The 56,970-nt window shown below is 37.3% G+C and overlaps 1 protein-coding gene across 1 annotated transcript; it reads right to left on the bottom strand.

The window, feature by feature from the left end:
- Nucleotides 1-5,827: 5,827 nt before the first annotated feature.
- LOC124122158 (SH3 domain-containing protein Dlish-like) lies at nt 5,828-35,081 on the bottom strand. The gene is made up of 2 exons (XM_046485281.2): nt 34,713-35,081; nt 5,828-6,550 (listed from the first exon to the last, which is right to left on the bottom strand). Exons 1-2 carry the CDS (start codon nt 34,768-34,770, stop codon nt 5,898-5,900), a joined length of 711 nt encoding a protein of 236 aa, XP_046341237.1. The 5' UTR covers nt 34,771-35,081; the 3' UTR covers nt 5,828-5,897.
- Nucleotides 35,082-56,970: the final 21,889 nt, after the last annotated feature.

The raw sequence follows: 56,970 nt of genomic DNA, 5'->3' as shown, positions 1-56,970 counted from the left end.
CAAATACAATGCAATGAAGCAGGAGATTCGATCCTATTCTCGAAAGACCAGTGGTATTAGCGAAGACGAGAAAAAAAGATCATAGAACAGGGGAGACAACAAGTGCATCAAGTATTCCGTGCCAAAACCAAAGAACTGCTTGGAGATTAAAAATAGATTGATTCCTATCGTTAGATCACATTTAAATGAATGCTTACATGAGTCTATCATAATGGAGCCAATCAAATGGCGAGAATTATCATGATGTCAAACCACCCAAATACGGTCATCAATTGATTCTTTCCAATTTCGAAAAAGAGTATATAGTCTGGTCTCCTAGTAAAATGAATGAAGAACTTAGTAAAAATGGTGAATATCAATTTGTTCAAAATAATGGTATGCGTATAATAAAAATAATAGATAATATTTTCATTATAATTTAGTTGAGTCTCATGACGATCATTGAATCGCATCATCATTTTTGCATAAAAATTCCCTCTGTAGTAGCAGTATTGGTATATAAATCTGGCTCCAGTGGAAGTGAGCCAGAACCCCAATCATCTATAAAAAAGTATATCATAGAAGCATTGATTGGCTCCAGGTGGTGGTGAGCTAGAGTCAATTTAGCTTAATCTCACGAAAATCAGTTTCATTGTCATTGCCAATAAGATCTCAAATTCCTTGTCCACCATGCCTGCCACCATATGCTATGTTGGCTGTTCGTCTTGGTTGCCGTCACCTTGTAGCGGCTCAATCAGTAATATTGAGATGTTGTGGAGGACAGCACAGGCGTGGACTCATCTGTTGAATAAACAAGAATTTGAATTATCAATATTACTAGTCAATTTATATATATTAGTTAGGATTCTTTGAATATTTATTTCTGCAGTGTGATCTATGCATAACGGACTTTACATTTCTTTTTGTGAGCATTTGAATACACTAGTTGTTGAAAAGTATAAAATGTCAAATTATGTTCACAATAATTCTCTGCATATTTACCTCAGAATGAAGGACATGACATCTATCTTTTCCATCCACCAAATGTTCTTTCTTTTGTAACTCATGAAGCGCACAAGCTGTCGTATCTCTGCTGAGCATTGCCTTGGGGGGGCATGTACGGGGTTGGGAGAAAAAGGCCTGCTAGGGTATCCATTGTCTCCCAATACATATAGAATACTAAACGAGCTCCCGTGTGATACCAATTTTATGAAACTAGTGAATAGTTCTGGTATTTGACGAGCGAAAGCGAGTCAGATACCAGAACTATTCACGAGTTTCATAAATTTGGTATTACACTGGAGCTCGTTTAGTATTTTATTTATTTCTTGCCAATTATAACTTTTTTTAGAATTTCACTGTCGTGTATCAATTGGCAGACACCTTCACGATCCTCAACGTAATCCAATTGAGTTTAAAAGAAAAACACTTCAAGCACGTAAAATGTTGACACATATTAATTTAATACCATACAACCGCCCGCCTTTAGAATTCATGCGTCCGTTCCACAAAGTAATCGTATCACTTAGACTGTCGTTGGGCTACAGTACGATCGCCTTGTGGAACAGGGCCCTGCACCACAAAGTTTACAATAACTACCCGATTTTGAATTTTGTTGCAAGATCCATCGGCGAAACAATGCCATGTGACGTCTGCCTAGCAACAAGGTTGCTGGGATAATTGAGCGTGCATAAGCTCCTCTCTGTGATCTATCATCTCCACATGCCATGCCAAAGGATGTTGAGAGCTTTCAATGGTCGTTAGTGGAACTTGTTCCCGCAGTACATAAGCACGTATGGCAAGCCGTTTTCACATTTATTACGGAATTACTGATATCTTGAATTGATTTGAAGATATGTTAAATACAGATGATTGTAGATATCTGCAATACAATGTAAGATATCACGAACTGAATTAAGGATATGGTGAAGCTTATTACTTATATCTTGAAAAGATTTGCCATGTTTTCAAAATGATCACTGCTGTCCCCTAAACTCCTCCGCGAATTGCTTGGCATGCTGTTGAGAATAGTCCCTGCACAAGTTGGGCATGGTTTGCCGCCGGAAGAATTTACTGATAGGCAGCCAGATCGGAAGTATTTGAAGATATATGTAAATCATTTCCCGCACTTTGGGGACCGGAATAATTCCTTCACGTTACTTAAATTATATTACATTATTATATCAACAATTGACATAAAGATATCTTCAAAAGTTTTAATGATATCTTTAATTTGATTTTTGATATCAATAATGGTCAGAATTAATGATATCTTGAATTGAATTAAAGATATCTCAAATTGAATTAAAGATCTATAAAATGAATTAATGATTGAATTGAATTTAAGATATCTTGAATTTATTTCTCATATGATTATGTACAGTAGGATGGTAATTGTTTAATGATATCTTAAATACATTAAGAGACATCAAGAAATATTTTGTTGATATCACAGTAACATTTTAAGATATCAGTAATTGTATTTTGGATTTCAGAAATGAATTCAAGATATCTTAAATTACTTTTTGATATCTAAAAAACATCAGTAAGATCTTTAAATAGAATGCCGATATCTTTAAAACAATTGAAGATATCAGTAAGTCCGTAATAAATGTGAAAACGTCTTGCCATAAGCATGCGATATTGTATTACACAATGTGTAATACAGCTGTATGTTTATTAAACAGGCGATCTCTTCACGGGCAAGTAATAAAAAGCCACCTGATATTGATTGGCATGTGCCTGATGTCCGATCCCTCTATTCACACTGTGTGTGTGTGTGTGTGTGTGCGTGCGTGCGTGCGTGCGTGCGTGCGTGCGTGCGTGCGTGCGTGCGTGCGTGTGTGTGTGTGTGTGTGTGTGTGTGTGTGTGTGTGTGTGTGTGCGTGTGTGTGTGCGTGTGTGTGTGCATGTGTGCATCCCGGCCAATTAGCACACACATGCTTACATTTACCTGCAACTTGGACTAAGCATAAATTCAGAAGTGATTAATAGTATTTTTATTATAGGCATAAATTTATTCAATATAAAAGGAAATGATTTCAGCTTTCATAAACAAATTGCGGACTCTTTACACTGCTTAAAATTAAGTTGAAAAATTCCGCTATTAAGTTAGACCGTCCCGTGTGTATTATTAAGAGTAATGACAACATTCACGCTAGCCTTCCATTAATCGTCATATACGTACTATCATACACCTTCGAAGGGAAGCTACTCTAATTGCAAAAGGGGACATGGTGTACCTTCCTGGTCACACACTGCCTGTACGCTGCATCCTCAGACACTTGGAAAATCACCAATGGCGAAATATCCATCTTGGATCTGACATATCCAACATTCTTGTGCTGGCCATTTTATGCATTCATTCTTCCTTGTAGCCAAAGTATCAGTCACATCTACTATGACACGTGAAACTATACGGGCTGATATGTATGTCGCAGGAACAACAAACAGATGGTGCGCCGGGCTGATGTGTAGTTCAGTATCTCTAAATACCTGTGACTATAACAAATGAAATGTTATGTGGCAGCTACATTGTCTGGTATGCTGTGTCATCACACAGACCATGCAGTTAATTAAACCAGTAATTAACACAATAACAATAATTCAACATGTAAGTTTAAAAATTTAGAAGTAGCAACTAAATCGTATATCAAGCAATTGTAAATGCAAAATACTAACTTTTGCATGTTTCCCATGGCATGTGGCTCTTCTAATATCAAAGCAAGTAATATTTAGAAGCATCTATGATATACTTCACACTTGAAAATAAACTATTGCATGTTTAAATAAAACAGCTATAACTTGCAATTGTTATAATTCAGCATTCACTCTATGCTCACTCAAAATACCTGTGAATATAAGAAATTAGATGTTACGTGGTATCTAGGCTGCCCGGCATTGTGTATGCTGGGCCCCAAGCACATGTAGTTTTTTTAACAGAGAACAGTCATATGACCTTCCCCTACAGTAATTGCGGGGGCTGCATGTGCCAGGGCCCAGGGTACCCGGCAAATCACAAGTAAGGTGAGCTGTTCATGCCAACATTATATTATTATAAGGTTGGGGACATCAAGATTAAAAAAACCCAGAATAGTAACAAATTGTTGTTGTTGTTGGTTTGTTGTTTTACGCCGCACTCGGCAATATTCCAGCTATAAACCTGACACATGCTGACAGAGATATATACCAAATGGATGTTGTTCCGTGTCTCAGCTATCAAGTATGAATTGAATTGTGACACATACATCCCGCCCTTGACCAGAAAGACAGTGGTTTTGACAGAGGGGAATAATTGCTGTCTCTCCCCTCAATATTGACATTGTAGTGCCGAAAATAAGTGAAGAAACGATATCCTGAAGTATCTGGATTGATTAGGGAACATGTAGGTACATAATTGGACGCTTCCGCAACAGTAGAAGGAACAGGGCAAACACGTATTGCACGTGCTACATAACCGTACATGAAGCAGAAATCTGCGGTTTTGAAAAAAGAGAGAGTATAGACAATGTAGTAACCCATGGATAATGTGGTAAAGTTTCATTGCATACTATGTATCACATTAAATGTATTAAGTACTGGCTCAAAATATTACAAATGCACCCAAGTAGATATCCATCTGAATGTAATATAATGTTATTGTAAACGGCAGACAGAAAACGCCCTAAATGGGCATCTTATGTAAAACATTTGCTATGTCTTTATGGATTTGGCTTCGTCTGGTTTATGCAATGTGTGAAGCCCATTTCTTGTGTCCCCCGCCGTGATATTGCTGGAATATTGCTTAAAGCGGCGTAAAACCACACTCACTCACTCGTCTATTTTGCACAAGTTTGGGTGTGAGTGAGTGAGTGAGTTTGGTTTAACGCCGCTTTTAACAGTATTCCAGTTATATTGCGGCGTGTCAGCTTAATGTGGGAGGAAAGCCCGAAGTGATGCAGGTCTCAGACGTTTACCACTTCGGTGAAACCCACGAGCACGGGTATGGTGCAGACAAACCTAGAAACATAATCGGGGCGAACCGGGATTCGAACCCACAATCATAGGTTTCTGGCGTGCCCAAGGGACGCAACTCTGCACAAAGTGGCGCCTTAGACGACTGGGCCACCCGTGCCCCCTGCACAAGTTTGGGTGAAAGAGTTTATGACTGCTAACTAAATTTAGAAGTGGTCATAACACCTTTGGTATCCAGTTGTGTGCAAGCATTGTAATGTAATTGAATGCAAAATACATGTGATGTATCACTGTGTGCTCTACGATAGTGAGTGGAAATATTCAATTCCTAAAACTGTATTGATAATTAGTATATACAAAGAATATGTCAGTCAACAAATGGTAATGTCATGTTAAATATTGCCAGGTTCCAGAATTTTATCTTCACAGTAAGATAAATCACTTGTTTATCTTCCCTTAAGAAATAACTCTCTCTAAAACGTACTTCTAAACCTTTTTTCTACAATGAGTTTGACGGGCTTCATGCGAACTATTTATTTATTTGTTTGTTGTTTGACGCCGCACGCAGCAATATTCCAGCTTTATTACAGCGGTCTGTAAGTAATCGAGTCTGGACCAGACCATCCAGTGATTGACATCATGAGCATCGATCCACGCCATTGGGATACGATTACATGCATCAACCAAGTCAGCGAGCCTGACCACCCGATCCCGTTAGTCGCCTTTTACGGCAAGTATGGGTTGCTGAAGACCTTTTCTAGCCCGGATCTTCATGGGTCTCATGCAAAATAAACTGTATGTCTGTCACAAAATGAACATGTACAAACGTGAACGTTGGAGGTAAAGCTAAATACTTATTACAAGTAGGATCAGACTTTTGTGAAATACAATCAAATAAATGAATTCACGATTTAATGTCAAATTATTCAACATTCCAGATCATTGTGTTACAAAAGGCGTCATTCCTAACAATGGGAGGATACTGTTGACATAGTGCCTGATATCTCTTCTTTGAAGGCAAGGTCGGCGGGGAAAGGACAGAGGTGGGATCTTGGTACGAATCCCTCCTCTCCCATGCTTCTGACGACCCAGTACCAGTCGGGGTCCTCCATGTTGACCACAGTGACAAGCTCACAACGTTCGACACTCACGTCATTCTCTTCGCTGGTATTGAAGTCGAACACTACTACATAGCGGCCGTATGACTGCTTCCGGTAGGCGAAAATGCTACTTTGAGAATCAGATGACCGAGACTCAGACACCGCCGCGATAGAGAATGGGTCCGTTTCTCTTACTGTCAGCTCTTCGGACACATCCTGCAGGGGCGGAGAAACGGACCTACAAGCATTGGAACTGGCACACGCAGCTATATAGGACAATGGGACAAAACCCTCTCTGTTATCTTCTGTGAGGACATATGCCCAACCATTCTCCTTGTACAAGACGTAAACTGCTTGGCCCTGGTCGAGGCTGAGCTCTCTATCTGCACACGCCGTGAAGCCGCGAACCGTCACCATCTTGGAGTCTGGACAGAGTCCATGCTGCTTCTCCATGCCAACTCGCACCAGTGTGTCCACACTATCACTGCCGGTGATCCGACCAAACAGTGGTTCCCTCTCTTTAAAATACAAAGTCAAATCACATTAAGGATATTTTGGTTAGTTTCGAAGATAGCAATGACATGGACACATTTGTAATCATTAAAGTCAAATAACGATCTGTGTTTTAATTAAAACCTATCAAGTCATTGAATAATAACAGAAAATGGTCTTCATTCTCGAAATGTCCATGGAAGTTTCTCTTTGTTCATTTTCCATACAATCTGTTAATCATATTGTTAATAATATTGTTAATCATAATTTTTCAGGTTGTAAAAGTCTTTTAACCCATTCCCGGTCACCAACTGATTGCAATAAAATTAGATGCTTATGCTTGGCATTAAATATTTCTGCCGATATTGGCTCAATAATATTCTTATACAATTGGAAATCTCAAACGAATGACGATAAAAGGTACTCTCATTCTTGTGATAATATGATATATATAATATACTTTCACTGCAACAACTGACATCATGGCATGAAAAGAACCATAGACGAAAGACACTTGGCACTTATTGGTAGTTGTTTATGTTTTTCTAAACATTATTTTTTGTATGGTTCATTTTTCGTTGATGACATATGCACAATGTTTACATATGGGGCTGATCAGTTGTTGGAAAATATAGCGACTGTTCTAATTTCATTGCATACTTTATTCCTTCAGGTGCTTACAATGGTCATATATTGTACTTGCATACTCTATTCCTTCAGGTGCTAACAATGGATATATACTGTACTTGCATATTTTATTCCTTCAGGTCCTAACAATGGACAAATATTGTACTTGCATACTCTATTCCTTCAGGTGCTAACAATGGACATATATTGTACTTGCATACTCTATTCCTTCAGGTGCTAACAATGGACATATATTGCACTTGCATACTCTATTCCTTCAGGTGCTAACAATGGACATATATTGCACTTGCATACTCTATTCCTTCAGATGCTCACAATGGACATATATCATACTGGCATACATTTTCCTAGTCATTACAAACCATCCCAGCTCGCGAGGACCATTTTTTTAATACTTTTCCGTAAAATTGGAACTATTTTCTATAAACTTGTAGTTGAGCCTTGATGGAAGTGGTTTGGTCGCGAACGGGTTTTGATTCGACCATTTCGTTTGAGAAGTAAAATCATGCAAAAACAACTTGAATGGTATGATAAAAAAGAATAATTAACAGTTGTTGTAAAATAAACTTCATGCGCCGATTGCCTGGTACATAACATACTAACGTACTAATACTAATTTATTTCGAGCAGTCATTCTCATATCTATATATTTACATACATCCACTCAAGATTAAGAAATAATTGTTGTATAGATAAGTGTATAACATACAACTGCAAAATGTTTTAAGAAACACACAAAACTGTAAACCTTTGATTATATGGGGGATTTTTTAAAATGAAAATATTCACTAAACTGTCATTATCATATTTTCTTTATACATTGTAAAGATTTAGAGTTCTTACCAAGAAGCTATAACACCGTCGCAACATCCAATAAACACAGAGCGACACCAACATACTTCTACCCTTCCTAGATTAGGCCGATATAAATTAATTACCAGATTATCATCTAACTTTTGAAAAAAAGGTAAGTTGTGGGGCATTTTAGTTAACACGATAACTTCTTGTTTATACAGTGCCCAATTCCCAAATTTGACGTGTACCATATGTTCCCGTGTTAATGAGATGCGTTGTATGTCTGTGACGGGCGTCAACAGTGGGCCAGGATACGCTCACCATTTTATAAACACCTGGTATCATCACTATTTGATAGTGATTCATAACACATGCTATATTGTATAATGATAACACGGACTGTGCTTTTAGCAGAGATTTCTAAGAGCTGAGAAAATAATTGTGACCCTTTTACAAAAAGCTGAACGCTGATGTTGTCCTTGGATTTATCATGACCTAAACCTTTTCAAAGCAGGTCCCTATCCTAGAAAATATATATACCAAGTTTAATGTTAATTCCACTAAAACTTTTGGGAAAGTGTAACCACGTGTCCGTGATTTTGTTTAACCTTAATGCAGGCGTCACACTGTCCCGAAATTGACACCAGATGGACACACGATAAAGGAAATGTTCAAATTCGGCTCTGATCGTAAATAATCGGGCCATTCGTGAGGGCATCTTAAGCCATCGTATGACCGCCGGTGGAGTGTCTCAGGCTCCGGCAGCAACTTCGTGAGCGGTGGCAAAATCTTTGGCATGCCAAAAAAATGCCGAAAGACCTCGCGAAGGTTCATTTTCGTTTTGAATTCGTGTGTCCATTTTGCCCTTCGTAAGGCCATCGTGAGGGCATCTTGTCAAATCGTGTCATCTTCGTCTTTACTTCGTGTGATCATCGGTGCCATGGGCATTTTTAGCCCACGAAGACAATACGAAGGAAACAAGAAGCTGCCCGATTGTCTTAGGAAGGCAACACGACTACGTGAAGCCCTCGCAATGCCGTCGTGTAGCCATCGTATTATAGTACGATGACATCGAGATGGGACCAGGGTGTCGGCGAAGACAGCCGAATTTGAGTATCTCAAGCGTTTCCCATGTGTCATGGTAACGTGGACATGTAAAAGGCCAGCCTCAGAGCATCTCCCTCAGTCAGTCCTGAGCAACTCTACAGAGCAGAGGCGTGTGTAACTCCCAAAGCTTCAATCACAATTAATCACAATTCAGTTCCTGCAGAATAGCATACTTTGATGATGTGACAACCAGGAAAAAAAAGGCAGCAGCATTTCTTCTTTTGATGCACCTCAGAGAACGTGATAAGCAACTCTTACAGGCCAAGCACCTCCTCTTACAGGTAAAAATTGTCTCATTTCACTTTGTCATTTCTTGCTATTTGCACCGAGTCCGTGGTCTAGTGGTAGAGCGGAAGGTCAGGGGTTCGATCCCCGACCGCATCATACCAAAAGACGTTAAAATATGGTACTTGTTGTTTCCCTGTCTGGCGCTCGGCATTAACGGGCTAAAACAAGGACTGGTCGGTTCGGAGTCAGTATACTGTGTCTGAGTGGGGTATTCATGTTAAACTGCGGCATGGTATCTCAGTGATCTAGCACTATAAATCGGCATCAGTCCAGACTAGTACAAGCAACCACACAAACACACACACACACGTACATGCACGTCGCTATATAGGTGCAATAATCTTGTACGCGACGTTAAACCCCATTTCACCTCACCTCTTGCTATTTGCCTTTCTAGCATTCGACAATGTACTTATCTTGTTTTGCTTTATATTTTCCAGGGCAGGGGCAAACCGAGGCGAAAGAGGAAACCGAGGTCTATGTGGGTCAGGAAATGGCTGTCTGACAAAAGAAGAGAAGGCTATGGCCACTATAGCTCTCTACTAAATGAGCTGAAGACAGAAGATGAGAAGGCCTTCTACAACTACACAAGACTTCCCAGAGGCCTCTACGATGAGGAACTGAAGAGTGGATCGCCATTGCTGAGCAGTTTGAGAAGAGATGGCAATTTCCACACTGCTGTGGTGCTCTGGATGGCAAGCATGTGGCGGTCACCTGTCCTTGGAATACTGGCTTTGTGTACAGAAATTACAAGGGCTTCTTCTCCATTGTCCTCATGGCCCTGGTCGACGCAGACTACAAGTTTCTATGGATTGATGTCGGCTCTGATGGTTCCAGCAACGATGCCAGTATCTACAAGGGGTCAGAACTGAAAGAAGGCCAGGAGAGTCCGAACAACATATTCAATCTTCCTGAAGAGAAGTCTCTACCTGGTGATGACGTTCCTGTCCCATGCTACATAGTAGCACCCGTTTTCAATCAGAAACATGGAGCACCATGAGAGAATATTTAACTACAGACTCTCCAGAGCCAGGCGTGTAGTGGAGAATGCCTTTGGCATTCTGGCAGACAAGTTCCAAGTTTTGCTTAGGACTATGAACCAGAGGCCAGAGACATGCAGAAAAATCATTACAACTTGTGTGATCCTTCACAATCTCATCAGACTGAGATATCCAGCCACCCACAACAACCTGATGGACTTGGAGGACCAGAACCAGAATGTCATCCCAGGGGCATGGAGAAATGACAAAGTACTTCTGGTTGTTTACCATGAGAGGGCAAGATACACTGGAACCCAGGAGGGGAGGCAAATTAGAAGATACCTGCGCCACTACTTTACCTCAAAGGCTGGTTCAGTGCCATGGCAGGACAAGATTATCATGTAATTATTCCCACAAAGCAGTGACAGTAAAATGAATACAGAGACACTAACATTGTGATGATAAACAAATTATTTTCACATATTGCATTGTAGTTTAAAGCAAAATGTGTATGGAGTAATACATTTTGTTTTTGAAATTTTGATTGAAATACATAGAAATTAAAATAAGTAAAGGATTTGTAAAGTAAGGATAACGGACCCCAAAAAAGAACAAAGTGACCATTTTTATTATATACAAGCTCAAGTTTCTGTGTGATATTTGCCGCTGAGGAGGCTGAGAAGGAAGTTGGAAGAATACAGCCTGGCGAGGAGTAGGTTCGTAGCCCTGAGTAGAAGTGCTGGCTGGCCTTTCTCTCTCTGGTTGGGGACTCAGTGGTGTCTTCTTGGACATCTAAATCATCAGTTTCCTCTGCTTTCCTCTTCTGAGTTCTGTATTTAACAGCCCGCTTTTTCCCTTTGCCTCCCCCTGCCTTGGGTGGCATGTTAAAGTTGAATCAGCAATTGAATTTCCCACGGTCGGCCGAAGGTTTTATACCATCGGGAGGTCATGTGACGCCTTCGAGACCTAGTTCGAACGCATCGTACTCTCAATACGACGTCGTGTAGCCATCGCGTGGCCTTCGTGTGTCCTGCGGGTATAAACTACTATAAAAATTCTCATCTTCTTGTTGCCTTCGTGTGTGGTTCGGGTGCCATCGTGTGACCTTCTGGAGGCATCGTACTTGCTTCGCCTGTTGATTGGTTGTTGACCAAGTTCGGGGCTATCTTCGCGCGAAATTCAAAATCCCATATTCGTATGGCCATCTCGTGTTAATTTCGGGACAGTGTGACGCCTGCATTAGCCTGCTGAATTGTTTTAGCATAGGGCGCTGTGAAGAGGGTGGACGATTTCCGTCGGTGTTTCATTAAACAAGGGCCTATTGAAGAAATCTTTGGCATATTTATTCCTGATAGAAAACTACACATTACTATGTAAACATATCCTGATGCTTTCAATCATGCCAAGGTTAAGACCAAAGCGAACACAAAATTTGAAAATTTACTTGTTATTTTATGACTTGACTTACGTTATTGAAGGCGGTTTCCGTTTCATGTTAGGAACCTGTTTAAATCGTTAAATTTGTACAAATTGATGTTAATAATCAAATCTTCGATATCTTAATTTTACCTGAGTATAAATTCGATGGGTTTTTTTATCGCCAAGTAACAGCGCGATGGTAAATTATGAACCATGTCAGTGAATAAAACTCAATTTCCGAGGTCATCATGTCAGCAGAAATACGAACATTCGGGTTAATCTGACGTGTCATGTCATAAAATTTTGCAGGCAACAATTAATGACTTATAAATATTCACCAATCCTAATTTCAAGTGTTTTGGTTGAATATTTACGATATACGAAAATACAAATCTCGTGTCATGATGCTTGCAGACGTTCGAAAATCAAACATGGCGGGTCTCGCCCGACCTCGGCATAACTAATTGCTATTTTAATACCAACAAAGTTTACATTGCCTTCATACATATGCCTTAACGAAAGTTGACGAACTTCTCAATCGAAGAATTATCATTTGCCATTTTCCGTTAATATGACGAAAGAGAAAAGAAAATAAAGATCGTAATTTCTGACAGCAATATTTCAGTAAGTGCAAAGGTCACCGGATGTGATGTCACAGTCAGGGGGTAGTCTACTGATAATCTTTCGTTACAAAACAATTACAGTAAATTTTGAAACATTTCGCCTGTCACATACAGAATGAACACAAATCACTACATAGTTTCAGTAATCACCATTAACATGAAATTACAATGTGATTTTCACGATACAATAGACATATTATTAAATCCGTTTGACCTTGCATGCTCCCTTGACCCGAAAACGGTAGACAATGAATCAACACGCCACATGCAAGTTTTATCGGTATCTTTTATTTGAGTGATTGAGTGAGTGTGGTTTTACGCCGCTTTTAGCAATATTCCAGCAATATCACGGCGGGGGACACCAGAAATGGGCTTCACACATTGTACCCATGTCGGGAATCGAACCCGGGTCATTCAGCGTGACGAGCGAACGCTTTAACCACCAGGCTACCCGACCGCCCCTTCTTTTATTTGAACTTTTGATGATATATAAGCATCACCATTCGATGTTACGTTGAATATGAAGAGATATGATTCATGTATTTGCGAGGTACACACCGATGATTTTGTTTCCGCTACAATACTTGTGACCAACGCAATACGTCTATAGATACCATTCGACCGCCTCCGTGGTCCAGTTGTAGAGCGTCCGCCTGGAGAGCGGAAGGTCTGGGGTTCGATCTCATGCCGCGTCATACCAAAAGACGTTAAGAGATGGTACTTGTTGTTACCCTGTCTGGCGCTCGGCATTAAGGGGCTAAAGCAAGGACTGGTCGGCTCAGAGTCAGTATACTGTGTCTGAGTGGGGTATCCATGTTAAACTGCGGCACGGTATGTCAGTGTGCTAGCACTATAAATCGGCATCAGTCCGGACTAGTAAAAGCAGCCATACACACACGTGCATGCACGTCGCTATGTAAGTGTAATAATCTTGGACGCGACGTTAAACCCCATTTCACCTCACCTATAGATATCGTCGATCGGCAATTATGGGCGTGACAAAGCGTGTTTCAAAATAGCATACATGCGTTGCTGAATATGATAAGATATACGCAAGTGCGTAATGATTATATCAATAAAATACTACATATATATACACTAAACCATAACCATTAATGACTACTTTTTAGACTCTATTTTCTAAGTAGATTTCAAACCATTTCAAAAGATCACCTTGGATACCGTAAGCATTGAGTTTATGAATAATTCCTTTGTGCCATACTCTATCAAAGGCTTTGCTGACATCACAAAAAAACAGCTCTGATTTCTTTACCTTAGAAGATCTGCCCTAGCAATAAAATTATACAGGTAACTGAGTTGATAAGATGGGATTGACGAATCCCGACTGTAAATTTGTCAACAATTCGATTTCTCTGAAAAAGTTAAACACATATTTGAATATACACTTTTCAAAAATTTGGCTAAGCAACATGTGAGAGCTACAGGTCTATAGTTTGAGGATTCATGTACATCGCCTTTTTTGTGAATTGGTGTTACTGATGCTTGTTTCCAAACTAACGGGAAGGTTTCGTTTTTGAGCGACAAGTTAAATAATTTTGTCAGGATCGGAGCTAGACGAGTCGCTGTTAATTTAAGTAACTTGTTACCTATACCATCTGGCCCTGTTGTCTTAGTTGTATCTACAGAAAGAAGAATATCTCGAACTTCTTCTAGATTTAAATTCACAGATAGTAATGGATCGTCGATTTTATATGGTCCAATAGATGGAAGGTCAGAATCGTGGTTTCTTACTCTTGCTTGATCAGTGAAAAATTCATTTAGGACATTGGTAATATCTTAAATATCATCATATAAAACATTATTTGATACTATTGACGGAAACGACGAATTTTCGGTCTGCGTTTTGACATATTTTTTAACTGGTCGCCACCAGATCTTAGTACCATATGACGTATTTATGATGTTATCTATTTTTAATCGATGAGCTCTTTTGGCAATTCTGACTGATGATATTACTTAATTCCTGCAAAGCCTAAATTTTACCCAATCTGACGGTCGATTTCTGTTTTTAGCAATTTTGTGAATACGATAACGTTTCCTAATAAGAGAGCGTATCTAGTTATTTATCCATAGAGGATCCTTTGTTCGTATTGTGACAGGTTTAGTTGGAATGTATTTATCAAACATGTCTTTAAGTCTAGAAAGCAGATCTTCAGTGATAATGTTAAAATTATCAGATGAGGATAGGCTATCCAGGTGAATCTCATTATTACCTTGATTTATACCATCTGCCAAGGGATAGTTATATATTTTTCTCTTAAACGCGTAGTGTCGGATAGGGCAGTGTCGGTTGGTTGTTTCGTTGGTTTGTTGTTTTACGCCGCACTCAGCAATATTCCAGCTATATGACGGCGGTCTGTAAATAATCGAGTCTGGACCAGACAATCTAGTGATTTACATCATGAACATCGATCCACGCAATTGGGATCGATGACATGCATCAACCAAGTCAGCGAGCCTGACCACCCGATCCCGTTTGTCGCCTTTTACGACAAGCATAGACGCCTTTTACGACAAGCATAGTCGCCTATTACGGCAAGCATGGGTTGCTGAAGACCTATTCTACCTCGGATCTTCACGGGTCAGATAGGACAGTGATCGCTACAGATTGGATCAAGTACACCAGAAGACCTCACATTGTTTACACAGGATACGAATATTAAATCGATCAAAGTTTTAGAATTAGAGGTTATTCTTGTAGGATCTGTAATTAGTTGTTTTAAACCGTACTTAGTTTGTAATGTTCAATCTTTTAAAGGGGTTTCGCATAGAATATCTATATTGAAGTCTCCAGTAATAATAGTAACCATATCAGGATCAACAGCATTGCCTATTGATTCATCAATTAAATTTCAATAATGGACACATTTATCGGCACGATAAAATGTACCAATTAAGTTATTTCGAGTTTTACATTTAACTTCTATCCATATCGTCTCAAGCTCGGCAAGTTCTAAATTTCTCATTATTTTAGCGTTTAGATTATTTTTAACATAAGCCGCAACCCCACCAACACGTTTGGTTCTGTCTTTTCTAAATGGAGATTGAAAACCGGGAATCTGTATGTCATTGTTTCGAATATCTCCACTTAACCGTGTTTCAGTCAAACATATTACATCGTATGACCCAAATTCTGCGCTTAAAATATTCAATTTATCCCTGAGACTACGACATTTAGGTGTATAATATTTAAGTCTTTTAAGTATTTAGGTCCAGGATGAGGGTGAACATCTCCACAGCAGAGGAGTAGAAAAATGAAGAAAATTGATAGTCGCAGATTATACAAACATCGAAATTTAGAAATGTTTACAAGAATCAGAAACACACTTTCATCAATTAAGTGCTTGAAGTTCTCAGCGTCATATTTTTTAAAAATTTTCATGAGGATTATACTTTGATAGACTAACGTCAAACCATCTGACAAGTAAGATAGAATTATAACATTTAAAGCCCTCATTTCTGATGTCCATATTTTTCAGATTTGTTTCTACTTTTTGGACAAAACATGAGCCGTCTACCCGCATTTGGTTACGTAAACAATACTCATTTTAAAATGTGAAAAGGAATTCTACTGACGAGAATAGTTTCCTATCCCATCGTTCCACGAAATTCAGTTAAAATGTGATTTGTGTAACTAAAATTTCTTGTGAGTTTGTACCTAAGCCGGTGTGTGCCTGTGTACCCAGAATAACTTGTATTCGTATCACATATACACATTATACCTTTTGTAATTAATTGTCACTTTCCTACCAAAACACTACAATTAACATACAATTTAACTGAACTGGCCTCTTCTTCAGTGACAAGATGTCACTTTCCTATCAAAATCAAACAATCAATTTGACTTCACTCAAGGACCGCGTACAGTTAGTCATATTATGATCTTGATGAAATGTTTTATCATAATGTTCTGCCCATTATTTGCAATAAACATGAACAAACAAATATAATCATATACATTTAGTTCTGTTTTCTTCGGTACATAATCATCAAGTATTTGGGGTACACTTTTCTTTAGGGTACAAAATCACATTTTCCAGTCGCCCTGTACCTAGTTTCATCCGTTTTAGAAACATCCTTAATATTCTAAATTGTCCTACTCGCAATGACAGACCAATAACAATGTTATGTTGTTATTATTATGGCATATCAATATGTTATGTCGTTTCCCGCTGCCATCGTTTTAAAAAAATAAGTTTTAAATCATCGAGCGTGGAATCCTTTAGACTTGCAAATTCGATTTAACGCACTGGCGGCAATCACGAATAAATATGATTTGTTGGTTGGTTTGTTGTTTAACGCCGCACTCAGCAATATTCCATCTATATGACGGCGGTCTATAAATAATCGAGTCTGGACCAGACAATCCAGTGATTGATATCATGAGCATCAATCCACGCAATTGGGATTGAGGACATGCATCAACCAAGTCAGCGAGCCTGACCACCCGATCCCGTTAGTCGCCTTTTACGACAAGCATAGTCGCCTTTTACGGCAAGCATGGGTTGCTGAAGACCTATTCTACCCCGGATCTTCACGGGTCGAATAAATATGAAACAAATAGGAGTGTAAGACTGTTACCCAGGTCAATAAATAGTAAACAGTTGACGAAAAATAGTAAATTATGTAGTTTCTGTTTAATTTTAATCAATTTCTGAATTTTGGAGATGGTAACTTACCAACTTTTGCACATTTTGCCTCGATGTGTGACATGTGATACTTGCTTCCGGTTTCAGAAATAATAGAAAAAATTGCAAGTTATTTGATTATTTTTGTAAACTGCATTATTTTGCTATTGAATAGTTTACCTGGAATGTCTATCAGTTCAGATTTTGTGTATCATCCAATATTTTTCATTATTCGCATTGTTTTTTTACTTATCAAAAAATAATCAAATCACGAGTTCGGCCACACTAAAACGACTGAAACGTGTCAAACTCTATAAAAATGAGATATATTTTAACAAAGATTTTTACATCCATGTCAATAATTCTAGAACATTAAGTTAGATGTAACAAAATGATAGCAACAGTCTTACGGGATCACTATGCATGTGGAGTTGTTTGTTTACCGCCGTTACCATGATCGTACAAGTTCCATCCAATCCATGATTTTACGACACAGATTGTTTTTGTTAAGAATTAATTATATCGAAATTTGCTAATTTTGAGAAATTAAGGAACTTCAGTGTTTTCTTTTCGTCAGGTAACAAAACAAATGTGAAAATGTGAAAATTATAAAGAAAATATCTGACTGGCAGTTTCTTGTAGTTGTGTGCCGAGAAATTTGGCAGATACTTTTTCAACTCGAGATGTTTTCTTTTTGAGGTAAATAAACTACTGAAAGTTTTGATACTTTGCAAGCTGAGCATTTATACATATCATACGTAACTTAAAATATACGCAGCGCCTACTCGTTAAACAGTTATAGCGAGTTTCATTTGGGGTGTCCGACTATGTGCCCGTCGACTAGGTTCAACAGTTGCACTGAGAGCATTAATCTCATCTTTACCTTTCACCTATTCATAACATAGTGACCAAACAGGCTTTATTCCAGGTAGCATGTCTAAGTAGAAATGTTAGTTTGATAAATGATCTTATATTTGAGTTGAAAGTTAATAATAGCTTGGCTTATATTGCTTCTTACTGATTTCGAAAAAGCAATTGATATCGTTTTCTAATCATTTAAAATTGAAAGTCCTAGGAACGAAAGTATGGTTTGGGACCAAATGTGATCAAATAGATACATATAACTAATAGGCAATATCACTTCTTGTGTCATACAATAATAAGAATATTTTTTTGAACATATACAGCACCAAATCCAGAAGCAGGCTCAAAGCGCCAACGTTATCACCCCGGTCAATGGATCAGTGTGCATTCAATTTGTCATTCTCAGCTATCTGCGGATTATACAACCCAAGCTGCCATGTGGGGCGCTAGAAGGTTAACACTCACAATAGTTCAGTTCAGTATATTTTAAGAAAACCCCACCAATAGGTGGTACATGAGAAAAATATCAGTATCAAGATGACAGGAGAAATGTACAAATACACATAGTGATCAAAGGTTACAATGAAATATGATAGAAATAATGTAACAAGAATCTTATACATGTTTCGAACAGCTTCAACATTTCTTAATATGGTATTGGTGAATTTGGACAAGTTTTTCATATCTTTCACTCTAATGATGGATAAACATTTTTTTCAATTTATACATATCAGGTCATTCAGCGAGATCTTTAGGTATGTAGACAGACCGCCACTGGAGAAGAGCCTCACATCTAAACAGGTAATGAAACTCGTCACCAACCGCGGGAGAACTACATAGATTACACTAATGTTCCACTCTTGGGATATCAGACCAACGTCAGTTTCATTTGGTAACGTATGGTTTGTAGTTCTAAATTGTAAGATTGGGTGATAAAAATTTTCAGGCAGATAGAGATATTTATCAAAGGTTATATTTTCTTTTTAACATTTTATAGAAAATACCTTTAGAACTCTCAGTAATGGAAATGTGCCAATTTTGCAGGAACTAGTCTTTCAATATTTCTTCAATTTTTAAAGCTAGCTATAGAGAAGAACACATTAGCGGGTTGTCAAATATTTCACCGAGACCACAGTTGTTTAATATTTTGTGTATTTATATAGGTGTTGTGCATGAAGGTGTAGTAGAGATGCCAGAGTAGTTATGAGTGATTCATTTATAAATAATATTTGTTAACTGTGGAGTTTGATTATAGATTGCCATTTTATGCCAGAATAGAATCACACGTTTGTACATTTTGATATAGAGGGGTTCCCTTCCGAGCTCCCCATAGATCATATAGTTGGGTGTTGCATTTCCAAGACCTGCTGCCAGTTTAAGAAATTTTAAGTGAACCTTTGTTATTAGTTTTATGTATTCAAATGCCGAGATTTCACAACAGTACATTAGGATCGGGGAAGTCAAAGAATCAAATTCAAATTAATATTACGTCCTTTTCTTAGTAATGAGAACATAGCTTTTGTTGCATTTACTACTAAGGTTTTGATGGCTTCTATAAAGCTTTCTGTGAAACTTTATTCCAAGGTAAGTATAATTATCGACAATTTCTTTAGTTTGATTGCCAAAGGTGAATGAGTATTTCAGATTGCAGTTTATAGCAGGCCCGGTTACAAAAACTATTATTTTGGTTTTGGACAAGTTTACATTTAGTTTCCATCGTGAACAACAGCTATGAAAATTGTGATTGTTGTAAACTATTCCAGTGTCATATTGTTGGATTGTGCAAGTTCGTGATTTTAAACGAATAGGTGGTGACAGAGAGACCAAAATGTCATGAACTGTGTGTATTTACATTGTGAATATGATATATTTTTGTCCATGTAATATGACTCGGTTATTTCTTGTTTGACGAGTGGGAAATTTGGTATGCACATAGCTTTATCAGAGAAGCGTTGTGAGCCAATCCACAACACTTGCGTTTTGCTTGTGTTAATTTTTAGGCCTGAAAAAGACGGATATGTTTGAAAAATTGTCATGGCGTTTTGGAGACATTTTTCAGTTCCATCTCATATGAGAGATGTGTCGTCTGCGAATTGGGAAATTAGACATTCTATCTCATCGATCTTAATTCTGTTTATATTTGTATTAGCGCGTGGCATTATTGCCAACATTTCTGCGCATAACAAGAATATATAAGAAGATAACGGGTCACCCTGTCTACATCCTCTTGTTACTTTAAAAATAATCTGAAGCAAAACCGTTAACTAAAACACTAGATTTTATATCGTGATAGAATGTTGTTATCCAGTGCTTCACTGAAGGTCCAAAATTAAAAAAAGGTCAAAGCTTCTTGGATGAAAACCCAGTCTACTGAATCGAACGCCTTTACAAAGTCTGTAAGTAAAAACAACCCTGGGGTTTCCATGCATTCAGTAAAGTCCATAATTTCATAAATTAATCTAGTGCATTCTCCAATGTATCGTTTTGACATAAAATCTCTTTGATCTTCGTTAATTATTGTTGGCAGATTTTTTTTATATTCTATTTGCTATTGCTGCTGATGCTATCTTATAGGAAACATTTAATAGCGAAATTGGTCTCCAATTTTTTAAGTGCTGCTTTGGTTTATGTTCTTTTGGAATGCATGTTATAAGACCCTGCTTTTGACTAACTGATAGTTATGATAATTATCGTATCAGATATTTATGCAGATCTAGCCAGAATTTGTTTTGTAGAATTCTACAGTAAATCCATCAGGACCCTGACTTTTTTCATTTTTCATATTTTTCAAAGATGTTAAAACTTCCTCATATTGTAACTCACCTTCGAGGCCTAATTGCTGTGGTGTGCTTAGTTTTGGAATATTAAAGTCTTTAAACATATCATCTAGGTCTACGTTTCTACATCTCTGTTTCGTGTACAACTGTTCGTAATATCTATTGGTTTCGTTGATGATTTTTTTTGTTTCAGTTATGGTATGTCCATTCTTTGTTTCTAGTTTAGCTATTGCCTTATTCAGATAGTTCTTTTTTCTAAGGATAAAAAGTATTTTGTTGGCTTTTCTCCCATTTCTCTCCATTCTGCCCGAGATCGCAGGATTATTCCTTCTGTTTTTTTGTTATTTATTTCTTCCAGTTCAATGTTTGCCTCTTTAAGTTTCTTTAGTATTTTGTTTTTAATTTCTATATCCTTTGAGGTGTCTAGATTGATTTGCAATGCTTCGATATGTTTTTATAAGTCGTTTTCTCTCTGTTGTCGCTTTCGTTTCCTTTCCGAGGAGTATTTTATAGTTTGGCCTCTTATCATCAACATTAGTGTTTCAAAAAAATGTTGGTCGTCTATATCAAATATGTCATTGACTTGTTCATCGACACCTGTTTTATATTGTTCTATTGTATTTTTAATTGCTTCTTTTGTTTTTTCAACAAAAGTTTTGTCGTTTTGTAGGGAATTATTAAACTTCCAATAGCCTCTTCTTTAACGAGATCTAATGTATAGAGTGATCTGATCTGTAAGCAGGGTCTATACCAACTTTATCTACGGGGTTTTCAAGGTCTCTTGACAACAAGAAGTAATCTAATCTGGCTTGTTTTATGGGTTTGGTTTGTCTCCACGTATATCGTCTCTCGTCTGGGTTCATATCTCTCCAAGGGTAAAAAAAAGGATTGTTCATCTATGAAATCTAATATTATTTCTCTAGCGTTTTGGTTGTTTACGTTTTTATAGTTATACAAATCAGTGTCTGGGTTTTGGATAAAATTCCAATCTCCACAGATGGAGCAGTGATCCGACTCCAACTCAGTGACAATAGCTGTTATTTTTTCGAAGAATGCTGGTGTGTCGGTATTTGGACCGTACAGGTTGTAGGCAGCCTAATGACGTCACGGGATTTCCCGGGTCGCCATGAGCGTGCTTTACGAAACTGCAAAATGCCTTGAAATAAAAGCTGCAATCCTTCTTTAATATGCACTTATCCGACAAGTAAACAATCTGAATAACCAATAACAGCAATACTTAACATAAGTATCACGAAATCAGCATAGCACAGTATCCAGATATATGTCAGTAGGGTCCAAACGCAGAGCGCCAATCCCACGTCCGATCCCAACCCGGCTGTAATGGCTGCCGTTTGTGCTGCTCGATCATCGGCTCAACTTGTAATTCCAGGCGGAATTATTCTTACGGTTTACACTGATTTTAATTAGATGAACAAAAGTAAATATTTTTCACACTTCCGAATGTGTAACTTTATGACCATGTAGTTTAACCTTTGTGTATTTATGATTTATTTCTCCATGTCGGTACGTCAGAAAACTGTCATGGAGACAATCTTGAAGATAAAGGCATTTGATAAATACGACTGCAATAAAACAGGAAGATCGCGCGCAACATTAATTTTTTTGGATGTGTAAATAATAACGGTTTTAATTAATTTAAAGAATAAAACGAACCGTAAATGACATGCCCGTCATTATTTTGCACGGGTATAAATGAAGTGTCAACACGGATCGCACGAGACAATTACACATTCAGCATGTGGTCACAAAATGATGTGTAGTGCCTAATATATGAGTAGCAGATACCCTGTAAGTTTTGCATTGAATTGTAACCATTTGATAATGTAATAGTGATATAAAATATAAGTTTACATGTATAATAATACATTTAATTTAGGTACAGTTATACCCATTCAGGGATAGAAAAGTGTTTACATTTCGGTTGAAAACATTTGCATTGAGCACGAGAAACAAATTAGTTAAAATTAACACTGAGGTTTATGAAACTGTTCATGCTGTGCTATTATATAATTCGAAACTTGTTTGTTTTTGTTTCAGGCTTGTTTGACCATTCTCGTGCAAACTTCAAAACTGTGTACCAACTGGTCCCATACCTGTAGTGTCTATAATAGATTTTCTGGAATTCCCCCTTTTACATACAGTTTTTTTGTCATAAGAAAATAGAAAAAGCAAAGGTTTGTATTTGGCACGTACATATTAAATATCATACTAAGTCACTTATTTTATTATGATATGGATGTTTAGTGAATAACATCATAAATACAGGGATGTATTTAATAATGAAGTATGCAGGTTTTTAAAAAAATAATTGTGTTAATAATAAATAATTGATAAGATATGAATATGCACTTACCACTACATTAACAATCAGATTGTCATGGCAAACAGAAAAGGAAACTTTGACGTTTGTGTACTATTTTTGTGAACTATATGTTAATAGGATGTATTAATTTCATGTTAGGGTATCTGTTGATCGCATAAATCAAATGTACATATTGTATAAAAGTGATTGTATTTAAGAAATAAACAACCAGTGTGAGTTTTTTGTGGACATTTTTTATTCCTTTCAAAGGGTTGTACATCAGGTTCAGAGGTTACACAGTAGGTTTAGTCAATTGTAGTGAAAATACGTTACATGGATGTACATTTCTTGTGATATAAATATAGCATGCATCTCACACTCACACACACACACACACACACACACACACACACACACACACACACACACACACACACACACACACACACACACACACACACACACACACACACACACACACACACACACACACACACACACACACACACACGAGATATGCCTCAAGAAGAGCATGAAAAGTTGTACCGATAGTCAGATATAACTAAAACAATTATGATAGTATTGCTATTTGAGGCGTAACTCATCTATAGCCTTATTGTACAGGGCATGATTATTATTTTAATTTGTGTAGGATTTTTCCCCATTTTCGTTCAAATTGTAATAGACCATTGTTTTTTTGTGGCAATGAATTTTTCAATCATCGCTGACTCTTTTACTATTTTCCTAAAATTATCAAAAATTGGTTTCTCACCCTTAATACTTGATATATAAATATATCTTTTACTGGATATTATAATATGATTAAGTAAAAGTTTATTTTTGTCGAATCCAAAAGTAACTGAGTATTTGGTAAGTGAGATCCTAGTATTTGTGTCAAGGTTTAAAAAGGTTTCCAGTTTGCTCCAAAAGTGTTTAACATATTCACATTTCCCATATACCTGTATAAGGTTTTCGCCATTTAAGTCACAAAAGGAGCAAATATCATTATCAACTAGTTTCATTTTTCATAATTCCTTTTTGGTGTAAATTATTCTATGGATAAACTTAAACTGAAAGTCAATCAATTTAGTATCTTTAGTACATTTTCTGAAATTTAAATAAACTTCTTTCCATTGAATATCATTGTCAAAAAGAGATTGCCCTTTTCCATTTACTAAGGGTGGTTTTGTTATTGTAATTAGTCTATCATAAAAGAACCTAGATCCTTGAACGGGTATAAATATATCCCTCAATTGTGGACTAAGATTTAAGTCATATATTGGTATTTTGATATAATGATTGACAGTGTCTCTCCATTCTTTAGGTATACTAAGTTTAACCTTATTATAATCTAGTATTGTACCCTGTATATCATAACGTACTTTTAATATTTCAAATGGCAAAAATCCATTCTCATTACATAAGTCCTTAATTGTCATTATACCCTTTTTAAACCAATTTTTAATTATATAGTTTTCATGTTTAAATTGGTGATTTAGCCATAGTGGCTGTGATAGAATTTCGGAAATCCTTTCTGAATTTGTTGTAAATTTTCTGCCGTAACTTCCCCAAACATTTAAAACATTTCTCCAAAAAGGGTTTTTCACACATAAATATTTATCAGCATTGACTCCTAAATTTATCATATCAGTGAAAGAGAAAAAAACAACTGAGGGATTATCATATGTACTCTTTTTTAAATACTTTCTTAATGTAGATAATTTTAGTGATTCTATAAATATTTTAATGTCCACCATTCTAAGCCCACCATCAGCATAATTTTTTTCTCAGATTTTGCCTTTTAATTTTATCTGGTTTATTATTCCAGTGTGAGTTATTTATCGCACAATAAAACACTGCAGGGAGAACAAACCATGAGGGGCGCAGCAGTGTTTTATTGTATGATAAACAACGACCACGAGGTGTCTATTTCTCATATATGATATCAACATTATGAACTGCCTCTTTAAGGATGTTGATAAACTGTGCAAGCTTTAAAAATATTTACCCAAATGTTAATAATAATGACTCCCTGAACAGAAACTGACTTCAGAAATGTCAAACAAGTCCATGTTACAAACAAGTGGGTTAAGTTTGGTATTTCCAGCATATTCTCGCAATCCTCACGTCCATTATCTGTACCATTTCTCCTAATACTGATTGTCATATGTCTCCCATTTTTGGGTGTGATCGTTCTTCCACTGTCTTTATCTGTGTGACTCAGCTACATCTATGGGGAGCAACCCACTGGACACTTCCCTCTAAGAAATATTGTCATCCAATATATGACGTCATCAAGTTGAGAGCGCATATTTGGTTCACAAAAATGACGTCATGATAAAAGAAAATGTACATCATTCTGCAAAAACTAAATACTGTGTAAATTCGTACAAAATTTACAACATGCATGTTCACTGTATTTTGCTGACTAGATGGTTACCAATATATATCTCAAGTTGTCATGGTAATATCAAAACCAGGTTAAAGTTGATCTACAGCAACCCATGTTCGTCAGAGGCCATTAACGGGATTGGGTGGCAAGGCTCTCTGACATGGTTGGTGCGTGTCATTGTATCCCAAATGCGTAGATAGATGCTCATGATGTTAATCGCAGGATTGTCTGGTCTCGATTGGAGTATTCAGAGGCCGGCGCCATACAGCTGGAAAATTGCTGAGTGCGGCGTTAAACAGCAAACAAACAAATCATTTCAGTGAAGGATTCTGTGAAACACAGGCATATGAATGGATAAATGCCCTGTAAATTGATTGCGATTTTCTTCAAACATATGTTGAAATGTTATGCCAAACATTAGAAACATATATATGATGTATAGACATAAAATGATAACAGTTAAATAAACCGTAGTGAATAGTAATATGGATATTCTTTTATCACTCTTGAAACCACTCTGAAACACTTTGAGTTTATTACTTTCTATTTCATGATAATTATGATAATTAGAATGTTAAAATACACTCTTAATATTTGCACATGAGTTTTATATTCAAAACTTGCACTTTGTGGTAACTTGTTTGGTGAGAGGATGCACAAATTGATGAGCCATGGTAACTTTATTTTATTACGTTTGGTAGATAAAAAGATCCATAATGTGTGGTGAAGGTATGATTTAAAGTCCTACATTATCTGCATAATTTTCCAAATAGTGAGTTCATAATCCATTCATTTGAGGTGCATAAGGCATGAACTGCTATAAAATAAGTTGTCAAGAAAGTAATGGGATATAACTCTGAATACTATTCTTCTGAGGCCACTGTGTAATGAACACCAAGTCATTCATTAATAGTTGTAAGGAAATATCATATTTTGGTGTTGCAGACGCCCCTGAGCTGCATACAGTGGTGGACCATGGACTTGTTTGGGCAAAGTTTTGTGTGTTTCATTTTTCTTAAAACAATGCTTTCTCATTATTCAAGGTAATTCTTATTGTGTACTGAGGTGAAAACATATTTAATAAAAATATAAATTGCATTATTTCGGCACTAAAATCTGTTTTTGTATTTTTTTAATGTGAGTGAATAAGTCAACTGCAACAGACAGATACAAGAGTTACCCCCCTTCCATTCAAGTAACAGTTAATTCTCAACACCTATCAAAGTCATTCATCCCGCAATGAGTGTATATTTTAATCTTTTTTTGGATGGAACCTTTTTTCAATGGTAGATCTAAAAGTGGTCTTCTTTTTATTGATCAGAAGGCAACATTACACAATCGTTTAGGATCTCTACAGGTTGATTAAAGTAAATGTTTTTTCTCTTTATAGTATTTTAAGAGCAAGAAAGTTACCAAATTCATTATCATGGACTTCTTTTAATATTTTTAATTCAAAGTTTGCTTCAAACATGACAGCTACCCTTCGGGCGTTACTTTTATAACAACTAAATATACAATGTTTTGATCCCCATTCTTGTTTAATTTTATTTTCAATGTTCTTAGTGAAATGGGTGTCCTGCAGGCAATGTATATTTGCGTTTTTTCCTGTTCAAATTTTGAAAACATCTATACGTTTTTTGTTGTTGTTCAGGCCTTGGCAATTTGTGCTGATTATTTTTATATTGTCAACCATTATCTGATCTTCCAATGTCATAATTTTGCATGTGAACTCGATAGATAAGAGTATGTTGTGTACACGGTATATTCTGTAACAAGAAAGGAATGAAAGAATAGGAAAGTAAGAAACAGATATGACACAAAAATACATTTACTCACAAGTTAATATGGTCTACCATGAAGCGGAGTTTTTCAAGAGTCTTTGACATTTCTTTAGGACACTGGGAAACAGGCGGCGTAGTTGTTATAAGTTAAGTGCAGGCTCAGTGAGAGTGGAGTGATCAGATCCGCACGAATGCAGATCGAGAGAAAAAGGTACGGCACGTGCGTCTCGCCCAAGTCGCCCGCCGGACGGGGCGGTCTCAGATCTAGGTCAGCTTACTTTTGTCAGGGCAGTTTTGTCAAGAACTAATTTGTTGTGGCAGTGTTTAAGTGAGGATTACTGTATTATTCAATACCAGTTTGATTTGACAATATTCAATAAATTGTTTGTGATTATGTGTTTATTTTTTAACTGTAAATATTATTAGAGGGCTTATTTTTTGCGAATATTTGTCGAAAGTAAGTTTTTATTCTGATTATTTCAAGGGAGTTATAGTGGAATTATTAATTTGTAATGACGGAAAAAACAAACAATGTTTTACACTACGATTACCTATTATCGGGTAGTAAAATAATTATTTTTGCCTGTATTGTTTCGTTTTTGTGTGCATCTAAACACCAAATATATATCAACCATATACATATAAAAACATGCCTTCACATACACATACCTGTTACATACATAAACATATATGTGTATACTTCCATACATTGGTCTTGCCAATTGTAAGGGACAATAATTATGAATAATAATGTGATTAAATTATTTGATATCTTACATTTTTTATGTTGTTAAAGTATTATGTTTAGCTTATGTTTTTTAAATGTAAGCAGGGCTGCTATTCATATTAATATCTGTGTAAGTTATGCATGCATGTTACAATAAAAGGATTTTTACAGGAGAAATGTAAACAACATTTCATATAATATTATCCCTAAGTACCATGATTTGGTATTAAATTACATGTAATTATTCATTTTTTGTGTATATTGTTAATAAATATGTTTCATTTATTTTTGCATGTATATATTTTGGTTCTGTATGAGTATGTATGTTTAGGATGTTTTATGTGGGGGGTTTCCATGCCATGTGTATGTTGTTCATGTGTTATATGTACAGTTTTTAATGATGTATGGAAATCAATTTACTGGACTTGTTGTAAGCTAAAGAGCATCTTGGCCATAGTCTATAGTATAAACATAAAAAACGTGGTAGGCCAATTGTGCATATATGTTTGTGGATTTTATGTTATGGTACATGTTCTTTACTAAGTTAAGAAATTTACCATATATACCATAATTTATCAATTTATTCCGTAGACCAGCCCTCCACACAATGTCGAATGCTTTTGTAAAATCAATAAAGACGCAAAAGAGATTTCGTTTTGTTTGTTTTAAAATTTCCCTGATTGCATGTAGAACAAATACATTGTCACTTGTGGAGAAACCTTTTCTGAATCCTGCATGGGCTGGACTTAAAATATTTTTAGTTTCTACAAACTTAGTGAGCCTCGCATTAAGGATACTTATGAAGAATTTTCCGAAACAGCTGAGAATTGTTATTGGTCTATATGAGTTTGGATCTACCATTTATCTTACAACGAGTTGTTTCAAAAGGTGTCTAATGAGTGTCTTTCTTCGACGTTGTCAGTGCCAGGAAACAAGCCATGACGTCAAATATAATGGTGTCATATTTTTAGTAAGTCATTAATTTGATGATAAGGCTAGTGCTTCATTAATAATGGTGCAACATTAGTCAAATTACATTTGCGCAATGAGGAGAATGTTGGAATCTAAGAACTAATTCATAGGTTAGATAGGGCCATCAATTTCGCTATTAATTTTTTTTTAAAGTACGATTTCATCATTTCTTATGGGTTTGTTTATACCTAAACGTATACAGTTTCAATATCGATATATGTGTTGGAATAGTTTGGCTCCTCGTGAACAAATTACCACTAAAATATACTGTCCTTACCCACAGGTCATTCTCACCAAGTGATCTGAGTTATAAACTTGTGCTAAGTATAGCGGAGTTATGCCCCTTTTCTTTGTACGTGTGTAATCTCTCTGTCGTCTTTTGACGTCATAGGGGCAAATCAGTTTTTGTCATTTACGGCAGGCTATTTTTTGTATAGAATGTATAACGTTATGCATAAGCATATAAATCAATTTGATATGTATTTATACCATTCAGATATTTTACTGAAACTGCTGAATAACAAAAATCGCCGGACAGTACTTTTATCGGTGTACGATAAAAAGCGGAGGGATTAGCTGTTTCTCAACGCAGAATAAAATCTCGGAAAACACTTAACAGTGTCTTTCTTCAAACCGGTTTAATAATTGCAGTTAAATTTACACCATCCGAGGGTGAATTTAATATTATACATCTCCGCGTAATTTATAGCCGGAGGTAGTAGATCCAGTGCCGCACCACCTTTACTTTTCAGATCTTAGGAAAATGTACGTCAGAAAAAACAGCTCGGCATCTCCAACTCCGTGGTCTAGTGGTAGAGCGTCCGCCTGGAGAGCGGAAGGTCCGGGGTTCGATCCCCGGCCGCGTCATACCAAAAGACGTTAAAAGATGGTACTTGTTGTTACCCTGTCTGGCGCTCGGTTGCAACAAGGACTGGTCGGCTCGTGTTCAGTATACTGTGTCTGAGTGGGATATTCATGTTAAGCTGCGGCATGGTATCTCAGTGAGCTAGCACTATAAATCGGCATCAGTCCGGACTAATCTATGTACCTAATTATCAGATGTCCTTTTCAGTAATTTTGCTTTGCCTAAAATGACATAGGATGATATGAGGTACATCGTAAATCTCGCGAGGTTTGATACATTACTAAATCACCATTCACGGCGTTATTTACAGCGTGTGTAGAAATCTAAATATTACATATTTAGTCGAAGGATTGGATTTCAAAACTAGCATATTGGTGATTACGGGTATCTTTTTTTCATCAAAACACTAATGATAAAATCTGAAACGTTGCCGATAAGCCTAGAATCGTTTAGAATGTTTTGGAAAATGGTCAAAATACGCAAACACGAAGGCCGAAGTGTACGTTCCATCATACTGGATGGTGTTTACAAAATCACGTTTCACGTATGCGGTTATAAAAGACGCCTATTAGATCACGTATATTTCAAACTCAGCTGCGATACATGCATCCCTGAATTCCTCATACATTTTAGAATCAAATGACAAATGATCTTTGTCACCACTGCAAAATATTTAGATGAAATCACGCGAAATAAATTAGGTGTGGAAACGAACACTATGCTGGGTAAATTGTACTTGTTGAAATGTAAACAAAGCAAAATTCAGATTTTACACTGTGTAGTATTTTCTCCTATTGGAGAGATCCATTCTTCTAATATTGTTGTATACATTGGCTCCCACATTTGAGACTACTTACTTACTTATATTGGAGATTTGTCGCACACGGAGACTACTTGTATGGTCACATTATTTATGAATAGTTAACAGTACATCGGATGACGTCACTCATGACCGTGGTGTTATGAAATAATGCGCCACTGCGATCATAAGAATAGACAAAATACTTCGATTCGATACTAAAAAGGTGCGATTTTAGGGTCTGTAAGAAAAAGATTACTGACCTCGTGCCTGTCAGATAGCATTTATGTTACAACTCGTGTAATCTCTATATACACAACGGATATGTTGTAATCGTTAATCCCGAATCAAAGAGGATGTACAGACAATGAGATGCACTTTCATCCTATTTATTTCTCCTTGTTGCTGAAATATTAAAAAAATATATAAGGGACAATACCGAAATCAATACAGCTCAATGTGAAGGACCACAAACAATGACATTATGCAGATGATACACAACTATTTATTGATGGAACAGGCTTAATGAAGCTTTTGATACACTTAAAAACTTTCTTAGATCATCAGTGTTCAAATTAATTGTAGATAAAATAAAGGCAATGTGAATATTTTTCTGTGACAGGTAACATTTTTCATAGGAATTCCGAAGTCACACATACTTAAGTGACAAATTAAAAGTATTTTCCACATCACTAGTTGTCACTGCCATCAACATTATACTGTAGACAATATTGGATTTTTCAACTGATTTTACATATCCTATTTCAGATTTTAAAAAATATATACTTCCTTGTCAGGAGGGGTGAACATACCCAAAACATTTGAAAATGTTAAGTCAAATAATCTGGCATTGGCTTTACAAACAGATTCACTCACCATGGTTACAATGTTGCGGATACATTTCAGTAAAAACGTTCAGTTCAGATGAAGTCTCGTGCATATGAGTGTGCAAAGTGTACCTGTTTACATGCCTTCAGTGCTTTCCTGCATATAGTGCTGGATCATATATGCTACACAGAAACATGCTTTGAATAAAATTTGAAAAATAAGACACTTGTCTGGGAAACTAGAGGCTACAATAAATTTGTTGTTGTTTACATATGGATGATTCCATCACCAATTGGATTTGTTTGTTTGAATGTATGTTGTTTAACGCCGCACTCAGCAATATTCCAGCTAAATGACGGCGGTCTGTAAAACAATCGAGTCTAGTGATTGACATCATGAGCATCGATCTCCGCAATTTGGATACGACATGCATCAATCAGGTCAGCGAGTCTGACCACCCTATCCCGTCAGTCGCCTCTTACGTCAAGCATCGTCGCCTTTTATGGCAAAAATTGGTTGCTGAAGACCTATTCTAGCCCGGATCTTCACTGGTCTCACCAACTAGAGGTAATCGGCAGTTGGTTTGCTGTGCGCTCAACCAAATATGTTGTAACAAGCTGTCTGACACATAGGAGGTTACCAACATAATACATATACATTACCCCATGTGAGAACATTATCGGATTTGACCTCGGTTACATGCCTCGCAGAAGTGGCTTTAGGTATTTCACCTCACATTCACGGAGGTACTTGTACTTATCTCCCGCCTGGCAGTTGAGATTTAGAAGTGTTTTGTTGATAATGCAGATTTGCCACTGATGTTGATTCGCTGCTAATTGAGGCGAGTGCTATTAATTGCCAGTGATACTGATTGCGTTTTTAGTTCGCTATACAGGTCATTAATTATTACCGGTAGCTAGCGACCAGATATCGCCGAGGATCAATTATCGCCAGCACCCCGTTATAGTGCGCACGTGATTGCATCTCGTTTTGCATTTGTTCGTTTTCATTAGACGAGAGAAATATTTATCCGAAGATGATAAACAAAACTGACACTTGTTACATTAATGCAGTTGATACATACGTCCATTGCATTCACCAGCTGATTTGGTGTAAGTAAAATTTTATTCCAATATAAAATCATTCTAGGTTTTATAATGTGTGGTGGGCATATACGAAATACACCGCATACCATAAAGGTTGGGGTTTATTGCTTAACTCTAAGTATACGCCTGCAATATTTGAAATGAATTCTTTCTATCATAACTGGCTTTTCAAAGCCGCCCACTTCAGAGGCATATAATAATATTGGTTGAATGATGTGGTCAAACAAATTTAATTGAAAGTCAACGGACATTTCCAACTGTCGTATTTTTGTAAGAACAACAAAACATGGCTCTGGAGGCTTGCTCGCATAGGTGCTTGTGTGCCTTACAAAACAGACCATCACATAACACATTATCTTAAGTTTTAAAAAAATTGCAACAATCACCAAAAACATTTACTGATTTGTGAAGATCCTTATCTGTTTCTGCCATTACTACTGTATCATCTGCATATAATAATAATCTGAGAAGCTTTAGAAATATATGTAAATCATGCTGTGTTGGATCACTAACACATTTCATATCAATTACATCATTTTGTAAAGGGTACTGCTCAAGATCATTAAAAAAATACAACGCAAATAAGACCGATTTTCACTCAGTCTGCCAGTGATTTTGAAGTCAAAGAATGACGATATGTTTCCATAGCTAGACACACAAGATTTAATACTTTGACACATGTTAAATATAATTCTAAAACATTTTCCTTTGACATTACTTTCTATTATCATTGACCACAATCCACATCTCCATACAGTATCAAACCCTTTTTGAAAATCAACAAAAACCTGAAACAGTCTTTTCTTTTGGCTAGAACAAATACCGATGAGGGCTTTTATTACATGTTTATCTTTTGCTGAATACCCTTTCCTGAATCCGGCTTGGTTAACACCTAGACGATTAACATGATCAGAATACGACTGGAGGCGTGTACTGATTACAGAAGTGAAGAGCTTACCTAAATAGCTTACACGGGTTATGCCTCTGTAGCTTTCTGGTTCTTTTGGATTGCCTTTGTTTTTGTGAATAGTTATCGTGTTATCAGTAGATCATGATTCGGGTAAGACACCATTATGTAATGCATGGCTGACTAGTTGTACATACAATGGCAGTAAGAGATTAGCTGACGCTTTGATATACTCATTACAACTGAAGAAATGCGTGTGGTGTCACGTGACTTCCTCGCGTAAACAGAAATTCAACAACATGACGATGCACGTTTAGTTGTGTCGCTTGTCACCACTTGTCTGTCATGTATTCCTGGTCTTACTTATATTTACTTTTCTGATAGTTTTGGTATTCGTTATGACTTTGGTTTTGATTCCATGTAATTATCACAGTTTAGTAATATTCTATAGTTTCCGTCCTTTACTTAAAATGTCTATCGTTTAATTAAAACTACTGTCTTATTATAAATACATTAAACATCGTTAACACATGCACCATTGTATAATAATAAATATAAATGTATCTCATGTATATATGTATACGCGTACATGTGTTTGCGTGTATGTGTCCATGTAGGTAGATGTTATGTGTGTAATACTGTTTATATGTACGTCTGTATTATACCCTGTACATTTTTCTATTATTATTCACATATTACAATATAATGAAATGTAAGTAGGAGAAGGCATCGTAAGTCTGTCACTTGTGCCTAATCCATTTGACTTTTATTTGACATTATCTTCCCAAAATACAATTTGAAGATATCAAAACCCCCTTTGTTATTAATTTTAATGACTAAAATAACTGGGTGCGACAACAGAGACACTAAAAAAACGAACCGAAGCAGGGTGCGTGTTATGGCGATAACTGGTACAGTTAGTTGACGGGACAGTTCTATTTCCAGTGTTTTGGTTCCCGCTAGACGCGTTATAACAAAAACCTACTCTAACGTTTTTCGCTTTGTGGAACGGGGCCCTGGCGTCAATCGAATAAAAGTATCAGTAGCACGATGTACTTACATGTAAATATCTCACGAGTGGAAGTCATGTCATGACTATTCCTATGACATACATTGTGTAGGATATCGACCAGACGGCATCGAACACCTATTTTTAAAGCTATATATAGAGCTAGCCAAACACATACTGGGGCAGGGTGACACCTGTCTCTACACATTAGCATCGAAGCTTATCATCCTACACTCATCCACGGACATACCCACATACAAACTACAGGACACACACACATACACACACACACACACACACTTGAACCTGCGACACGAAACACCCCTTACCTTTCTTTTTCCTCTTCTCCTTGCCGCCACCTAGCCTGCTGGGACATAGGAACGCCATGACAGTCTCTCTGTTTGTCGGCCCTCTATGTTATATCTGTGTCCGCCGCGGAGCCCACTGAACCAGTAGCTGTCAACGACGGACTACTAACGCCTCCATTGTGTCACCATGCTTCCCATAAGCTTGCGTGCACACACCAAAGACATGGGCTTGCACTCGTTGATCGAGTGATCAACAACCTTCGGTAATAATGGCCGCTACTGCGAGAAAAGGCAGATCTGACTGAAACATCTAAGATTTTCACTGCAGATCTCGCATGTCAACTGATTTATGAAGGTGGCTCTGCCATGTGAGAGAGTGTTAGAGCGAGTTAGAGAGCGTTTTCGACAAACGTGTATATCACGAGAAACGCTTGGTAATAGTATACATTAACCTTCCTTTTCTTAAAGCAAGAAGACAACAAAGGCAAAAAAGTACACAGTGTACGTCGCGTTTATTACTACAATCCACATTGAAACACTCTAATGTTCACATACAACTACTGTAATTTTCACATTAAACCACTGTAATGGTCACATTGAACCACTGTAATGTTCACATTCAACCACTGTAATGTTCACATTCAACCACTGTAATGGTCACACTGAACCACTGTAATGATCACACTGAACCACGCTAATGACAACATTGAACCACTGTAATGATCACTTTGAACCACTGTAATGTTCACATTGAACCACTGTAATGTTCACATTAACTAGTGTAATGTTCACACTGAACCACTGTAATTGTCACATTGAACCACTGCAATGTTCACACTGAACCACGGTAATGACAACATTGAACCACTGTACTGATCAAATTGAACCGCTGTCATGTCCTCACTGAACCACTGTAATGTTCACATTGAACCACTGTAATGATCACAATGAACCGCTCTCATGTTCACACTTAACCACTGTAATGGTCACACTCAACCACTGTAATGGTCACACTGAACCACTGTAATGTTCACACTGAACCACTGTCAAGTTCACATTGAACCGCTCACATGTTCACACTGAACCACTGTAATGTTCACACTGAACCACTGTCAAGTTCACCCTGAACCACGGTAATGTTAACATTGAACCACCGTAATGTTCACTATGAACCACTGTAATGATCACATTGAACCGCTGTCATGTTCACACTGAACCACTGTAATGTTCACACTGAACCATGGTAATGGTCAAATTGAACCACTGTAATGTTCACATTGAACCGCTGCACAGTTCACATTCAACTAGTGTAATAACGTTCACATTGAAACATTGTAATGTTCACATTGAAAAACTGTAATTATCACATTGAACCACTGTAATGGTTACATTGAACCACTGTAAGGGTCACATTGAACCACTGTAATAGTCACATTGAACCACTGTAATGTTCTTATTGAACCACGGTAATGATCACATTTACCGCTGTCATGTTCACACTGAACCACTGTAATCTTCTTATTGAACCACGGTAATGATCACATTTAACCGCTGTCATGTTCACACTGAACCACTGTAATGTTCTTATTGAACCACTGTAATGGTCACATTGAACAACTGTAATAGTCACATTGAAACACTGTAATGTTCTTATTGAACCACCGTAATGTTCACACTGAACCACTGTAATGTTAACATTGAACCACCGTAATTATCACATTGAACCACTGTAATGGTTACATTGAACCACTGTAAGGGTCACATTGAACCACTGTAATAGTCACATTGAACCACTGTAATGATCACATTTACCGCTGTCATGTTCACACTGAACCACTGTAATCTTCTTATTGAACCACGGTAATGATCACATTTAACCGCTGTCATGTTCACACTGAACCCCCGTAATGTTCACTATTAACCACTGTAATGTTCACATTGAACCACTGTCATGTTCACACTGAACCACTGTAATGATCACATTGAACCAGGGTAATGTTCACACTGAACCACGGTAATGTTAACATTGAACCACTGTAATGTTCACACTGAACCACTGTAATGTTAACATTGAACCACCGTAATGTTCACTATGAACCACGGTAATGTTAACATTGAACCACTGTAATGTTCACACTGAACCACTGTAATGTTAACATTGAACCACCGTAATGTTCACTATGAACCACCGTAATGTTCACTATGAACCACTGTAATGTTCACATTGAACCACTGTCATGTTCACACTGAACCACTGTAATGATCACATTGAACCAGGGTAATGTTCACACTGAACCACGGTAATGTTAACATTGAACCACTGTAATGTTCACACTGAACCACTGTAATGTTAACATTGAACCACCGTAATGTCCACTATGAACCACTGTAATGTTCACATTGAACCACTGTCATGTTCACACGGAACCATTGTCATGTTCACACGGAACCACTGTAATGATCACATTGAACCACGGTGATGTTCACGTTGAACCACTGTAATGGTCAAATTGAACCGCTGTAATGTTAACACTGAACCACGGTAATGTTAACATTGAACCACTGTAATGTTCACACTGAACCACTGTAACGTTAACATTGAACCACCGTAATGTTCACTATGAACCACTGTAATGTTCACATTGAACCACTGTCATGTTCACACGGAACCACTGTAATGGTCACATTGAACCACTGTAATGTTCACATTGAACCACTGTAATGTTCACATTGAACAACTGTTATCTTCACATTGAAAAACCGTAATTGTCACATTGAACAACTGTAATGGTTACATTGAACCACTGTAATGGTCACGTTGAACTACTGTAATAGTCACATTGAACCACTGTAATGGTCACATTGAACCACTGTAATGGTCACATTGAACAACTGAGTAGTATAGATGATGGGGGTTCTGGACCACTTCCACTGGAGCCAGATTTATATACCTATACCACCACTACAGGCGGAATTTTTTATGTGTAAATGCTAATGCGATTCAACGATAGTCATGATTCGTATTAAAAGAAACATCAATATTAATTAATAATGAATAACATTTACTATAGCCCACGAGGATAGTGGAAAGGTATAGGAGCAATAACAAAATTAGCCACCAGGATTGGTTAAAGGAACAAGCGATGTGGCAAATATACTTACCGGCACCGCGTTATATACCGAGGAAGAAGTTTGATATTTTTACAATGAATGAAGTTCATCAGGCTGACCTCTTGTTTCTTCCCCACAATAAGGTAAGACGCAAAACGTATAAATACGCTTTAACCGTAGGGGATGTGGCTAGTCGATACAAAGAGGCTGAACCATTAACCTCGAAAGATTCAACAGAAGTAGCTAATGCACTGACTCGCATATATAAACGCGAACCACTAAAATGGCCTAAGCTATTTCAAGTAGATCCCGGTCGCGAGTTTATGGGATCAATAACTAAACTGTTAACAAAGCACGATGTCGAAATCAGGCGTGGTGAAAGAGAGGCCCACCGTAGTCAAGCTATCGTTGAAAGATTTAACCGGACATTAGTGGAACGTATGTTTGGCTATCAGTATGGGATCAAAATGAAATCGGAACGATTCAGATCAACCAAATTGGTGACACAATTATCAGCTGTTGTATCAGCGATGAATAATGAAGTAATGAGATTAATCGGGAAGAAACCATCCGATGCAATTAAAATGAAATCCGTGACTTCTGAATCTTCAGCACCTAGGAGAGGCAAAGAACAATAAACTTCCAGATAGAGTAAGCGTAAGATATTTATACCAGCCCGGTGAACTCGAAGGAGGCCAACGTCGCGCAACCGATCCGATTTGGTCCCTTAAGATATATAACATTAGTTAATTGGTTATGAAAGAAGAAGAGCCTATTCTTTATTATCTTAAAGATGGACCAGGCAGGGCATTTGTACGAGAAGAGTTGTTCATAGTTCCCTACGATACATTATTACCACCCTAAATAACCATAAGCATAGGTAGTTACACCATCCTTATCAATCCATCTCTTTGTATCTAAGGGGGATAATGATGTCTTGTTCATTCTTAATCCATATATCGTATGATTGTAACTTCTTAAAGAGTTCATCTCATGTTTGAATGTTCTACCGTTGAATAATGCTTCTTTATACTGTTTGTGTTTGATATGCTATTTTACCACATACTTCTTAAAACCCTTAGCTTTTCTTATCTCTCCATTATCGGACTCTTTATAGAATACATCTTAGGTCTTAATCCGACATACTCCTCTATAGGAGTCCCAGCACATTCATCCTTCATCTTACCTAACACCTTTTTATTTACTACGCTGTGCAGTGGATTATCTTTTGGGTAATCGCTCGTGTCGTACATATCTAATTTTTTTGCCATATCTTTATACACATCCTCGGTTTGTATTTACATCAACAAAGAATCTGTGTCCGTATATAACAACTCGCATCTATTGCCGTATTGATTCTTAAGTTCGTTGTAATAAAAGTCATACATTAAGTGTTTTGACAAGTCAAGAATACTCATACCAACGTACACCGGTCTGTTGAATTTTATATTAATCTTCTGCATATGCAACGCAGGTAAGTCGTTATCGAATTTCTTGCTTCTGTTAAAAGCCGGACTGGCTATAAGTTTCCTGAGTCTTTCTTCCTCATTAGATCTGACTAATTTAACATCAACACGCTTCCTTAGATTCTCCATAGTTTTACCAAATACTGAGTTATTCATGAGCTTATATAGGTTCTTTTCAAAATCGCTGGTAGCCATCTTTCTTAAATCTGTGTTCAGGCTTATATAGGGCTCCATCCAAGGGCTTTGATCAAACTTTAGAACTCTGTGTATTTTCTTTAGTTTCATACCTAACGATAGATATAACTGGAGATTTCTGTAGTGAACTATATATTTTGTCTTATCCATCAAATTTGGTACGAGTTTTTCTATGTTAGCTTACCTAGTATTACCCTTTAAGGAGTGTTGATATTCCGACATCCAATCTTTATTCACCATTAATCTTTCGGGAGCTAGCGGATAACTGTTATGGTCTTTATGTAACGAATTTGGATATTCCAAGTCAACTTCTAGTATGTACCCTTTATTTGCATCATTCACTTCGATATTATGGATATTATTCACTTCGATATCATCGACCCACTCAAAACCTCCCGTGGGTAAAGGTTGACTCATAGCCCATGCGTACAAATTGTTGGCGTCGAGACATAATATGTGTGTGTCGGGTTTACTCGGATCATATCCTTCCACTAATTTATTATTAGCCTTAGAATACCTTTTCGCTACAATCCATATACCACCTCTTAATCCTTCCTCAATAAACAAGTGCATATTGTAATCGGTGAGTAGTTTTAGTTCTACACCGGTCTTCTTCAACAATGCATCCCATGAAAGTACGGGACTGGAATAGTACCATGCCGGGTCCAAGCCGTATTGTTTTAAACATGTCTTTCTAAATATCTCGAATATATCGGCCAGTAACAGTACATCGGTTTTTAATTACAGATCGTGATAATCACCTAAATTCTTACAACCTAATTTATCACAGATTGTCAGAGCGTGTTCATTATTAACATCGTTTATTTTAGATTCTGTTAAGTTACTATAGAATGATTCAAGTGGTGGTAATTTAGTTTCATCGAATCTAGACCAATCATCCATATATTCGTAAGGATATACACCTTTTCTCAGCAACAAATGACGAGTCAACCGATCAGTATATTGATTTGTTATTGCAAAGTCATCGGAATTGTTCGCATTAGCTAAATTGTCCAGGGAAGATAACAGAAACTGTACGGAGTCTATGAATCTAAGCCCATTACTTTGCTTTATTCTAGCTTTCCCATCCTTGTCCGTATAATGTATAGTTTTAGTCAACGAGAATGATATATATTTCCATATAATTAGGAATGCACGTTAAACCGCCGTCGGTCTTTGAGATAGCTTGCATAATGAGATGTGAATCATATCCTCTAAGGTTATGAAACACAACGGGGATGGGTATTGTTTGAGAATTCATTTTTAGTTTCAAGTTACACTCGTTATGCGTTGCTTCCCGAAAATTACCCGTGACGTGGCAATGATCTCTTACAGAATCCCCATTCAGGGGTTTATTACAAACATGACAACTCTTTGACTTCGTATAGGCCCTCCAATCATCCCTCGTCATACACATGGGTTTCTTACGCGATAAATTTTACCTGATTATTCTCTCTTCATTTTGTAGATATTCTAGGAACTTTCCTGCTGCATCGAGACCTCTATAAATCACGGGCGGGTTTGTTTTCCCATCATACCTTACAACTATATATCCAAACCCACAAGGAATATGGTCTTGAGTTTTGTATGTAAAACTATCTTGATTATCTTGATTGCTTCGGTTGGTATTTTCTATAGGTTTTATAAGCGCTTTGAAGTGGGCGTAAATTACGTACAGTACTGGAATTTGATTACAATAATGTTCAAACTTTAATATATTTTTCCCCTCTTTAGGCATATCGATCCTGATAGCATTCTGTCCAACACCTCTGCAGTCTTCTTTATGCGCCTCTAATAGATCTTTTTGCTGTACCCATGCAGGCATCTTTCGCAGAAATATTTCTTTTCCTTATGGGTTGTTTGATCATATAATAGTATGCTTAAACTCTTTATCCATGTATAATGATATTTACCATCTTTTTCGATCAGAAATGAATTGATTCTGGGAATATGTTCCGGAGCGGACCTTATCCTGTGAACAACAATTCCTTTAGAAGAATGTCCGAAAACATTTATAGCTAAATTATTTTGCTTTTCCACCTTATCATTTTGTGAGATTGGTGTAGGTTCGCCTATGCCATCAAGGTTTAGTCCATCGTTTTGAGGATAGCTAGAAGGTCTGTCCAGATGTGTGTCTACGGGGAACAATGCAGATCTTATCATCATTCTTAAACAGTCATCAGATTTATTTTTTACATTAATTATGGCTTTTTTCTTTTTATAATACGGGGGTAAATCTATATAAGATCCACCTTTGAAAGGCATATAATTTGCTATATCTAAATATAAACTATCGATTTTATCCACACCCCAACCCGAACCTCTATTGGTCCAGCATTCTAAAGTTTCTTGTATCCTCTGAATTGATGTATCTAATGATGTCCTTATAGTATCGGATTCGGTTATAACTTCTTGATTGCTACGGAAATGCTATCAGTGCTATCGTCTGCGTTACTTTTATTCAGTGACATTTTAATCGTCAGCTGGTATTTTATACTATTTAAATCATCTAACTCCTCAACTTGTTTGATAGGCATTACTTAGAAGTTGGCGGATGACAAGATAGACACAATTTTATGGATAACAACTTCTTTAATACTGTAAAAAGCGACGTTTCGGTATAGATCCTTTTACCGTTGTCAAGCAAGACTGAATGAGGGACATAGTGCAGAATATATATAGCAAGTGGAGGATTAACAGTAGAGGATTAACAGTAACAACAAGGGCATACATGAGTGGGATAACATAGGTAGGTGTGACAACAAGGATGATGCTATCACAACACGATGGACAGGAAACACATAGCTAGAAGCCACTTGGGCTTCTGTTAGTTTTCTTTTGGTGAAATCATGGAGGTTGTTGGCGAGGATTTGAACGTTGTCCCAGTTGATGATGTGAAAAGAAAACTAACAGAAGCAGTCCACATTCGCCGCCACAACCCAACAATCAGAGATCAAGGCTATTTCATCCCATCCGCCTACTATGAACTCATCAAACAATAATCACCTGTTTATTGGCTTCATGCCCAAGTGGCTTCTAGCTATGTGTTTCCTGTCCATCGTGTTGTGATAGCATCATCCTTGTTGTCACACCTACCTATGTTATCCCACTCATGTATGCCCTTGTTGTTACTGTTAATCCTCTACTGTTAATCCTCCACTTGCTATATATATTCTGCACTATGTCCCTCATTCAGTCTTGCTTGACAACGGTAAAAGGATCTATACCGAAACGTCGCTTTTTACAGTATTAAAGAAGTTGTTATCCATAAAATTGTGTCTATCTTATCTAACTCCTCGTTAATTTTGCTCAATACGATGGGCTTAACATCATTAACATCCATGTTGGAATTAATATGCATCTTCCAACCTCTAAGATATTTACCAACGCCGGCTGTGGGTACAAATTGTAAATCAACATCATCAGATTTATTATTTTTATCATCGGATTGATTATTATCAAGTAAAACGATCAATTCAGCTTTTCTCATTCGAGAATATCCACGTAGACCACATTGCTTTGCCAAAGCTTTCAGCTCTCTGACAACATAAGTCATTGTGATATATAAATACATGTGAACTAATGTCTAAATGGTTTGAATTCTACCCAATCTATTTATCTCATTTCGGTAAGCCTTTTTCCTCTCATAAATAATTTGAAACCGTTTTTTGTCAGCACCGTGACTCTTACATAAACAGTAACTACCTTTGACCCTGATCCCACATACAGAAAACGAATAGTTAATGTGCCCTTTTCTAATTGCAATGGAATGGATTCCACAAAAATCCGACATACAGCTCTTTTCACAAATTTGTGATTGGCCCAAGCTTATGAATTTACATCTTGATGTGCCTCTCGCCATTGTGATAAATATACACTTCTAGTATCATTTGTCTAAATGCATGTCATCAGCTGAGTCCTGCTGAGTCCACTGGTGAGTCATAGCTGTCAGCGCTATTTATAGATTAGCAGTCAGGGTGACATGGTTGATAGGTCATGGTTTATGCGTAGTTATTGTGTAGCTAAAAATAGCAATGACTGATAACCCAAACACTGTAAATGCTATCTCACGGTCTTTTTGTTCCTCTGACGGTGTATAAAACTGACTTATTGTTGGTCTCTGTATTGGGTCAAGTTTTTTTCCATAAACGAGGAAGTATTCGTGCATTGCAGATTCAACATCCTTAAACGTTTCAATTGAATGTCTTTGCTTACGCAGTTCTTCATTAATAAAATCTAATCTTAATATCCTCTGTCTGGTCCATTGTGACTGGGCTGCTTCGAGTTGTTCTAATGCTTTATTATGTCTTTTCTGCTCTGAACCTCTCATACTAGAAAATAAAAAATTACTCCCCGAAAAAGCTAGAGCATTAACAACAGCTCCACCGACCATCATTGCAATTGTTGCCATGTTCGATAATATAAAATATTCAAATGTTTAATTACTTCATTATGTCTTCCGGGATAAGCCCTTGTTAGATGAGCACATCTTTTGTAGCCATAGCCAATCCAATATCAAGAATTTCCATACCGATATCATAACCATTAAAATCTAGCTTGGGTGGTGTGGCTTTAGTAATCAGTTTAGCTATACAGGCATAGCCATGGCCAAGCCGCTGACCACCGCTGAATGATACGTTGTGTTTACCAACATTTTACCGTCTGTAACTGGAGTAGCCATGCTTCTTTTAGCATTATATGGGGGCTAATCTCTAATTGAACTTGTTGTTGTGTAATTGGGGGTGACGTTTTCTTCTCTTCTCCGGTCTTATAAAACAACCATACCACCGCTATAGCAGCAACACCTAGTGCCCAAGTTTTAATCGGACGACTATGTTCATTATTTGAATTATGTATCAGTTTTGCCTTCCTTGCTAACGCACCCTTCTTACCAGCGGCGATTTTTCTGGGGATCTTAGTAACTCTGGCTTGTGATTTCGCAATCGCTGGTATTTCCTCATTCACAATCTGTTGTGATTGTATTTCCTCGTTCACTTGTTGTACAATCTGTGGTGTCACTTGAGTCTCCATTATTATTAAGTGGGCACTTATGTTTAAATTGACAATGCCTAGCCGTTATGAAAGCGGTTGTCACTGGAGCTAAGAACATTCCGTATTTATGATAAAACTCACAGCTTACTGCACTTATAGCATGGTCGATGAATGGGTCTTTCTCGAGAGATTCGCATAAATACGGGCGATGTTCTGCCGGGATAGGAAGAAACGTTTTAGCTACAACTGTGTATAGTTGTAACATAGCCGAACATATTATTTTAGTCATGGAAGCTCCCAGTCTAGACTCGTAACAGGCGTACAGTTTTTTAATTTCTTCATCGGTCATGTTATCAATTTTTCGATGGTATAATTTCCCCCCAAATATTGGGAACATTTTCCACCGGCTACCAAAGCCGCGAGTCTTTCTCTATGTTTATCTACATCTTGATCTGTATGTTGATCTGGTTCTTTGAGCATTTGTTCGATGAGTTCGTCGCATTCCATAATGTAATACTTAAGGAGATATTTAAGTCGAACATAATATAATATGGCATATCCAAAACAACCAGTAATAAAAAAATGTTGCAAAAGAATGAGGATTTCAAGCCACATTTTTACATAATAATAACTGCTAATGTTCAATTTATCGTATTTTTGCTATTTTTGTTATAATTTTGCTATTTTTGCTATAATTTTGCTATTTTTGCTATAATTTTGCTTAGCAGTTGCTATAATTTTGCTATTTTTGCTATTTTTGCTATTTTTGCTATAATTTTGCTATTTTTGCTATAATTTTGCTAAGCAATTGTATAAGCAGCTGGTTGATCGGTTTTTAATACGAGTTTACAGTGCTTTGTTGAAGCTAACAGTTTTCTGACTTTATCTCGTTCGGACTTGGTATAAATAACATCATTTTCACGTAGACATTCCTTGAATGAATCTCGGTCTTTGAAATGAAACAGGGCTACCCATTTGGTTTGCTCTCTAAGATCTTTCAGGACAGAGTTGTATTTTTGAGTAAGTACCCAAACGCTATGCTAAGTATGTCGACCGGAGAAGGCTAAATATGAAAGCATATCTTTCTTTTTGGTTAGTTCTTTACTCGCACTTCAGTCGTCTATTATGAAAAGGTTTGATTCTCCTTTGTACTTTTTGTGACATACTCGTAAACAGTCTTGTAAATGATTGCGCGGATCATCTTTGTACACCCAGGGATCATTCATTACCCAATCTCTCGATAGGTATGTTTTATTAACGCTTATAGTCAGGCACAGAATAATAATATGATCGAAAACGTCCCGATAATGACTTTCTAAAATATCTAGAATAAAAGCTGTTTTTCCACAACCCATTTGGCCGCAGATGATAGTGCAGTGTGGTTCTTTACGTAAAAGCTTATTAATAGATTGCTTGCAGGAATCTTCCATTCTGTATATTAAGTTGCGCATCCATAATCACATCCAAATATATGTTTAATTTACCAGCTGATTCCTGGAGCTTCGTTATCTGTATAGTGACACCCTCACTAGCATTTTCTATTCTCCCCCCACAGCCGTGTAGTTGGTCATCATCCGTGGTTCGCATGTCGAGCCATAGCACATACTTCATGGTGAGGTATTCACCCATCGATACATCCCCGAGAGACAGATCTTTCACGACCGCGTTAACTTCTGGGCTTCGTTTTATAGAAGGGAGTTTTTTAATCTCATCCCATTGTTGATACGCTAGCATTCCTTGACTATATAGTTGATTAGGCACACCCTCGATAGTCAATTCTACTTTTGTAATCTTGGGATTGTAGAACTTCTCAGTATTTCTTTTAACATTTTAACTTTTAACAACATTAAAATACCCTTCAATGATCTCGTGGGGATGTTTAGATTGATATTCAACGTCGTATCTTTTTTGCTCATTATGATCTTTGGGTGTCGAAGCACGCGATAGTACAAAATGGCTAAACTTCCGGTATACTGGTTACGAATTTGTCTGGCTAATTCAGGATCTGTTATCATATCATACTCCAGTGAGATATTGTCAATGGAATAGCTAGCATCTTCAGCAGCTCTGATTACTCTACCATAGTCATTAAAAGTGAGTTCGTATTCTTACCTATCGCCTAGAGATGCTTGATAAAAGGGCATGTGACTATCTAGTAATTCAAAGCGGAATATAGAATCGGTTACCTAATGCGCCGGCAACAGCGAGATCTTTTATGATGGTATTATCACCATTATCAGCACCCACATGCAGTCTCAATGTGTTCCGATTACAAATACCTTGGTACTGTAAGTTTTCCCGCTCTTTATCTGTTCTCCAGAGATCCATGTAACAATAGTACACATCGCTATCATCAATACTCAAAACCTCATTACCGCTAATTTTAATTGCGATTTTCTTAATGATAGCACGACCTATGTTCTGAACAGGCTCCCTGCTAACGTCGGCAGGAGTCAAAATAATAGTAAATGCTAGTCGGACAGTTCCCGGAACTAACACATCGTGTGCGCCGAGATTAGGAAAGCGAACCAGAAGCATTTGATTCTGATCGATGGTACTCGGGTTATTAGTTATAGTTACAGACTGACGAATCTAATCTAGATAACATAACTGATACTAGTACAATCGAAGAGGGTACTGATGAAACCAGCTTTACAAATCTTAACTATGAACTTTTGAAACCAGCCGTTAATGATTATTACGATGCCTTAAAAGAAAGCCCAATTGGTCGTGACTATTCAAAGTTTACGATAGATAGTAAAGGAATATTGCGACTGCGTGGCTCTCCGGATATTGATCTTATGAATTCTCGTACTCGTAAGCACCTAGCCTTGTCTACCATAGCCGCTAAACACGGTATCAGCACTGTTCATGATGAATTAGGTTTTGTAGACTACTCACAAGAAAAACTTTCCGCGTAGACTACTAAGGTTCTTTGGACTGTGCGTGATGAACTCGATAACATAGATAATTTGGAAGAAAGCTCGAAGCTGGCCTCGGATGGGCTCGGAGAAATCTTGGATACCTACTACGATAATTCCACGGCCAGTGTACCATCCACGGAGTTCAGTATTAGGGAATTACGAGGTCTTGACAAGGCAATGCAGAACTCATCAATAACATAGCCAAGCTATCCGAACTCGACAAGCATATAGCTTATGAGAAAACAAAACTTGAACAGGCGGGTGATGAATTCAGTAGACACCGCGTTACAAAAAGATTGCGTAACTTAGAAGATGAAAGATCGGCACGCCTCGAGGCTGCTTCCAATAATAGAAAGGCACTTCGTTCACAAATCAGTCGAATTCGAGAAACTATCGATCAAGTCCTCAACGATGACACTACACTGGCCGATAAAATTAAAACATTGTTCAGAGAACAGGGAATAACCATTGCCAGTATTTTAACTGCATTGGGATTTATTATGTCGACTTTGACTCTCACGTTAACCGGTGGTACAGGTGGAACAGGAGGTGGCACACCGCCTAGTGATAAAAACGGTGTGGATAAAAAAGCATTTAAAAGCATTAGGTTTAGCACTGGGAAAGCTCTCTGGGAAAGCCGCATCTGCACTTCCCGGTATAATAGGGAGTATTGTTTCCTGGCTCTTGAATTTATTAGCTAAGACCACCACTTGGCTTAATCAAAACTTGTGGGCACTGATCGTAGCAATTGCCGGTCTGTTGTACGTATCCGCTAAAGACTATTTAACCAAATAAGAACTATTTATCCAAATCATGAGTAAACCAGCCGCGACTCCACCTACTATAAGAGCTGTTTTTTCATCCATATGTTGTTGATTTTTAGCTGCAATATGTGGTGGTACTTGTGGTTGTGCGTCAGTAGATGGTTGTGAAACATGTGGTGTCTGTGGCTTGACTAATCCCGTTTCACCCGTGTTTGTTTGTGTTATTAAATCGGTGTTAATATCTGAATTTATACCTGGTGTTTGTTAATCGGAAGCAATAACAATTTTATTATTATAACCGATCACTTGACCGATCTTAAGTTCCATATTACTCACAGACATGTATAGTCCCGGCGCATAAACGTAATCTACTTTGGATTTAGCGTACTGTAATACATCTTGATAACGTTTTATAGAAAATGGTATGTCAACTGGTGAATTAATAGCATCCTCCACGTTTGCAACAAACTGTTTTTGTGCATCGAGAGCCGTCCCAGAACCGATGATTCCCGTTCGTGTTTGCGATTGTGCACCAAGAATTGCCAAAACATAAGTTCTTATTGATTCATTAACTGTTACAACTCCTGGGTTAGTAAATTTATTTTCTGTTTTATCATTAAGAAATTTATTCCAAGCGTTTGCGGTATCGTTCAGTTGTACAAATTTTGTACCAATATAAGACAAACCACCCTTAAAACTCATAAGAGAGCCTCTCCAATCGTTACTCGAAAGTTCCCAGCCATGATTAAGTTTATGTAATCTTACAAAAAGATTGTTTTTCTGTAACAACTTAAATGGATTGAGTGTTGATTAGTTTTTTTAACTAAATCATCGCTTTCATCTTTAACAGTTTTTTGTCTGCTGTACGGATCACCTAGACCATGGTTAAGTCCTTTAATACGCCAATCTTTACTCGTAGAAATATTAAATTCCTGACAAATACGTTCATACGCGAACCTATTGTACGGATTATTTGATGCATTCCATGCTCGATCCTGCGGTAATGGAGCACTAGTTTCTTTAAGTATACGTCTAATCTGATAGTACACATGAAATGATAGAACAGACTTATTTAGTTCAAATCCTGGGGTATAAAGAGATACACCACATCCTGTTGTTGCACACCATACGGCAAAGTTTAACTGATTCTGCCAAAATTGCATTGGATTGTAAAACCAATCATGCACTATTTTATCGCTAGTTGCCGTGACCCTGTATTTTTCAAAGATATCAGGGAATTTAACCAAAAAAATTAGCACCAGAGGCACTGATTAGTAATGTAAGTTGATTTCATATTTAAGTTATGATATAGAATCTTTGTATATTTAATATGTATGTTACACTCCCAGGAATAACAAATGGTCAGTCTATTGAACTGCTTCATACTATCGATAACTCGGCTGGTCAACTTGAAGTCGCTCTATGCAATGTAACATATTACCCGCGGTGGACCAATATAAATGATGCGAGAGAAAATAATTAACTTTTAACAAACACTACACTATATCTGATGGGTATTACAGCGTATGCTCACTCAATGAAGAAATTTTTAAGCCTTTGGGAGCTAGTCTCACACAAAATGAGTCGAATGGGACACTGAGTTTAAGCACTGGAGAAGAAGAAATAGAACTTCACCCGTACTTAGCAGTAGATATACTTGGATTACCAACGAAAATGACAATACAACCCAACACAACTGCAGGGATTTAAATTGCCCGATTTAGTTTACTATAAAGAGTTGTGCATCCATCTTGATCAAATAAGCACGACGGATAATATGCAACTCGAAAGTCCTTCAACTCTGCCGAGAGCTATTCCAGTCAAAGATAAAAAATACAATAGCGGTAGAATGGAATCTTTCTCATCATTACAATATTAAAAATTAAAGCGTGGTATTATTCCAGATCTCAAAATTTCTGTATTAGATGTAAAACATCAACTTGTACATATAGGATACTTGAGTGTAACACTCCATATTATAAATAATGGTTGATTCATCAGGCCCTGGAACACTCAGACAATGTAATACAATTGCGCTTTCCGATCTGGGAGACACAGAATGGTTTAGTAAACCCGGTACCGATGGTAAGTTATACGCTTTACACTTACAAGATAATGTATACAAGCGGAAAGAAGTTACTTTCACAGGTAATCTAGGAGATTTAAGCGATGTCGACGTTAGTAGACTCAATAAAAATATTTCGTATAATCTTACTCGCAACGATGATAATAAATGGACCATGATCGAAGCAAAAATCGAGTGGCTACTGAATATCGTCATTACCCCACTGTATGTGATGACGGGTAAGGCACATAATTTAACTAAGAAAATAAATAGTGGGGTCGTACTCGGGTAAAAAATGTTAGTTTAAATTATAAAACAGATGATATAAAACAGAACTTAAATGCTATACCTGATCTTTCTACGCTTATTATTGAAGTCTTGTTCGGAGATGCACTGGAAGATGCCTTCGAAATATTACCACGTCTATCGATTAAATGGCTAAAGAAACACCAACGTCAACGTTGCAGTATTATTTATATGGGAGCATTACCCATTGCAACCCTTGAGGGGGTCCAAATTATGAAAAATAACAGCATTTCTCTTGCTAAGATATTCATGCCGTATAATATACATTTAATAAGGTTGATGTATACTCTCAAAACATTGAAGCACGACCAATTAAAGACTATTATATGATATAATAATTTACACTATGGGTTTATATCCAGCGCTCGATGAAAAGATGGATACTGTTGATGGATTTCGATTACATCAAATAAGCGACATAAAACATAGAATAGAGAAGGAGAGGGAGTTGAGACTTGGATTGTATAAAAAGTATGGAAGAGCCGTGAATGCTCTCGACGGAGTTGACTCGGTGTAGCCGGTGTTGGTTTATTATCAACTATAATCGCCGCGCCTATCGTACTTGGCATGGAAATAGCCGCCGGAGTCACAGGACTGGCAAGAATAGCAATAAAATTCATTTCTCATAAGTTGCAAAAGAAAGCATTAAAACATGATAATATTCAGATACTCGCCGAAGCAAAGTTGAACAGCATTGAGGATCATATTTCAACAGCAATGGCTGATTGTCAGATATCCGAGGAGGAGTTTCGTTTAGTGCTGTCGGAACTCACCAAATACTACGTAATGAAGCAGGAGATTCGATCTAATTCTCGACCAGTGGTATTAGCAAAGACGAGAAAAAAAAGTTCATAGAACAGGGGAGACAACAAGCGCGTCAATTATTCCGTGCCAAAACCAAAGAACTGGTTTGAGATTAAAAATAGATTGCTTACTATCATTAGATCACATTTAAACGAATGCTTACGTAAGTATATAATAATGGAGAATTACAAACCAACAAAGGAAGAACTCGAAAAAGCTATCAAAACATTTATGCTCAGGGACAAAGTTATCAAATTGAGAGAAATACCACAAGGTATATATTATATCAGTGATGTCAAACCAACCAACTAGGTCATCAATTGTTTCTTTCCAATTACCAAGAAGAGTATATAGTCTGGTCTCCTAGTAAAATGAACGAAGAACTTAGTAAAAATGTTCAGTATCACTTCGTTAAAAATAATGGTATTGGTATGAATAAAAATAATAGAGAATAATTTTATTACAATTTAGTTTAATCTCATGACTATCGTTAAATCGCATTAGCGTTTACACATAAAAAAATCCCCCTGTAGTGGTGGTATAGGTATATAAACCTGGCTCCAGTGGAAGTGGTCCAGAACCCCCATCATCTATACTACTAACTGTAATGTTCATATTGAACCACTGTAATGGTCACATTGAACTACTGTAATAGTCACATTGAACCACTGTAATGGTCACATTGAATCACTGTAATGTTCACATTGAACCATTGTAATGGTCACATTGAACCACTGTAATGTTCACATTGAACCGCTGTCATGTTCACACTGAACCACTGCAATGTTCACTATGAACCACCGTAATGTTCACTATGAACCACTAAAATGTTCATTTTGAACCACTGTCATCTTCACACTGAACCACTGTAATGTTGACATTGAACCACTGTAATGTTTGCACTGAACAACTGTAATGGTCACATTGAACCACTGTAATGTTCACACTGAACCACTGTAATGTTCACATTGAACCGCTGCAATTGTCACGTATGTCATGTCTTCCCCAAGAAGTATGCAAGGTGGATATCTACCTCCAGAACTATGTCACACGTACCAGTCCATCAGAAGTATGTTAGGTGTATATGTACCTATAGAAGCGTGTCACGTGTACTAATCCGTCAGAAGTATTTCAAGTGTACATGTGCCTAAAATATATGGAAGGTGTATATGTCCCTCCGAAGTATGCCAGGTGTATTTGTACCTACAGAAGTGGTCAATGGTCAAATTGAACCACTGTAATGTTTGCACTGAACCACCGTAATGTTCACATTGAACCACTGTAATGTTCACATTGAACTACTGTAATGTTCACTGAACCACTGTAATGATCACATTGAACTACTGTAATGTTCACATTGAACTTCTGTAATGTTCACACTGAACCACTGTAATGATCACATTGAACCGCTAACATGTTCACATTGAACTACTGTAATGTTCACACTGAACCACTATCATGATCACACTGAACCACTGTAATGTTCACATTGAACTACTGTTATGTTCACACTGAACCACTGTAATAATCACATTGAACCGCTCTCATGTTCCCACTGAACCACGGTAATGTTCACACTGAACCGCTGTCATGTCGTCACTGAACAACGGTAATGTTCACATTGAACTACTGTAATGTTCACACTGAACCGCTGTCATGTTCACATTGAACTACTGTAATGTTCACATTGAACCACTGTAATGTTCACATTGAACCGCTGTCATGTTCACATTGAACTACTGTAATGTTCACACTGAACCACTGTAATGATCACATTGAAACGCTGTCATGTTCATTCTGAACCACTGTAATGATCACACTGAACTGCTGTCATGTTCACACTGAACCACTGTAATGTTCACATTGAACAACTGTAATGTTCACACTGAACCACTGTAATGATCACATTGAACCTCTGTCATGTTCACATTGAACTACTGTAATGTTCACATGCAACCACTGTAATGGTCAAATTGAACTACTGTAATGTTCACATTGAACCACTGTAATTGTCACATTGAACAACTGTAATGGTTACATTGAACCACTGTAATCTTCACACTGAACCACTGTAATGTTCACACTGAACCACTCTAATGTTCACATTGAACTACTGTAATGTTCACACTGAACCACTGTAATTGTCACATTGAACAACTGTAATGGTTACATTGAACCACTGTAATCTTCCCACTGAACCACGGTAATGTTCACACTGAACCACTGTCATGATCACACTGAACCACTGTAATGTTCACATTGAACTACAGTAATGTTCACACTGAACCACTGTAATGATCACATTGAACCGCTGTCATGTTCCCACTGAACCACCGTTATGTTCACACTGAGCCACTGTAATGATCACATTGAACCGCTGTCATCTTCACACTGAACCACTGTAATGGTCACACTGAGCCACTGTAATGATCACATTGAACCACTGTCATGATCACACTGACCCACTGTCATGTTCACACTGAACCACCGTTATGTTCACACTGAACCACTGTAATGATCACATTAAACCGCTGTCTTGTTCACATTGAACCACGGTAATGTTCACACTGAACCACTGTAATGGTCACGTTGAAACGCTGTCATGTTCACACTGAACCACTGTAATGATCACATTGAACCGCTATCATGTTCACACTGAACCACTGTAATGGTCACACTGAGCCACTCTAATGATCACATTGAACCACTGTCATGATCACACTGAACCACTGTCATGTTCACACTGAACCACCGTTATGTTCACACTGAACCACTGTAATGATCACATTAAACCGCTGTCATGTTCACATTGAACCACGGTAATGTTCAGACTGAACCACTGTAATGATAACATTGAGCCGCTGTCATGTTCACACTGAACTACTGTAATGTTCACATTCAACCTCGGTAATGATCACATTGAACCGCTGGCATGTTCACACTGATCCACTGTAATGATCACATTGAACCATTGTAATGGTCAAATTGAACCACTGTAATGTTCACATTGAACTACTGTATTGTTCACATTCAACTACTGTAATGGTCACATTAAACAACTGTAATGCTCACATTCAACTAGTGTAATAACGTTCACATTGAAACATTGTAATGTTCACATAGAACCACTGTAATGTTCACATTGAACAACTGTTATCTTCACATTGAAAAACTGTAATTGAAACATTGAACCACTGTAATTTTGACATTGAACCACTGTAATGATCAAATTGTACCACTCTAATGTTCACATTCAACTACTGTAATGGTCACATTAAACAACTGTAATGCTCACATTCAACTAGTGTAATAACGTTCACATTGAAACATTGTAATGTTCACATTGAACCACTGTAATGTTCACATTGAACAACTGTCATCTTCACATTGAAAAACTGTAATTGTCACATTGAACCCCTGTAATTTTGACATTGAACCACTGTAATGATCAAATTGTACCACTCTAATGTTCACATTCAACTACTGTAATGGTCACATTAAACAACTGTAATGCTCACATTCAACTAGTGTAATAACGTTCACATTGAAACATTGTAATGTTCACATTGAACCACTGTAATGTTCACATTGAACAACTGTCATCTTCACATTGAAAAACTGTAATTGTCACATTGAACCCCTGTAATTTTGACATTGAACCACTGTAATTATCAAATTGTACCACTCTAATGTTCACATTCAACTACTGTAATGGTCACATTAAACAACTGTAATGCTCACATTCAACTAGTGTAATAACGTTCACATTGAACCACTGTAATGTTCACATTGAACAACTGTCATCTTCATATTGAAAAACTGTAATTGTCACATTGAACCACTGTAATTTTGACATTGAACCACTGTAATGATCAAATTGAACCACTGTAATGTTCACATTGAACCACTGTCATGTTCTCATTGAACCATTGTAATGGTCACATTGAACAACTGTAATGTTCACGCACAACTGTTGCAATGGTCCCATTGAACAATTGTCATGTTCACATTGAACCACTGTCATGTTCACACTGAACCACTGTAATGGTCACATTGAATAACTGTAATGTTCACATTCAACTACTGCAATGTCCCATTGAACAACTGTCATGTTCACACTGAACCACTGTCATGTGTATTTAAATACAGAAGTATGTCACGTGTACAAGTCCATCAGAAGTATGCAAGCTGTGTATATACCTATAAAAGTACGTCACGTGTGCATGTCCATCAGGGGTGTGCAAGGTGTGTATTTACCTACAGAAGTATGCCACGTGATCTAGTCCATCAGAAGTATGCAAGGTGCCTATGTACCTACAGAGGTATGTCACGTGTACATGTCCATCAGAAGTATGTAAGGTGTGTATTTACCTACATAAGTATGTCACGTGTACATGTCCATCAGGAGTGTGTAAGGTGTGTATTTACATACAGAAGTATGTCACGTGTACATGTCCATCAGGAGTGTGTAAGGTGTGTATTTACATACAGAAGTATGTCACGTGTACATGTCCATCAGAAGTATGCAAGGTGTGTATTTACCTGTAGAAGTATGTCACGTGTACATGTCCATCAGAAGTATGCAAGGTGTGTTTATACCTATAAAAGTAAGGGACATGTACATGTCTATCGGGAATGTGCTAGGTGTGTATTTACATACAGAAGTATGTCACGTGTACTAGTCCATCAGATGTATGCAAGGCGTGTATTTACCCACAGAAGTATGTCACGTGTACTAGTCCAACAGAAGTGTGCAGGAGTGTATTTACCTACAAAAGTATGTAACGTGTACATATTCTTCAGAAGTGTGCAAGGTGTGTATTTACCAACAGAAGTATGTCACGTGTACATGTCCATCAGAAGTATGTAAGGTGTGTATTTACCTGCAGAAGTATGTCGCGTGCACATGTTCAACAGAATTATGCAAGGTATTATTTACCCACAGAAAAATGTCACGTGTACACGTTCATCAGAAATGTGAAATTTTTGTATTTACCCACAGAAGTATGTCACGTGATCTACTCAATCATAAGTATGCAAAGTGCCTATGTACCTACATAGGTATGGCACGTGTACATGTCCATTAGAAGTGTGCAAGGTGTGCATTTACCTACAGAAGTATGTCACGTGATCTAGTCAATCAGAAGTATGCAAGGGGTGTATTTACCTGCAGAAGTATGTCACGTGTACTAGTCCATCAGAAGTATGTAAGGTGTGTATTTACCTGCAGAAGTCTGTCGAGTGTACATGTCTAACAGAAGTGTGCAAGGTATTATTTACCCACTGAATAATGTCATGTGTACATGTTCATCAGAAGTGTGCATCGTGTGTATTTACCTACAGAAGTATGTCACGTGATCTAGTCAATCAGAAGTATGCAAGGTGCCTATGTACCTACAGAGGTATGTCACGTGTACATGTCCATCACAAGTATGTAAAGCGTGTATTTACCTGCAGAAGGATGTCACGTGTACTAGTCCATCAGACGAATGCAAGGTGTGTTTTTACCTACAAAAGTATGTCACGTGTACATGTTCATTAGAAGTGTGCAAGGTGTGTATTTACTTGCAGAAGTATGTCACGTGTACATGTGAATTAAAAGTGTGCAAGGTATTATTTACATACAGAAGTATGTCACGTGTACATATCCAT

This window comes from Haliotis rufescens, unplaced genomic scaffold, assembly GCF_023055435.1.
Source record: "Haliotis rufescens isolate VD_foot unplaced genomic scaffold, xgHalRufe1.0.p SCAF_5, whole genome shotgun sequence".
NCBI classification, from domain to species: Eukaryota; Metazoa; Mollusca; class Gastropoda; order Lepetellida; family Haliotidae; genus Haliotis; species Haliotis rufescens.
Note: the sequence above shows the minus strand (reverse complement) of the source record. Positions and strands in the feature narration are given on the sequence as shown.

Bases quoted from the DNA above. Each gene is read 5' to 3' on its own strand.
- LOC124122158 (XM_046485281.2), bottom strand. From the start codon at position 34,770: ATGGCGTTCCTATGTCCCAGCAGGCTAGGTGGCGGCAAGGAGAAGAGG. The intron at 6,551-34,712 runs GTAAGGGGTGTT...TGTATTTTAAAG, and splicing joins GGAGAAGAGGAAAAAGAAAG to AGAGGGAACCACTGTTTGGT.